This window comes from Nicotiana sylvestris, chromosome 10 (genome assembly GCF_000393655.2).
Source record: "Nicotiana sylvestris chromosome 10, ASM39365v2, whole genome shotgun sequence".
Classification (NCBI taxonomy): domain Eukaryota; kingdom Viridiplantae; phylum Streptophyta; class Magnoliopsida; order Solanales; family Solanaceae; genus Nicotiana; species Nicotiana sylvestris.
The window spans coordinates 132853085-132925173 of record NC_091066.1 but is presented as its reverse complement, the minus strand read 5'-3'; the positions used below and the strand labels follow the sequence as shown (position 1 = coordinate 132925173).

The following is a 72089-nucleotide window of genomic DNA, read 5'->3' as shown; positions in this document are numbered from 1 at the left end:
ATGAGAGTAGTATATGTCTTAGCTGGAGATATATTCGGTGTCTGATGGCCTGATTGATAGTGATCTCTGTTTGTATACATATTTGAATGCTATCGTTACGTCAAATGTGTCTGCGTTCAAAGAAAAATTATAAGTTTTGTGAGGGGAGGTTGGTTCGTGCTTCGTCTTCCGGCCTTGCTTTGCTCCATTCTGAAAGTCCTTTCGAGTTCCCCTAGGTAACACCTGACTGTTATGGTAATAGAGTTTTTTGAAAATATGCAATTTAATAAAAATAGAGTTATTTCAGAAATATATTGATACATTTTGATGAACTAGTGACTGTAACACATCTCAAAGGCATTGCAGCTCTCTTATGTTGGAATTTTGAGGGTCCTCAAAATTTTGCTCCAGTTTAGTAGATGATCTTTGACCATTTGCGGATAAAGGCTTTGCTGAATCTTCCTCGGAATTTTGAGAATCCTTCTCAAAATTCTACCCCAATTTCTTAACTAACTTTCTGGCATGCGGCGGCATTGGCTGGATGTGCTCCAGAATTTTGAGGCTCCTCCTCAAAATTCTGCCCCAGTTTCTGGTCTTGGGGGAAATAAAAATTTTATTATGATATGCTCGAACCCATAAGGCTGCCTACGTATCCACTCTTAAATGGGAATCAGGTCAAGCATAGTTCAATTATATCAAATGAAGAAATGTAAAATATCTAAGCATAGAATCTCTTGATTGCGTCTGAATTGATTGGCTTTGGCCAGATTTCTCCATCCATTTCTGCAAGTATGAGTGCTCCTCCTGTCATCATCCTATGAACCATGTACGGACCCTGCCAGTTGGGAGAGAATTTCCCTTTGACTTCATCTTGATGCAGGAAGATTTTCTTCAATACCAGCTGCCCTGGTGCAAACTGTCTTGGTTTGACCCTTTTGTTGAAAGTACTGGACATTCTTTTCTGATAAAGTTGGACGTGATATACTGTGTTCATCCTCTTTTCATTGATAAGGGTCAATTGTTCATAGCGACTCCTTATCCACTCTACATCGCTGAGTTCAGCTTCCTGTATGATTCTTAAAGAAGAAATCTCCACCTCGGCTGGGATGATAGCCTCGGTACCATAAACCAGAATGTAGGGAGTTGCCCCAATTGATGTGCGAACTTTGGTGCGGTACCCCAATAGAGCGAAGGGTAAATTCTCATGCTATTATTTGTGGTTCTCTACCATTTTCCTTAGTATCTTCTTAATGTTTTTGTTGGCAGCTTCTACGGCTCCATTCATCTGAGGTCTATAGGCTGTGGAATTCTTGTGCTTGATTTTGAAAGCTTCGCACATAGTTTTCATTAGATAACTGTTGAGATTGGCGGCGTTGTCCGTAATAATCTACTCGGGAACTCCGAGTCGGTAGACAATACGATCCTTGACAAAATCTACGACGACTTTCTTGGTTACAACTTTGTAAGATGCAGCTTCTACCTATTTCGTGAGGTAATCAATGGCCACCAGGACAAATCTATGTCCTTTTGAAGCAGTGGGATCAATTGGACCAATAACATCCATTCCCCAGGCGGCGAATGGCCAAGGAGAACTTGTTGCATTGAGCTCGTTCGGTGGTACTTTTATCATATCGACATGCACTTGACAATGAAAGCATTTGAGGACATACTTGATGTAATCTATCTCCATGGTCATCCAAAAGTAACCAGCTCTGAGTATCTTCTTAGCCAAGATGAAATCATTCATGTGTGGGCCACAGATCCAGACGTGTACATCCTCAAGTAGCTTAGAAGCTTCCTTTGCGGTGACACACCTTAGTAAACCCAAATCCGGAGTTCTTCTGTAAAAGTATCCTCCGCTGTGGAAGAAGTGATTTGACAATCTCCGGAGTATGCATTTTTGAGTGTGATTTACACGCTCTGGGTATTCTCCTTTCGATAAGTACTCCTTGATGTCATGTAACCAAGGCATTCCATCCATTTCTTCTTCAACATGAGCACAATATGCCGACTGATTATGGATCTTCACCGGAATGATATCAATATATTTCTTATCTGGATGTTATATCATAGATGACAAGGTGGCCAATGCATCGGCAAACTCATTCAAGATTCTGGGCACATGTCGGAATTCTATCTTCATGAACCTCTTTCTTAATTCCTGCACATGGTGCAGGTATGGAAATATCTTGGAATTCTTGGTGGCCCACTTTCCTTGTACCTGGTGCACAAACAAATCTGAAGCACTGATCACCAGCAACTCCTGATACCAAAGCTGCTCCAATTCCCACTCCTTTAAAATTTGCAGCTCCATCGAAGAACATCCTCCAACCATCGTATGCTTCGGTAATGTCTTCCCCTACGAACAACACTTCTTCATCAGGAAAATATGTTTCAAAGGTTCGTATGCTCCTCCCACCGGATTTTCAGCAATGTGATCTACCAATGCTTATCCTTTGACCGCCTTTTGAGTTATATAGACGATATCGAGTTCACTCAACAATATCTGCCATTTGGCCAACTTTCCAGTCGGCATGGGTTTCTGGAATATGTACTTCAGAGGGTCCATCCTGGATATGAGGTATGTAATGTAGGCACAGAAGTAACACCTCAATTTTTGAGCTGTCCAGGTCAAAGCACAGCAAGTGCATTCAAGCAGAGAATACCGTGCTTCATAAGGCGTGAACTTCTTACTCAAGTAATATATGGATTGCTCCTTCCTTCTCGTCTCGTCATGTTGTCCTGGAACACATCCGAAGTCTCCATCCAACATAGATAAATATAGTAGCAAAGGTCGTCCTAGTTCTGGAGAGACCAGAACTGGTGGTGTGGACAGGTATTCCTTGATCTTGTCAAAAGTTTTCTGACAATCCTCTGTCCAGCTTGTTTCAGCATCTTTCCTCAGCATCTTGAAGATGGGTTCACAATTGACTGTAGATTGTGCTATGAATCGACTGATGTAGTTGAGTCGTCCTAGGAAGCGCATCACATCCTTTTTGCTATTAGGTGGTGGTAACTCTTGAATAGCTTTGACTTTAGACGGATCTAGCTCGATCCCTCGACGACTGACGATGAATCCCAGTAACTTTCCTGCAAGAACCCCAAATACACACTTTACGGGGTGCAGTTTCAAATTGTACTTCCTCAGCATGTCAAAGAAATTTCTCAGGTTCGCTATGTAATCTGCGGCCCTATTGGATTTGATAATGACATCGTCCACATACACCTTTATTTCCTTGTGTATCATATAATGGAAAATGGTTGTCATGGCTCTCAAGTGGCCCCAATATTTTTCAGACCGAATGGCATCATCTTGTAACAGTATACACCCCACGGTGTGATGAAGGCTATCTTCTTTGTATCTTCTTCATCTATCCAAATCTGGTGATAACCCGCAAAGCAATCTACAAAAGATTGGAGTTCTTGCTTGGCGCAGTTATCGATCGGGATGTGTGTATTCGGCAGCGGGAAGTCGTCCTTGGGACATGCTCTATTTAAATCCTAATGTCAACACATACTCTATCCTTCTCGTCCCTCTTCGGAACTGGCAAAATGTTAGCTAACCAAGTTGGATATTCAACCACCCTAAGAACTTTGGCTTTGATCTGCTTGGTAACTTCCTCCTTGATTTTCAGGCTCATGTCTGGTTTGAACTTTCTGAGTTTCTGTTTTACTGGTGGACACATGGGATTAGTAGGCAACTTGTGAGCCACTATGGAAGTGCTCAAACCGGTCATGTCATCATATGACCATGCGAAAATGTCCTCATACTCTTTTCAAAAACGAATGTACTCTTCCTTTTCTATTGGTGACAAGTGAATGCTGATGCGGGTCTCCTTGACGGTCTCGGCATCTCCCAAATTTACTGCTTCGGTTTCGTCCAGATTGGACTTAGGCTTATTCTCAAAATTTTCAACCTCCCTAGCAATTTCCTCGGGTATCTCATCCTCTTCCTCTGAATCATTATTCTCATGTTGCGTTGCCTCATTACATGTCACACTCACTGGTTCATCAGGAAAAGTAATAATAATGTTAGGGACTCGGCGGGCTCGGGATGATGTGGCGGTCCAATTTCTGAGAACAACTCTCTTCTCCACAGTCTGAATAGTGAAGCCTTCTTTCTACTCCTCCTCAATTATGGCACCGCAGTCCATGTCCTAATCCTCCAAGAAAAAATTCTTCAACCCAGCTAGTACTTCTTCTTCTGTAGTCCCCTATATTGTGTCAACCTGGTGAAAAGCTTGTTCCAAACGTGGCATTGGCTGCTCAAGAGGGTAATATGGTCCACTCCATGGAGGCGACCAATCATTGTAATCTTGCCAGGTATACTGGTATCCGAGCCCAAAGGTGGTACCATGATTTTTCAGCTATATTGGTTTGGTGATACCTTGGAGGTTCTTTCCCAGCCCTTTGCTGGGTTCATATCCTCACCATGCTAGTATCTTTCTATTTTGTTACTCCACCACTTATCCTTCTTGATGGCGTTGACCCATTCAATATGATGATAGGTTTCCCCTCCTAGCCTCCTTTTATGTCCAATGGCCGGGATGGTTTGACCGGTGTAAATAGGGTTACTTCCATCTCCGTGAATGATTACCTCCTAGCAGTTCCATTCAATCTTCACGGCTTGATATAGTGTGGAAGGCACTGCTCTAGCGGCATGGATCCATGGCTGGCCCAACAGAAGATTATATGAGGCTGGTATGTCAAGCACTTGAAATTCAACGTCGAACCAAGTTGGCCCCATCTGCAATCAAAAGTTGATTTCCCCGATCGTGGCCCTATAGGACCCATCGAAAGCCTTTACATTCATGCTTCCTACCCGTATCTCATGGAAACCTTTGTCCAACCTATTTGGAGTGCCCAATGGACAAATATTTAGGCTCGAACCTCCATCAACCAAGACCCTAGCAATGAACTTGTCTTCAAATTGCACTGTAATATGCAATGCTCGATTGTGATTCAGTCCCTCGGGTGGTAACTCATCTTCGTGGAAGATGATCTTATGACTTTCTAGTACTTGCCTAACCATGTTGTCTATTTCTCTAATGGTGATGTTATTGGGTACATAAGCCTCGCTCAACACTTTCATTAAGGCGTTGTTGTGTGCCTCTGAATTCTGCAATAGTGACAGGATAGATATCTGAGCAGGGACTTTGTTTAGATGGTCAACAATAGAGTACTCCTTTGCATGTACTTTCCTCCACAGGTCATCTGGCCCGGTCTCAGTGATAGTCTGCCTAGTAGTGTCCTCCTTACTTGAACCTCCCAGGTGTTCAGGTGTATAGACTCTTTCGGTTCTAGTCATTCCTTGAGCAGCGTCAAATTCTTCTACCTTGGCCTTCCCTTTCCGCCGAGCCTCGGCAACATAATCCTAGGGTATTGATTTTGAGTTGAAGGGAGCTGTGGTTGATATTGTCACAGTGAAAGGTGTGACCACTTCTACTTCAAATGGAGCGAGGTGGCCGCAGGCAGAGCCACCTCTACCTCGAACGAAACTGATGCAGTTACCTCAACCTCAATTGGTGACTGGGTCTGTACCACGATATGAGTAAGTGTGACTGCAACTTTAAAGTCATCAGCTTCTCAAATAAGCCCAATTGACCCTTCAGGGTCCCATTCTTCGTTCGTCTCTATCATATGTACTCCACCACCTCTATGATCAGGGAGGGGGTTGTCGCGGACATTAGGTGCGGCTTCCTTTGCTTGTATGACCTTATTGTCATTTAGCGTTTGGATCTTATCCTTCAATGTTTGGTACTCAGTAGTGGTGCGCCCTTCATACCGGAATAGTACGCACAAGTTTTGTTCGGATTGGCCCATTGGGATGGATTTTCTAATGCCATAGTGGGAATAGGAGTGACGTAACCTGCGACTTTCAACCTTTCATACAGTTGGTCGATGGGCTCAGCAATGGCGGTGTATTGTCTGGGTGGCTTACGGTCGAAGTTGGGTCTTGGTCTTGGAAATTTTTGGCGAGTTGGAGGTGATTGGAAATGGGATGGTTGGGAGTTATAAGTGTGGTGGACAGTGGTTGGTTAGGAGTTATAAATGTGGTGGACAGTGGTTGGTTGGGAATATCTAGGAGATGAGGGTTGATATGTGGGTGGTGGTGCTTGGTATGTGGGTGGAGGTGTTTGATATCTGGGTGGAGGTATTTGATAGGCAAGTGGAGATTTTGGGCCTTGGGCCACCATTACTGTCCTAACATCTCCCTTCTTCGATATGCCACCTGATTGTAATGCCTTATTTGTGGCCTGTAGTGCCTCAAAATTTGTTACCATCCCGCTCTTTATTCCTTCCTCGATCCTTTCTCCAAGCTTGGTAATATTAGAGAATTTATTATTTTCAATAACCATCAACCTTTCATAATATTGTGGATCCTCTGCTTTGACAAAGAACTTGTTCATCTATTCCTCGTCCAAAGATGGCCTGACCTTGGCCGCTTCCGACCTCCAACAAGTAGCATGCTCACGGAAAGTCTCAGTAGGTTTCTTCTTAAGATTTTGAATGTAGAAAATATCTGGTGCATTCTCTGTATTGAACTTGAGCAGCTCCATGAAATTTAATGCCATACTTACCCAATTGGACCATTTCTTGGGAGCTTGGCCAATGTACCAGGACAAAGCATCCCCAGTAAGACTCCTCATAAAGAGTTTCATTCGGATCTTTTCGTCTTTTCCGACCCTGACAAGCTTGTCACAATAGGTCCTTAGATGAACTCTGGGATCACCTATGCCGTCGAACATTTCAAACTTGGTAGGTTTGTACCCCTCTAGCAGTTCTACATCTGGTTGTATGTATAAGTCTTCATAGTTCAAACCTTTTATTCCTCTGTCGCCTTCAACACCTTGAACTCGGCTTGTTAACTTCTTGAGTTCTTCAGCCATGTTTTTAATGAGAAGGTCCTTCTCGGAGGATTCCGGTGTATAGGATATTGGTTGGGTAGAGTGAGGTACAGTTTCTGCATATATAAGGTTGCTTTGATGGGTGTCGGGGACTTGGGTGTAACGATGGTCATTGGTGGAGTTTTGGGGATCGGAAATGGGTTGTGGTGTGTTTTGGGGAGTGTGGTAAGTAGTGGTTGGTGGGTACTGAATTGGTTGATGATAATATTGTGGGGGAGTTGGTATTAGTAGCGGATTGATATTTTGAGGTAGAGTTGCGTACTGATTTGGTGTGGTAGGATTTTGTCGCTGTTGGTTTTGTGTGTTCTGAGGAGGTTATGGGTTCTTTGTGTTTTGTTGGTGGATATCGGGGACATTGAGGGTTAGTGACAAGTTTGCCAAATTGCAAACCTGCTCAAGTTCTCCTTGCAATTCCAGTATCTTATGTTCTAGTCTCAAGACTAGATCATTTGGGGCTAGAGTACTACGGCCATCTGAGGTCTCTGCGTTCTCAATATTATCTTTTTGGATTCCACTTAAGTCGTCCATTTTTGCTTTTCCTCTGCCTTCTGTGTTGCTTGGAGGAGGAGGAGGTGGGGGCCTCTAGATTTGGTGGGATACGTTGATGGGGCCAATATGAGTGAACCAACCTAAGGGGATGGGAATAACAATAAAAATAAAATAAAAATAAGCAAAAACAAAAAGGTAACAAGTCAGTGAGGATCCTGAAACATTTGTAGTATTTAAACACATATTGCGGAAATGTAAATTCGTGTCCTACTTTGGGAACCTCATTGTGCCCGAGGTAGGCCTAGAGACAAATAAACTTAGAGAACTTTTAATGTCAATAAATGCTTCATTTCATAATATAAAATTAGACCAATCCCAAAACGACACTAAGATAGTAATAAAATAAGTCACTACTAGCACTTGGCCTTATTACATCTTAGGAAAAAGCAAATAAATCTAGCCTATTTGGTCTCAGAAGGACCTTCCCCAGATTCAATCTTTCGGACTCCATCATATAGATCCCCCAGCTCGCATAACCCAAGCAGTAAGTAGGCTTTGGCCAAATGTCCTCCTTTAGCTCCTTCAGCGTTCTGGCAATTTTCGATCCTCTTTATGACTTTACCTTCCAGCTCCACTATTCCTCGCTCCAGATATTCCAGTTTCCTGTTGGAAGTGACTGCCATCTCTTCCCACTCCTCGATCAACCTCACATTCCTCTCATGTATTTCCTGGTGCTCATTCTCAGAGTCATGGACCCTCTTGCGCAGCCTGTTGTATTTGACTTGAGCTTCATCTTCCTCATCTATGATTCTGTTCCCTCGACCGGCCCCTGGTGTCACCATTCCTTTCATATTGTCTTCCAACCATGCCGGGTAGAGAAGCCCGCACCCTGCATGATACCTCGTCATGAAAGTCTGTCCGAATATGACTCATCTTGGCAACCCTTGGTACAACATGTTTTCTACCTACTTGCCTCATAACTCGCATAGGGATATATGGGTATATTCCTCTGAACCCGATCAGCACCAAGTGCAGAGCATCCCTGGATCTAATAATAAATTCATCTGTTGGGAACCATTCAAACATCTATTCCACATGTTCCTCGGTCATATCATCGAAGAACTTTACCATTCATCTGCTTGAGGTAATGGAAGGCAATATGGTCGTTCCCAGCCCTTCACGGAAATTCTTGGCGATAGCGACCCTTTTGGAAATGCTCCAACAACCATAACTACAACAACAAGTTACAACCCTCGAAATGCTTGACCCCTCTTTGACAGTGCTCCAGAGCCCTGTAGATGTCGGCTATGATCATAGGGACCATGGTATATGTCTATCCATTAATCCCTTCCATCAAAGTCTTGGCGATCATGGCCAACCTAGTGTGGACTCTTCCCTTTTTCATTGAGAACACTATCAGTCCTAGAAAGCACACAATGAATACAAACACTCTGCGGTGGATGTGACCCAGAGAAGTGAGAGAGATCTCATCATGGTAGGTACGGAAAGACTTGCTATGGCCATACCTCTCGTACAGGTATTCGAAAGGTATGTAAGATTTCTTTAAGCACACTAGGTCGACATTCTTCTTTAGCCCCATCATCTTTAAAAATCCCCTGCCCGTACGATTTTCTGGTACCAATAGCCCGGGATTGTCCCAAGTCAATCCCGCAAGTCCTCCAATTTCCTCCAGAAGCGATGTCATTTCTATGTCGCCAAAACGAAACACAGCCCGTTCACTATCCCAAAATAAAGTGGCAGCCTCGATCAATTTGTTATTTGTCCCAATATCTAGCAAGGAAGACAGGTTACCCAGGTGCTTTCTCACATGTTTCTTGTCACTTGAGGAAAGGTCATCCCACCAATCTAGTAGCAATGGTGGGATGTTGCTAACCATACCGAATCTGGGGACCTCGTGCCTCATTTTCTGCAAAACAAAAGGGTTAAACCTTACCCCTACCAGACTTGACCATTTATACATTTATGATCAACATATCGGCATTTAGTTCTCCAAATTAATGCACAGAACATGGTTGTGTCATAGGGATTATGAAAAACCCGATGGACTTTTGGATAAGGCTTATCTTAAAGGATCATTACGTGGATAGCATATTGATCCGACTAGGTTTGACCATGATGTATGCACAATTTTAACAAGAGTAAGGTTTCTATAGGGTTTTAGACTGGTACCCTTAAGTGGACAACTCGAGGGGGAAGGCACGGAACCTTCGACTGCACAGCTGATCGACTGGTTTTACCATAAATAAGCCTTTTCGAATTTAAGGGTAATAAATAGGAAGAGCGCAACCACTCATTAAAGTGTTGCTATAAGATTTGATACACACGAGTGGAATATGATGTGGAACATGATTTATGCAGCAATTAATAACATGTAGTAAAGTATTTGCACGTAGGGAAAAATAAATATAGTATTTAAATAATGGAACAACAGTTACAGAAAAAAAAAACAAAGAGATAAGTCAGTTTTAGGGATAAGGAACCATGAATGCTTAAAAGAAAATGGATAGTTAAATTCACATAAGGGAGAGGGTACGGGATAAAGCGTGCTTGGACTAATTCATAAAAGATAAGTTCGTTATGGCAAGAGCCTAAAAGGTATCTCCAGCAGAGTCGCCATGCTGTCGCGCCCTCTTTTTTTTCTGCGGAGAAAGTCCGGGTTTTGACATTCATGGGGGTAATAACTCGTTTTCCTTTTTGGGAATTTGGGTGTTTGAAGAGTTGCCACCTAATATATTATGGTGTGTTAGGGAACCTAGAGCGAATAACTCTTGGATTGGTTTGCATTACCAGAGATTTAGGGTAAGGGCTCGAAATAACCTTGAAGGAAAGGTGTTAGGCACCCCTCACGGTCCACAACGGTGGGTCCTGGCCGAACATAACTTATGAATTAGTCCATTAACAAATAAATAGTTGAATAAAATAATTTGCAAGTAAAGCACGTTGGACGTTGTATAACTCAAATAATAAGACAAAGATTTTGAACAAGTTTTACACATAAAACAAAGTTTTAAACAGAAGGAATTTGGGAAAGGAGAGGTCCTAGGTTTGTTAGCCTACAGGATCACCCCACACAATGTCCGGTAAACACTCCTCAATGAGGGGCTACACGTGACATTAGCGCGTAGTCATCATATCCCATATCTACCCTTCTCACCCCCTTAGTGGTTATTAAAGCGAGTGTTGGTTAGCGATCTGTATTGCGTGTTGTTACTCATCCCTTCTTAATGGTCCTGGAGGAAATTTAGGACCTCTACCTATAGGCAATTCTAGACAGACCCCTAAGGTTTAAAGGCAAAAATACTAAGGTGACAGGCTAGAACAAATAGGACCTTAGCACATAAGGCAGAAAAAGAAGCAATTAGAGGCTCATGTTTACCTCTACAAACAATGCACATAAGCAGCACGACTCAAACACAAATAAGGGTTGTATTGTTAAACAGTATCCTATGACATAATGTCTAAGTGAATATCAAGACATAGAAGATAGGCAGTTTATTTTTTAAAAACTCGGAAGTAATGGCCCTATCAGTTGCCTACTGATTTTAAGCATGTTAATCAAAACAACATTAAGTAGCAGAAACAGTTTCAGAGTTGCAGGATTTGAAAATGCCCTATAGGCTTGCCTACACGCTGAATAGTGGTGTCCTAAGAGCATGATAACTATGTTTGATATAATAAATCAGTGGGCAGATTTTAAAACAGACTCTTGAGTTCCTATAGGCATGCTTTCTAATAGTAAATTAGAGAAGACTCAAAAGAATTCATTTCAGGGAAAACAAACCACTAATTAGACCAGTTTTGAAGTAAAGTAATCATGAGCTAGATTGACTTATTTAAACTAAACTGATTTTAGATCTATAGGCAGAATTTCTGATGTTGTTCCTTATAGGCATGATATCTAATTGTTAAGAATTGATGTTAGAAACTTGTAGGCATGCTAACAAATAAAAACACATGTAAATACCCGTTATGACAGAAGTTGAAGTAGATCATATTCTATAGGCATGGTATCTACTTGTGAAGTTGATTTTAAGACCTATAAACATGATTTCTATTATTGGAACCACTGGAGACCTATAGGCATGATTTCTAACATGGTAAGGTAAACATAGTAAATATAAAATCCTATATGCATGGTTTCTACCCATATTACCCCAACAATATGTAACTACCCACCCTTTTTCACTAGTCACCCCAATATTCGTTTACAAATTATTACAAACCAGATGAATGAATTACGTAATAGATAAAAAGAAAAAGAAGAAGTTACATTATAGGGAGCCTGAAGCAGGCCCAAGTGATTTCCCAAACCTCCAATAGCCTCAAATGACAATTTTATAGACAATATCATTGTCTAGGTACGTCAGAGTTCCGTAAGGATCTCAAGGATCCCGAGCAGTACACACACCTAGACTTTGTAAACAAATTGAGTAAGTGCAGTGTCGAAGGGCCAACCTCAGTGTGCCAGAGTTAAATAGATCTCAAGAGGATCCCAAGGCAGTGCAAATACTGGAGGGTCAGAACCTAGGGACTTAGGAGTAGAGTGAGAGTGCTTAACATAGTTTGAAAGGTTTGAAATAGGAAAACAGTGTAAAAAAAGACTTAGTTGAAATAACTTTGTAAGCAAGAGAGTTGTTGGGTAAACAACTTTTGAAAACAGTGGTGTAATTAAACAAATAGTAGGTCAGTCAAACAAGTTCAGCAATACTCAAGTAACAATCCTTCATACATGGGAATGGGAATTTGGGACATATAGAGCACATAGTATTAGGAGCATAGTAGTTCTTGTGGGGTTTAAGGGATTAGGGGACATCTATTGGTACCAATACAGTAGGAGTTTCAGAAACAATCATAGAATCAGCCATTTAAAGTGACAGATCAGCTTGCATATCAAAACTGGATAACAAGTAGACAAGCATTCAAAGCAGGGTAGAGTCATGTTGAGAAGACTACTAGGGAAGGGGGTAGAACATGTTCTGAAAATCCCTAAGAAGGTTAGACATGCTAGATGAATTAGTAATGTAAACATGTCAATTGCATGTTGAACAACAGAACCATAGATAGAAACAAATAAGAAACATGATAAACTGAAGTAGTAAAAAACATATTGGTTTTGAGACTTGAATTGAAATCAGAACATACCAGTAGAGAAATGGTAAATACAAAGTGAGGAATAGGAAAGCACAATATTTAGCCTTGGCTTGCAGCCAGCTAACTCAGAATAATAGCAAGTAACCAAAGAGATAGCAGAAAGTTTTGAGTGTGAGAGAGCTTTTTGAACCAATGTATTTGTGTGTTTTTGTTAATGAGAGAGTATGTATATATAGTAGTTCAAAACTAGGTAAAATAAGGCAAGAATCACAATAGTATAGTAATTATGAAACTCAGAACCAATCAGAGCAAAATCAGTACAAGTACTCCCTTAATTTAAGGGAATCAGTTCAAGCGGTAAGAACAAGTAACAAATAAGGAAAGAAATCAATGTACGACCAATAAGGAAAGATTTCAAATACAGTAAGTATAGGGTAAACAATTAAAGCTAAGTTCAGAAGACTCTAATTAAGGAGATAGTCAGTAAGAATAAGGTACCAATGCAGACAACGTAGGCGAATCAATCAATTTGAATAGAAAAGGTAGAAATCGAAGGTTTAAAGAAAGGTCTTCCAATCAAACCATAAAATAGGGAATCCATAATCAATCAAAGAGAAAGTCATGAGTCAGTGTTTAGCATATAAATAGAGTAAGATAAGAATAACTAGGCATAGCAAACATGAAGGTTAAACAGTACTGAAAGAAAGAGGCAAGTCTTGAACAGTCAAGATGAACACAAGCACATAGAGTTGATATAAGTTAGGCTAAAAAACTTAGTAGGGACATATTCGAGGCAAGATGGTCACATTAACTCAAACAAGAACCGGTCAGTCATGCTGATACACAGAATAAAATGAAGAAACCTAGAAAATTAGGGCTTTCAACATAGACGAGTTGAAGAGGTAGTAAAATCATAGAATCAGTCAAAAATATGCAAGAAATAGAAGTTTAAACACAAAGAATCAGTTAAACAAAGTTTTAAAAGAAGTTCTGAAACCCTAATTTTTAGAAGAAGATGAAAAACACTTGAAATAAATGATTCTTTTAAAGCTTTCCAAGGACAATGTAAAACATTAAAGAAACAAACTCAAATGGTCCTAGATCTGTGCAGATCTAGGAGATATAGGAAGAAATTAGGGTTTCAAAAGAAACTCATATAGAGATGAAAGAACCTATCTAGAATCCCAAGGATCGTAACAAATACAGTATGATTTTGCTCGAATTCACACTGGTGTAGCCAACAACAGACAAGTGACGAACCCAAGATGCAAGTCGGCATGGCCCTGGGCCCTTGAAAACCTTAGAGAAGGAAAGTGTGGCATGAGAGGAGCCATTGGAGGCTTAGGAGAGGATGAGAGGTCACCGGAGATGACCGGAGAAGAGAGGTCGGCGACTGAAGGGCTATGGTTAGGTTGAGAGTGTTTTGAGAGAGGGGAAGATCTTAGGGCGGCGGATGTGGGAAAATGGTTAGGGTTAGGGGGTCGTTTGGAATAAAAAAAGCAAGAATGAACGAGGGTCATTGATCTTTTAGATCAACGACCAGGATTTGATGGGTTTTGGGTCAGGTAGGTGCATTTAGGGCCTGGGTCGGGTTATTTAATCCGAAATTGGGTTGGGGTATTGGGTTTAATTGAGGCTAAAATTTAAATGCAATCTGGCTAGATTTTAAATAGCCAATTTATCCCCATATAATTTATAATAAATAATAGGTAATTTCTAAAAATAAATTTCGTGTACTAAAATGATTAAAAATAGATATTTAACATTTTAAAAATATAGAAGATAAATTTTATGCATATAAATATAATTATACATTAATAGGGCTAATATTGCAATTATATGCAAATTAGTTTTAAAAATATAAATGTAATTATAAAAATGCACTAAAAATATAAGCAATATTTTGGCATAAATATAGAATTTAAATGACTAAATTACCACAAAAATAATTTGAGGGATAATTATTGGGGATTTTATAAGTAAAAAACGGAGGAAATAAATCAATTTAAAATGTTTAATATTATAAAAACCTTGAGCGTGCTTATATATGCATATGTATGCTATTTTAAAAGTATTTATGCATGTTAAAAATATATAGGGAAAAATTAGGTATCAACAGCAGATGTGACTTGGCTGGGCAGAAAAATCAGAATTCGAGGGTTTAGTTTCAAAAGGCCTGAAATTGATTTGGAGCTCGGGAGAGGGCGATTTTTTGAGGAATTTGAAGAGGAAATCAGTGGGTAACAATTCATTAACCTTTTCTAGTTGTATTCCATTAAACTATTGTTAGTTTTGTCATTTAATTTCGGATTGGAAGTGAAAATTGGGGAAAACTTGGAAGAAAGTTCTTAGACCTAGAATTCAAATTTTGATTGGGAATTTGACCTTGGATTTGGATAATTTTGGTATGAATGAACTCATGAGAGGATGAGGTTTCTGAAAATATAAATTTTACCCCATTCCGAGACGTGGGCCCGAGGGGAATTTCGGTCATTTTTACCTAATTTCGCGTATTAGCTTAGAATTAATCGTAGAATCAGTTACTTGAAGTGTTATTTATATTGTGCAATTGAATTGAATAGATTCGGGCAATTTGGAGTCGAGTACTCGTGGCAAGAGCGTGATTTCCAATTGATTTTTGAGCTAGTTCGAGGTAAGTGGCTTGCCTAACCTTGTGTGGGGGATTTTCCCCTTAGGACTGGTATTTTGATAATTGAAATGCCTTGTACGTGAGGTGACAAGTTCGTACTTGTGCTAATTGTTGAAAATCATGTTTTCACTAAAACAATTTAAATTGTGTTTTTCCTTGCCTGCTTATACTACTTGAAATTTAAGCTTGCTGTTAGCTTAGAGAAGCATGTCTAATTGCCTTAAATTACTTTATTTGCTTTAACTTCCTTATTTGTATTATGTGAAGCATGCTCGGTTAGAATTGCATGCGTTACTTTGGTATGAAGTTGAGTTTAATTGAGCATTCCTTGTGCTATTTTTGTGTGTTTTACTTTGGGACTACGGGACGGCATCCCGAGAGATCCCCTGTACGTATTTATGATTTGAGCTGAAGTGAGGGATACCGAGAGACCCCCAACACGTATATTGAGGATACTAAGATATCCCAAGCATACATTGAGTATACCAAGAGATCCGTAGGATACCAAGAGATCCCTGGCATATATTGAGGGTACTCAGAGATCCTCGGGATACTGATAGATCCCCGCTTATTATCTTTGTGAATAGTGGTATTTCCTTGTGATTGTTTTTGTCTATGTTTCAGTTGTTGTTATCCTTATTATCCTGCATTAATTCCTACTGTTGGCTTTCAACTGTACTGCTTATCTTATTCTGTTATATCTTATTTTTTATTTAATCTCAGTAGGACCCTGACCTTCCTCGTCACTACCCAACCGAGGTTAGGCTTGGCACTTACTAGGTACAGCTATGGTGTGCTCATGCCCTTTCTGTGCATATTTTTCATGTGCAGATCCAGGTACCTCCATTCAAACTTATCACTCGTGAGGCGAGGCGCATGTAGAGACTCCGAGGTATATCTTCCGCGTCCACAGACCGAAGAGACCCTTTCTACTCTCCCTTTTTTCGTATTAGCCCTTCTATACTTTCGCTTCCTTGTTAGATATTCTGGAGTTAGATGCTTGTAGACATTCAAAGGTTTGTGATCACGAGATTTCGGGTTTTGGGAAAATGTTATTAGTTTTCGAGAGTTGATATTATGTATGTCGAGCGGCACTTAAAAATATTGTGTTATTTCACTATTTCGGTTTTTAATTATGTCTTCCACAAATTGGTTTATTTTCTGATTGTTAGGCTTACCTAGTTGTAGATACAAGGTGTCGTCACAATGGTTCTTGGAGGGAGAACCGAGGTCGTGACAAGTTGGTATCAGAGCTCTAGGTTCATAGGAGTCATGAATCACAAGCCGGTTTATTAGAGTCTCGCTGATCGGTACAGAGACGTCTATACTTATCTATGATAGGCTATGTAACTGTCAGGAAAATTCTACTTCATTTTATTTCCTTGTCGTGCAAGATTTTTGATATCACAACTCTAAACTTCTGTCTCCAATTCTCTCACAGATGGTGAGGATACGGGCTACCCAAGATGATCAGGCACCCGCAGCCCCTACTACAGCCGTCAAAGGATGGGGCCAGGGTAGAGGCCGAGGACGCGCATGTGTTACAACCAGAGCACTCGCGCAAGCTGCCACCGAGGTACCACCAGAAGTTCTAGCCGGAGTCCAGGCACCTGATATGCCTACTGCTACTACTACTTCAGCTCTTCAGGAGACACTTGCGTAGTTCATGAGCATGTACACCGCTTTGGCTCAGGTAGGGTTGTTTCCCCTTGCTGCAGCCATATCTCAGGCAAGGGGAGGAGCACATACTCCCGCCGCCCGCACTGCTGAGCAATAAGTGCATGTTGATCAGGTCCTAGAGATTATTCCTGTACCGCATGTAGCCCCGGGTCAGCCCGAGGACAGGGCAGTGGTTTCAGAGGATGAGCAGTGGAGGTTTGAGAGGTTCAAGAAGTATGATCCTCTTGTATCCAGTGGGTTAGCTTCAGATGATGCCCTGGGATTTCTGGAGGAGTGTCACTGTATCCTCCACACTATGGGTATATCAGGATCAAGTGGGCTTTCTTTCACTACCTTCCATCTTCGAGGAGCCGCCTATGAGTGGTGGCATACCTACAAGTTAGACAGTCCGGATGAGGCAGCTTCACTAACTTGGACTTGGTTTTAAGATATGTTCCTAAGAGAGTTTGTGCCTCAACGCCTTAGGGATGCATGGCGCGCAGAGTTTGAGCATTTGCGCCAGGGTATTATAACTGTCTCGGAGTATGCTGTCTGTTACACTAGCTTGGATAGACATGCCCCAGCCTTGGTTTCTACTGTTTGCTAGAGGGTTCGTCGGTTTATTGAGGGGCTTATTCCCAGCATCAGGTCTAGTATGGCTCGTGAGTTGGAGATGGATATTTCTTATCAGTAGGTGGTGAGCATTGCTAGGAGGATTGAGGGTATGCATACTAGGGAGAGAGATGAGAGGGAGGCCAAGAGGTCTCTAGAGTCGGGCCATTATTCTGGTGCCCGTGCCCTAGCTGCAGGTCGTCATGGTAGGGGTCATATAAGTCGCCCTATTCATTCAGCTCTTCCAACATCTAGTGGTATTCCAGCTCCTTCTAGGCCTCGGAGCCTTATTATGCACCTCTAGTATCTAGTGCGCCTCCTGCGCGGGGTACTTTCAGAGGTCAGTCCAGCAGATCTGGCCCAAGCTAGTCACAACTGCAACATCCTCCCAGAGCTTGTTTTGAGTGTGGTGACACATGCCAAGTGGTGAGGGATTGCCCTAGACTTGGGAGGAGTGCACCTCCATAGACTTCTCAGCCACAGTGCGGTTCGCAGAGTTCTCAGGCTATGATCACAACACCAGTTGCTACCCCACCTGCTCAGCCAGCTAAAGGTGGAGGTCGGGGAGGTAGAGGTCACCCTAGAGGGGGAGGCCAAGCCAGATATTATGCCCTTCCTACTCGTACCGAGGCTATTGCCTCTGATTCTATCATCACAGGTATTGTCATGGTTTGTCATAGAGATGCATCAATTTTATTCGATCAAGGCTCCACTTATTCTTATGTGTCTTCTTATTTTGCTCTGCATTTGTGTGTACCTCGGTATTCTTTGAGTTCCCCCGGTTATGTTTCTACTCCTGTAGGAGATTCGCTTGTTGTGGACTGCGTTTATTGGTCGTGTTTGGTTGATCTTAGTGGTTTTGATACCAAAGCCAATTTATTGTTGCTCAGCATGGTAGATTTTGATATTATCTTAGGCATGGATTGGTTTTCACCCCATTATGTTATTCTAGATTGTCACGCCAAAACCGTGACACTGGCTATGCTAGGTGTACCGCATGTTGAGTGGAGGGGTGCTTTAGATCACACTCCCAGTAGAGTTATTTCTTTCCTTAAGGCTCAACGTATGGTTGAGAAGGGGTGTGGCTCATATCTAGCTTTTGTGAGAGATGTCAGTATTGATACCCCTTCCGTTGATTCAGTCCTAGTAGTACGGGAATTTCTGATGTGTTTCCAGCTGACCTTCTAGGCATGCCGCCCAATAGAGATATTGATTTTGGCATTGATCTATTGTCGGGCACTCAGCCCATTTCTATTCCTCTGTATCATATGGCTCCTCCCGAGTTGAATGAGTTGGAGGACCAGTTATAGGAATTGCTTGATAAGGGTTTTATTCGGCCTAGTGTATCACCTTGGGGTGCTCATCTCTTGTTTGTGAAGAAGAAGGATGGTTATGCGTATGTGCATTGATTATCGCCAGTTGAATAAAGTTACAGTAAAGAATCGTTATTATGTGCCTCGTATTGATGATTTATTTGATCAACTACAAGGTGCACGAGTGTTTTCGGGAGCCAAATATCCCGAAGACTGCTTTCAGGACTCGGTATGGTTATTACGAGTTCCTTGTTATGTCATTTGAGCTGACCAATGCCCCATCAGCCTTCATGCATTTGATGCACAGTATGTTCCGTCCGTATCTTGACTCATTCGTCATTGTCTTTATTGATGATATTCTGATATACTCCCAGAGTTGGGAAGATTTTGAGCAGCATCTGAGGATAGTGCTTCAGACCTTGAGAGAAAAGAAGTTATATTCTAAGTTCTCAAAATGTGATTTTGGTTGGATTTCGTGGCATTCTTAGGCCACGTGGTATCGAGTGAGGGTATTCAGGTGGATCCGAAGAAAGTAGAGGCAGTGCAGACTTGGCCCATCCTCAGCTACAGAGATCTGCAATTTCCTTGGCTTGGCGGGTTATTACCGTCGTTTTGTGGAGGGGGTTTTATCGATTGCAGCCCCTATGACCAGACTTACCTAGAAGGGTGCTCCGTTCTAGTGGGCAGAAGAGTGTGAGTCGAGCTTTCAGAAGCTCAAGATAGCTTTGACTACAGCCCTAATTTTGATATTGCCGATAGGTTCGGGTTCTTAAACTGTCTATTGTGATACCTCGAGGAATGGACTTGGAGCGATTTTGATGCAGGACGGTAGGGTGATTGCCTACGCGTCCAGACAGTTGAAGGTGTGTGAGAAGAATTATCCTGTCCATGATCTCGAGTTAGCTGCCATTGTTCATGCCCTGAAGATCTGGCGCCATTATTTGTATGGTGTTCCTTGTGAGATTTATACTGATCATCGGATCTTGCAGTACCTATTCAAGCAAAAGGATCTAAATTTGCGCTAGAGGAGGAGGTTAGAGTTGCTGAAGGACTATGATATCACTATTTTGTATCACCCGGGCAAGGCTAATGTGGTGGCCAATGCTTTGAGTCACCGGGCAGAGAGTTTGGGGAGTTTGGCTTATTTACCAGCAACGGAGAGGCCCATGGCGATGAATGTTCAGGCCTTAGCCAACCAGTTTGTAAGATTGGATCTTTCGAAGCCTAGTCGGGTTCTAGCTTGTGTAGTTTCTCGGTCTTCCTTACTTGATTGTATCAGGGAGAATCAGTATGATGAGCCTCATTTGCTTGTCCTCAAGGACATGGTTCAGTATGGTGATGCCAAAGATGTGACTATTGGTGATGACGGGGTATTGAGGATGCAAGATCGGATTTGTGTACCCAATGTTGATAGGCTTCGGGAGTTGATTCTAGAGGAGGCCCATAGTTCGCGGTATTTCATTCATCCAGGTGCTGCGAAGATGTATTAGGATTTGAGACAGCACCATTGGTGGAGGTGGATAAAGAAAGACAATGTTGGGTTTGTAGCTCGGTGCCTCAACTGGCAGCAAGTGAAGTATGAGCACTAAAGACCGGGTGGGTTGCTTCAGCAGATAGAGATTCCGGAGTGGAAGTGGGAGCGGATCATCATGGACTTTGTAGTTGGGCTCCCACGGACTTTGAGGCAGTTCGATGCCATTTAGGTGATTGTGGATCGGTTGACCAAGTCCGCGCATTTCATTCCTCTGTGTACTACTTAATCTTCGGAGCGGTTGGTGGAAATTTATATCCGGGAGATTGTTCGTCTGCATGGTATCCCAGTTTCCATCATTTCAAATAGAGGTATTCAGTTCACATCACGGTTTTGGAAGGTCGTTCAGCATGAGTTGGGTACTCAGATGGAATTGAGTACAGCATTTCACCCTCAGACGGACGGACAGTCCGAGCGCACTATTCAGATTCTTGAGGATATGTTCCGTGCTTGTGTGATTGAGTTTGGAGGGTCTTGGGATCAGTTCTTTCCACTGGAAAAGTTTGCTTACAACAACAGATATCAGTCTAGCATTCAGATGGCACCGTATGAGGCTTTATATGGTAGGAGGTTTAGATCCCCGGTGGGTTGGTTTGAGCCGGGTGAGGCCAGATTAATGGGCACAGACATGGTTCAGGATGCTTTGGAGAAGGTTAAGGTTATTCAGGATGGACTCCATACAGCCTAGTCCAGACATAAGAGTTACGCAGACCGGAAGGTTCGTGATGTTTCCTATATGGTTGGAGAGCGCGTTCTGCTTCGGGTTTCACCTATGAAGGGCGTTATGAGATTTGGGAAGAAAGGGACGTTGAGTCCGAGGTTTATTGGCCCTTTTGAGATATTGAGGTGTATTGGGGAGGTTGCTTATGAGCTTTCCTTACCTCCCAGCTTAGTAGGAGTTCATCCGATATTTCATATTTCGATGCTCCGGAGGTATCACGACAATCTGTCGCACGTGTTGGATTTCAGTTCAGTCTAGTTGGACAAGGATATATCTTATGTTGAGGAGTCAGTGACGATATTGGACAGGCAGGTTTGAAAGCTGAGGTCAAAGAACATTGCATCAGTAAAGGTTTAGTGGCGGGGTCAGCCGGTCGAGGAGGCAACCTGGGAAACCGAGCAGGATATGTGCAGCCGTTACCCTCATCTTTTCACTACTTCAGGTATGTCTCTATGATCGTTCGAGGATGAATGAATGTTTAAGTGTGGGAGGATATAACGAATGTTTTAAGAATCTATGCCCCGATCCCCTATTAACTACTTTCCCCATGTTTGTTTCTTCTATTGTGAGTAACCGGGAGGAATTATTTGGAGTTTCGGAGGGTTTTGGGACACTTAGTCCCAAAATGAGAGGTTAAGTTTTGGAAATTTGACCATAGTCAGAACAGTGTGAAGACGCCTTCGGAATAGAATTCTGATGGTTCTGTTAGCTCTGTTGGGTGATTTCGGGTTAGGAGCGTGTTCGGATTGTGTTTTGGAGGTCCGTAGCTAATTTAGTTTTGAAATGCCGAAAGTTGAATTTTTGAAGTTTCTGGTTCGATAGTGAGATTTTGATCCGAAGGTCGGAATGGAATTTCGGAAGTTTGGGTAGCTCTGTAGTATTGAATGTGACGTGTGTGCAAATTTTCAGGTCATTCGGACGAGGTTTAATAGACTTTTGATCGAAAGCATATTTGTGAGTTTTTGAAGTTCTTAGGCTTGAATCCGATGCGAATTGGTTGATTCGATGTTGTTTGAGGTGTTTGGAAGATTTGTACAAGTTTGGATAGTGGTATATGACTTGTTTGTGCCTTTGGTTGAGGTCCCGGGGGCCTCGGGATGATTTTGGATGGTTAACGGGAAGTTGGAAAGTTGGAGTTTGCAGCTGAAGTCTTTGGGTTGCTGCCATAACCGCATCTGCAGTTGAGAGGCCGCAAATGCGACTCCCACAGATGTGGAGCCAAGCTGTAGAAGTGACCAAGAGGAAAATCAGCAGGAACCGCAGAAGCGGATGTGTTACCGCACCTGCGCGACCGCAGATGCGGCATATGGGCCGCAGGTGCGGAGAGGGAATTTTAAGTGAGAACTGCAGAAGCGGTATCGCAAATGCAAAAATTGAGTCGTAGATGCGACTTTGCTGGGCAGAAAAATCAGAATTCGAGGGTTTAGTTTCAAAAAGTTAGAAATTGATTTGGAGCTCGGGAGAGGGCGATTTTGGGAGGAATTTGAAGAGGAAATCACTGGGTAACAATTCCTTAACCCTTTCTAGTTGTATTCCATTAATCTATTGTTAGTTTTGTCATTTAATTTCATATTGAAAGTGAAAATTGGGGAAAAATTGGAAGAAAGTTCTTAGACCTAGAATTCGAATTTTTATTGGGAATTTGACCTTGGATTTGGATAATTTTGGTATGCATGAACTCATGAGAGTATGAGGTTTCTGAAAATATAAATTTTACTTGATTCCAAGATATAGGCCCGAGGGGCGTTTTGGTTATTTTTACCTAATTTCGCGTATTAGCTTAGAATTAATCGTAGAATCAGTTACTTGAAGTGTTATTTATATTATGCAATTGAATTGAATAGATTCGGGCCATTTGGAATCGAGTACTCGTGGCAAGAGCGTGGGTTCGGATTGATTTTTGAGCTGGTTCGAGGTAAGTGGCTTGTCTAACCTTGTGTGGGGGATTTTCCCCTTAGGACTGGTATTTTGATAATTGAAATGCCTTGTACGTGAGATGACGAATTCGTACTTGTGCTAATTGTTGAAAATCATGTTTTCACTAAAACAACTTAAATTGTGTTTTTCCTTGCCTGCTTATACTACTTGAAATTTAAGCCTGCTGTTAGCTTAGAGAAGCATGTCTAATTACCTTAAATTACTTTATTTGCTTTAACTTTCTTATTTGTATTATATGAAGCATGCTCGGTTAGAATTGTCTGCGTTACTTTGGTATGAAGTTGAGTTTAATTGAGTATTCCTTGTGCTATTGTTGTGTGTTTTACTTTGGGACTATGGGGCGGCATCCCGAGAGATCCTCTGTACGTATTTATTGATTTGAGCTGAAGTGAGGGATACCGAGAGACCCCCAGCACGTATATTGAGGATACTAAGAGATCCTTGGGATACCAAGAGATCTCTAGCATACAATGAGGATACCAAGAGATCCCTAGCATACATTGAGGATACCAAGAGATCCTCGGGATACCAAGATATCCCTAGCATACATTGAGGATACCAAGAGATCCCCGGTTATTATCTTTGTGAAGAGTGGTATTTCCTTGTAATTGTTTTTGTCTCTGTTTCAGTTGTTGTTATCCTTATTATCATGTATTAATTCCTACTGTTGGCTTTCAACTGTACTATTTATCTTATTCTGTTATACCTTATTTTTTTATGTAATCTCAGTAGGGCCCTGACCTTCCTCGTCACTACCCGACCGAGGTTAGGCTTGGCACTTACTGAGTATCGATGTGGTGTACTCATGCCCTTTCTGCGCATATTTTTCATGTGCAGATCCAGGTACCTCCATTCAGACTTATCACTCGTGAGGCGAGGCACTTGTAGAGACTCTAAGATATATTTGCCGCGTCCGCAGACCGAAGAGTCCCTTTCTACTCTCCCTTTTTTTTGTATTAGCCCTTCTGTACTTTCACTTCCTTGTTAGATATTCTGGAGTTAGTTGTTTGTAGACATTCAAAGGCTTGTGATCATGAGATTTCGGGTTTGGGAAAATGCTATTAGTTTTCGAGAGTTAATATTGTGTATGCCGAGCAGCACTTTAAAATACTGTGTTATTCACACTATTTCGGTTTTCAATTATTTCTTCCGTAAATTGGTTTATTTTCTGCATTGTTAGGCTTACCTAGTCGTAGAGACTAGGTGCCGTCACGATGGTTCACGAAAGGCGAACCGGGATCGTGACATGTACATGTACCTATTTTATTAAATTGACATTATGGTTAGAAAGCAAAAACTCCATTAAAATGAATATCCATCATTACGTCTCACTAATCTTTCATCCAAATAGCATCTCAACTTTTTATCGTTAGAGGAATATATTATTCAGGCAATTTAATAAAATTAGTTTCCCAAAAGTAGCAGAACCACTCTTATGGATTAGAAGCAATTTCTAACACATTAACTTCTGGGGCATTTGCATCTATACCCGCTTTTTAGGTCACGTTTTAATCTATACACGTTTTGCAAAACAATTACAAGCATACCCACTTTTCGCGTAACTTCAGGCATACGGGTCTGAAGTAGCAAAAACATTTTGCTTGAAGTGTAGCAAAACTTCAGATATTTTTGCATGAAGTTTGGTCTGACTTGCAAAGGCAATCACGCAAACTTTAGTTCATAGTGCAAATGGCAAACTCAAGTTCAATAAAACAACAACATGTGTTGGCTGAAGTTTTTGTTTGTAATTGCTGAACTTCAGCATTCTAGTAGCTGAAGCTTTGTTCTGTATTTGCTGAACTTTTGCATGTTTTAGCTAAAGTTTTGTTCTGTTTGTGATGAACTTCAGGGCTGAAGTTTGTTTTGTATTTGCTGAAATTCAGCATTCTAGGAGCTGACGTTTTTGTTTATATTTGCTAAATTTCAGCATTCTTAGAGTTGAAGTTTTAAACAACAATGAATTTAATAGATCATGATTAGCAGCGATTGATGTTGTTCATTTCAAAGATTAAAAAATAATGAAAAATATTTTTGACATGAAAACAAGTTACTATAGATAAATTAGAACCAAAAATCAATGTGCTTGTAAAGCTAAAAAATCTAAGAGGTGAAATTATTGTGAATAAGACCAAACCAAACATAATGAGACAAGCAAATATATATGAATCATCAAGCTAGAACGCATAACAATATCTCAATCTTCAGCATTCAAAAAATGAAGGAGGAGGAGGAGGAGGAGAAAGAAGCCTGAAGTTGTTTAAACAGTGGGTACAAATTAAAACTTTTTTAAAAAGTGGGTATAGGTTAAATGTGGTCGACCAAATAGGACTCCCCGTGCAATTTTTACTTAACTTCTTGAGTATTTGGGCCCTAAATAATCAGCAAAGTTGGGCTTTGAGTTAGTGGTTCTTGTCACTTTATGGTTTCTTCTGGTGAAATAGCACGAGCTAACCAGTTTTCGGACTAGTAATTAAAAAATAGCCAATGTTTACAAAGTCATTAAAAACTAGCCACTATTTTGCTGCAACACGAAAAGTTCCAGCATAATATACTGGAGATTGGTGCACATGTGTATGAACTTCCAGTATATTATGCTGGAACTCCAACACACGAAAAGTTCCAGCATAATATACTGGAGATTGGAGCACATGTGTATAAACTTCCAGCATATTATGCTGGAGTAGTATATTATGTTGGAACTCTAGTATATTATATTGAAAGTGTCATATATTATACTGGAACTACAGTATATTATGCTGGAATATTTTCCGGATTTTGAACAGTGTATTCGTCCAGATTTATCTTTACATGAAAAGTGGCTAAATTTCGATTACTTTTAAAACTGTGGCTATTTTACAATTACCACTTGTAAATCCAACTATTTTTAAATTTCACCCATTTCTTCTGCTACAAATAGCCGACCATATTCACTATTTACTTTTTCTAACCTTATACAAGGATTATATATAATTATACACATATACTACATAAGTTATACATATACTATATATTCACGGGCTATTTTTAGTTTAAACGGTTGGGTGATCAACTATTTGGGTTAATTCTTCATTTTTTTCTTGCTCGTTTTATTGCATTATATTCACTAAATTATTTTTGTAACGAAAGATCCCTCAAACTTTTATCGAAGTAGCACAAAAATCAATATAAAATACTTTTTGTAACCAAAAGAATCACCCGTTGGCTCTATGTGATACTTAGGCAAATTTAAGTATTGAAAACATTGTATAGTGTTTGTCGTAATATTTAAGTAAAATCGAATAATCTTTTGTTACAAAAAAAATAGTTTAACAATTTTGATGTAACAAAATGAAAAATTAATGGTCATTCATGAAATTAACCCCTCCTTGGGAATTACTTAAGGTATTGTTAGGATTAATGTGGAGAATTATGGAGAAACGTTCTTTAATGATCTTAAATACTATTTTCTTAGATCCACTTTAATTGATTTTTAGCTTCTCTTTTTTATGATCCATGATCACTCCCAACTCTAGTCCTAAAAAGGATAAACGGTCGCTGCAAATATAATCCGGTCTAAAAGTCCGGAGTCGAATCCCACAGGGAGCCAATGTATTCTCTAACCAATTAACTAGAAAATACTAGAAAGCGGTAAAATTATCAACTAACAAGACAAAGGTTGGTAAATTAAATTAAGGAGGTCTAGAGTTATGATTTCCCCAACTGTCGAAATCCTTCTAGCTATGTTCCCTACAATTTTGCCAATGTATTCTCTACTGATCGTGAGAACTTTAGATGCCGTAATTATCTCTCGAGCAACTACAACAATTTACTAAACATATTCTCTCGAACTACGCTAGTTGGCTTTATCTAACCGCTCATTATGACCACGTCAAGACTTTGTTATTTCTAAACTTACCTTTAAACCCGCTGTATTGATTTCTCACATACGTTAGGAGTGATGTTGTTCAACAACCACCTAAATATGTATCCTTTCTCAAACAACACATAATAAATAGGCACAGTCAATCGATGGCCATTCAACCAACAACAATAAACGCGTAGTTGAACAGGTAGAGAAATCCAACGGCTCAATTATATAAAAACATAACAAGAATTTATCCTACAAAAGGTTCTATCAAAACCCTAAATAACAAATTAGTTATTCATAATAGTATGTAAAACTACAATACTAAAAGTTATAACCAACAATGAAAAAATAGGAAGAGGAAGGAAAAACTCGTAGAAGAATTCCCCGCCTTGCTCCTATAGTGTCTCTGCCTCCTTAGATCGAATCTGTGTCAAAAATTGGTCTCCTCCCATGTCTCTGCCTCCTTAGGTCGAATTTGTATCAAAAATTGGTTTCCTCCGCCTCCTTAGGTCTAAATTATGTCAAAAGTGTGTCCAAAACCCTTAAAATACCGTTTTTCCATGTATATATACCAAGTAGGGTCGGTCCCAAACAATTATATCTTCTCCTACGTAAAAAAGGATAATTTTTCACGTTTGTACAGCCGCAGCCACGGTCAAACCGCGGTACGGGCGTGGTACATTGCAAGGCTACTGTTTCTGTCCGCGTCAGGTCCGCGGTCGCTGTTTCGACTGCTATTTTGACCGTGTTCCATTTGTAATTTGGATAACCATAAAACATAAAAGTTGTAGCCCTTTGTGTTAGCTTTTCAACCATATATTGTGGAGCCCAAATAAAGTTCTGAGCTAAAAGTTATATGCATATTACTATATAATATGCAATATGTCTACTCAATTCTTCGTTTTGTTGCCCAATCATCCGTTGATCCCCGAATACGATCCCGGCTTAATTTCTTGGGCTTTTACTCATACTTCAAATCTCTAAATCACTTGAATGTATTTCATAACATCTATATAGCTCGAAATCACTCCTACAAGGCGTAAAACACACTGTTAGTGCAAAACACTAGCGATTAAAGCGCAAACTCAACTAAAGTGCAGTAAATTTGAGTGTAATAAGCGACTAAAATACATAATTATAGCCTATTATCAACACCCCACACTTAAACCATTGCTCATCCTCGAGCAATCAAACTGTACTTTTTTTATAGACACGACCTTTTAAACAATTCTCCTAACTCATCATACCAAGAGTATTTAAAATAGACTAAGCACAAAAGCGTAACATCTTCACCTCAAGATTTGACTCACAAGTACCACACATTATTCACAACTCACGCACTTATTCTAATATAGCGGTCACCGACATTATCTTCCTTCATGAATCAAGTGCCCTCACACAGCAAAAGAGAGTAGTTCCACACAATAAAATTTAAGAACTCTTAGGAACTCCAGATAGAAAGAATTCACTCACTCTCAGAAATAACATTCATATGCTACAAAAGATGCACCATAAGCTTGCCCATAGTGTACTACTCCATTAATCGAGCTCATTCAATCTAGGATCAATTAGGACTTTATTTGGTTATAATGTAGGCTACGGAACGGGTAGGATATATTTAGATATAAGAGTGACTACATCTCCCTAAGCACTTTAATACATATACTTTAACATTCAAACCCCATACTTATGTCAAACCAAATTTCACCTTCACATCATTGTTATTACCCCATACTTCTTTAAGCACGCTTACATCAAGAGCCACCACTTATCAAGGAATTATTTTTTTCACAACAATCCAACTATTTCTTTTTTCTTTTTTCTTTTTTTTCCCAATTCAAGTGGCTCTTACTTTTTTTCAAAACAGTGCAGCTTTCTCCTTATTTCATTAGTTTCACTCAAAAGTCAAACCAACCACCCCACACTTTAACTTTTACACAGTTCATAATAATTCAAGTGCTCATGAGAGGTTAAAAGGTTCAAATAGATGATTAATTCAAATAAATGGGTAAGGCTTGTAATGTGGTTGCCAAAGAAACAAAATTACAAGCTCAAAGGGGTTAACTACGATACATAACAATTAGGTGGGTAAACTATACATATCTGGTTCAACAAAGAAACGCATATATCACTTCCAAGACTGAACAAAACTACTATTTCGCTTTGCAAACACACAGGGCAAGTTCTAGGCATCAAATGCAATACACAGAATATAACAAATCCTTACACACACATGGCACATAACTCACTCAGGATTGCACTCATCAAGACACTCTAGTCAAAGCAGTTAAGCAAATTTAAGGTACTTATATAAGAGTCAAAAACTGAGCCTAAGCGTCACAACTAAAGTACTCACTATTCTCAAGGCATAACAAAGTCAAGAGATATTGAATCAATTCAAAACACAACACAATGTCTCATATTCCTAAAAAAACTAACTACACCCGGTTCAAATAAAACCATTGGAAAAGAACCGCGGCACAAAGAAAAACTAAGGAGGAATTGCTACAATACCTAACAAAAGAAAATTTTTTATTTTATTTTTTCTTTAGATTTAAATCCCTCAAGAAAAATGTCTAATAGATCCATCGTAGGGAAAAGTCCAATCTTTTCTATTTTAAAAAAAAATTATTCAATTAAACTAACATAACTAAAATAGCATAGAAAGTCACCCAGGCAATTTCCTCACCCCATACTTAAAATTGTGCATTGTCCCCAATTCATATCATAACTAATAAAAGGGTAAAAGAGACTCCCTGGTAGGCCAAAGGCCGAAGCACTAACAGCTCATGGGGTACTCAGACTTCTCCCAAGCTTGGTCCTTTGTGCGGGTACCTCACACTTAGTTCCAACCATTTGGTTTGTTGTTGCATCATTCCAATAGCTTTTTTTTCCATGCTCCTAAAAAAAATTGACACTACAAAAATAATACAATTAAAAAAAATAAAAAAATAAAAAAGAAAGCAATAAAGCTGGATTGCCTCCCAACAAGCGCTTGATTTAATGTCGTGGCACGACGCAAATCACTTTTGCCTCCACCTCAAGCTTATGAATTGAACCCCCAATTTGGCATCAAGTTTTCGGCTATGCTCCAGGGGTGGACGAACAAATCTAATTGGCCCAAGCAACCATTGTGCTATTCTACACTTCTTGGCTTTTAGATGAGGTATGTAGTCAAGTCTTTCTGGAAAGAAAAATTCTAGAATGTAGGCACCTTATTCCTCATTCCTTGACTTCTCAATCGGCTCGGATGACCCTATTTCCATATCGTTATCCAAGCACAATGTAGAAAAATGTTTGGAGTGAGGACCAATGTGATCACACACATGAACTTCAGGACTTTCAGCATCCTCAACATCAATGATACTAGAGTCAACAAAATTTGTATCCTCAATGTAGGGCTGACTCTAGTCTCACCTCTTCAACATTGACATTCTCAAATTGTAGTTGGCTAGGTTGTTGATATTCTACTTTGACCTCCCTAGTTAACACCTCAAATTCATGTTCTTCTTAGCTACTATCCTCAATATTGGCTTGTTGAGCATTAAAAGTTCCAACCACTTGACTCAATTGAGCCTCCAACTTACGAATAGTTGCCTTTTGCCTTTCTATTTGCAATTGTTTTTCATTATTTTGTTTCAGAAGGAACTTTAACATATCATTGATCTCCTTCAGGTCTGCATTCCCAGGTTCTTTGTTCCTATTAACTTCACAAGAAAAGGTAGAACCATCATAGTAAGGGATTGACGGAAGATAAGAAATATAAGTCCAACCATTAAAGTGACCATTTTTACCACCACACACATCACACACATTCCACAAATAAGATTGAGTTGGTGCACATAACTCGCTCTCGGGAATATTTTGATTTTTGATACGGGTGGTTTCTTTCACAATATGTATGAGGATCAATAGTAGAATTATCTTCACCTAAATTCCCATAATTCCAAGATGTCATGTTTCTCAAATCAATAGTTATAAAAAAATACAAAAAAAAACAAAACAAAATAAAAGTTCAAACTTGAACCCTAGCAATATATACAGCTACAACTACACTGTTAGTTCCCCGGCAATGGCGCCAAAATTTGATCACGCCCAACTCTAGTACTAAAAAGGATAAGCGGTCGCTGCAAATATAATCTAGTCTAAAAGTCCGGAGTCGAATCCCACAGAGAACTAAGGCTTATCTATATCTGTTTAATATCACTAAAAAGACAAGTTTGAACAATTTTCTAAATTAGATAGATTGAGATTTATATTTCTAACCAATTAACTAGCAAATACTAGAAAGCGGTAAAATTATCAACTAACGAGTCAAAGGTTGGTAAATTAAATTAAGGAGGTCTAGAGTTATGATTTCCCCAATTGTCGGAAGCCTTCTAGCTATGTTCCCTATAATTTCGCCAATGTATTCTCTACTGATAGTGAGCACTTTAGATGTTGTAATTCTCTCTCGAGCAACTACAACAATTTACTAGACATATTCTCTCGAATTACGCTAGTTGGCTTTATCTAACCGCTCATTATGACCACGTCAAGGCTTTGTTATTTCTAAACCTACCTTTAAACCCGTTGTATTGATTTCTCACATACGTTAGGAGTGACGTTGTTCAACAACTACCTAAATATGTATCCTTTCTCAAGCAACACATAATAAATAGGCACAGTCCATCGATGGCCATTCAATCAACAACAATAAACACGTAGTTGAACAGGTAGAGAAATCCAACGACTCAATTATATAAAAACATAACAAGAATTTATCCTACTAAAGGTTCTATCAAAACCCTAGATAACAAATTAGTTATTCATAATAGTATGTAAAACTACAATACTAAAAGTCATAACCAACAATGAAAAAATAGGAAAAGGAAGGAAAAACTCGTAGAAGAATTCTCCGTCTTGCTCCTATTGTGTCTCTGCCTCCTTAGGTCGAATCTGTGTCAAAAATCGGTCTCCTCCCATTGTGTCTCTGCCTCCTTAAGTTGAATCTGTGTCAAAAATTGGTCTCTTCCGCCTCCTTAGGTCTAAATTATGTCAAAAGTGTGTCCAAAACCCTTAAAATACCGTTTTTTCATGTATATATACCAAGTAAGGTCGGGCCCAAATAATTATACCTTCTCCTACGCGAAAAAGGGCAGTTTTTCACGTCTCGACAGCCGCGGCTGCGGTCAACCGCGGTACGGGCGCGGTACATTGCAAGGCTACTATTTCTGTCCGCGTCAGGTCCGCGATCGCAGTTTCGACCATGTTTTTCACCCTGTTCCATTTCTAATTTGAAAAACGTAAAACATGAACGTTGTATTCCTTTGAGTTAGCTTTCCAACTATATATTGTGGAGTGCAAATGGAGTTCTGAGCGAAAAGTTATATGCATTTTACTAGACAGTGCGCAATATGCCTACTCAATTCTTCATTTTGTTGCGCTATCATCCGTTGATCCCCGAATACGATATCGGCTTAATTCCTTAGGCTTTTACACAGACTTGAAAGCTTTAAATCACTTAAATTCATTTCATAACATCTATATAGATCGGAATCACTCCTACAAGGCATAAAAATACCGTTAGTGCAAAACACTAGCAATTAAAGCGCAAACTCAACTAAAGTGCAGTAAATTTAAGTGTAATAAGCGACTAAAATACGTAATTATAGCCTATCATCAATCCATAATATTTAAGTTTTTTCAGATATCAAGAAGGAATTAACCTTTTTTTTAAAGTTATCCTTGGAGTAAGAACCTAGAAGCATTTGTTATGTTTTCAATGAATAAAAGGTTAACATGATCAATTTCATTGTTAATTAATGTTAAAAGGTGAATTTTTTAATATTTATATAAAATAAAAATTAATTAAATTAGACCATAGTGAGGGTACAGACCATTTTCATTCGTTTTAAGACAAGAAAATTTTATACATTAAAACATTTAAAACTAAAATATAAGGGGTCACATTTTCTTCTCTATTTAAATTACAGTAAATGATTATGAACCATTTTCTCGATGTTAGAATTTCATTTTTTCTATTAGTATGATAACAAATTAACAATTACTTCAAACTTGAGAAAATGTTTGATCTGAGGAAGAATACACAATTATCCTATAGTCGACCATTTTGCCAATTGTACACAAGCTTTGCGAGAGCCGAGTACTATAATCCTCATGAACTATCTTTGGAATTATTACATTACATTATTTTGTTGCATAGATGATGGATATCAGGGTTTTTTAGCCACGTTGTGGCAACTAAGCCACTCCAAGCTGAAATCACAACCCTACTCGAGGGATTGGAGTTGGCCTTTACTAAAAACTTAATGTCACTGATGATGGAAACTGACTGCCAGGTATTGTTCATAAATAACAAACCTCACATGTGTATACGGGTGGAATCGGGCTCATAGTACATCCCGGTCTCTGATAAGATAAGTCAAGCTCAAGACATGATGACATGAGACTGAAATCGAGGCAAGGGCCTCATCGAGTCAGAGTTCGGAGGCAACGCCCTCCCTCAGAAATATCGGGGTCATGGTCCGGGATCCGTCCTAGCATTGAACGACCTCGAAGAACACTGTCGGGCAATCAAGCACGACCGATAGAAGGCCGTAATATTCACGACCGGCCGGATATCACGGCGTGAATCTCGGCATGTATCGATGAAGAACCGACAATCAGTTAAATAGAAGATTTTTTACCTATTGTGGAGTTGTACGTAGAGTAGGATTCCCTAACTATATAAAGGGAGATGATAATTCATGAAGCACATTATATCACACATTTCAAAGCACTATATTATTATTTTTTTATATTATTTAGCTCTTTTTCCCGTTCATCAGTGTTGGTTATCGCGAGCCCGGATCGAAGGCAAATATTTCACTAAGGCTAAAGCCATCCTCCTCGCGTGGTTTGAATTCATTTTATCTTTGCTTGTTCAATCTAATTCAATTTATTATTTTGTGTCAAATTAATCCATGTATCCTTAAAACACTTATAAATTTAATTGTTATCCGACTTTGAGAGAAAACAGTTTGGTACCCACCATGGGGATAAGGATAATAGTTGCTATTTGATAAAAAATTCTATAACACACCCTATTTTACATTTGTTCTTTGGAGTATCTTTGATTTCAGGTTAAAGTTTGAAATGACGAACTCCCAGTCTGCCCCTCTAAACATGGATGTTGAATCAGGCCATAATGGCAAGAACAATAATGTAGCACCCGATAATGAGGTGCCCCACGTCAACCTCAAGGTAGTTCCATCCGCGGACCCGGTCGACGCTAGCTTGCATGTGGCCATCAATGCAAATTTGCCTACCGATCCTGAGAACAACATCTGTAGGGAAATCTGATCCATTACACAAAATACGCATGGCGGCGAAGATGATAGGATCAACTTGCAGGTGATCTTCGAAATACTACAGGCTCAACAGGCAGCAATAGCTCAGCTCCAGAACCAAAGCCGCGCCCCGAGCATAATTGAGCCCTTGTCGTCCCGAAAAGTCATCCACATAAATGAACCGGTCACGAAGAGGCCAAACAAAAATGAATTGGGAGCCAACCCCGGGATCATAAAGATGCTTGAGGAGTTGAGAAAATAGGTAGAATCGGGAGAAAAAAATCTAAGCCAATGACAAAAAGGTAGACACCTACAATTCCAAGGTCGACCAAATCCCAAGAGCGCCACTGATATTAAAAAGCCTAGATTCCAAGAAGTTTTTTCAAAACCTTTTCCTCCGAGTGCAGCTCCAAAGCCAATCCCTTTGAAGTTCCGCATGCCCGAGATTTCTAAGTACAATGGAACAATCGACCCAAATGAGTATGTGACCTCCTACACGTGCGCCATCAAAGGAAATGATTTGGAGGATGATGAGATCGAATTTGTCCTGCTGAAAAAGTTTGGGAAAACTCTGTCAGGAGGAGCTATGATATGGTATCACAACCTACCTCCTAATTCTATTGATTCGTTTATTATGCTTGTAGATTCCTTAAAAGCACATACCGGGGCTATCAAGGTCGAGACTAGGAAGTCAGACCTTTTCAATGTGAAACAAATAGATAATGAGATACTCAGAGAATTCGTGTCCCGATTTCAAATCGAATGGATGGACCTACCTCCGGTCGCGGATGATTGGGTCGTTCATACCTTCACTCAAGGACTCAATGTTCAATGCTCGTTGGCTTTCACAGCAGTTGAAACAAAATCTGGTAGAATATCCAGTTGTTACTTGGGCCGACATGCATATACGGTATCAATCAAAAATCAGGGTCGAAGATGATCAGCTTGGGGCTCTTTCCGGGTTCATATATCCTGTCAGAGCCGTCGATAAAGTCAAGATAGATGTTGAGTGTGAACTAAGACCAAATAAGGATCGGTATCATCCATACAATGGAGACCGAAGAGGTAATGGGTCTAGGTGAAACCCTATGAGAAGTGAAAGGAGGAGTGATTGAGGTCAAAACAATCGGGGAATCATGAGCAAAAACAATTTCGACAGGCCCATCGGGCCTAAGGAAGCGCCAAGGTTATTGGAGTACAACTTTAATGTCGACGCTGCCACCATCGTATCTGCCATCAGACACATAAAAGACACCAAATAACCTCGACCTCTACAGTTTGATCAGCATAAAGGGATCCTAACATAATGTGCAAATATCATGGCACTCACAGTCACAGAACAGAGATTGCTGACAATTATGAGAGGAAGTAGCCCGGCTATTCAACAACGGACATCTCCGAGAGTTCCTAAGGGATCGAGCCAAGAATCATTTCAGGAATAGAGATTCTAATAAATAGATCGAGCAGGAAGAACCTCATCACGTCATTAATATGATCATCGGTAGGTTGATGTCCCCCAGGAGGTCGATGCTAAATTGCACCAAAGTATCCATCACAAGGAAAAACAGACTTGGGATTACGTGCCAGAAGGAACTTTCTCTTTCAATGACGAGGACGCGGAAGGGATTGCATAGCCCCACAATGATGCACCAGTAATATCCTTACTCATAAATAAATCTCTAGTTAAGAGTGTGTTAATTGATCTAGGTAGCTCGGCCAACATCATTAGATTGGGGGTCGTGGAACAGGTTGGACTAGAAGATCAACTTGTGCCTACAGTCCGAGTTCTAAACGGATTCAATATGGCATGTGAAACCACTAAAGGGGAGATAACATTACCGGCGAACGCCGCCGCGATCATTCAGGAAGCCAAGTTCTATGTAATCGAAGGAGATATTAGGTACAATGCCCTGTTCGGGAGGCCATAGATTCACAACATGAGGGGAGTACCCTTGACTCTGCACCAAGTGTTGAAATTCCCAATTCTAAGAGGGATTAAAACAATCTATGGGGAACAATCAGCCGCAAAGGAAATGTTCGTAGTTGAAGAGGTGATCCCGATATCTACGCTTACAGAGACAAAAGATCCGAACTCGGCCGCCAAGGAAGGAACTAAATAGCAATCACCAACACCGGTCCTGACCGAACCAGAGAAGTAGAGGACAGTTGAGGACGGATACTACGGAGTCCCCAGGTCTTTCATAATCCCAGATGATTCCGACACCACCAAATCAATGTTCGAGGAACTAGATGAAGTCGTACTGATCGAGCACTTTCCCAATTGTAAGGTATACTTGGGCACAGGGTTAAGTCCCAAGCTCAGGAAAAAGCTCATTTAATTCATTATAGCTAACATAGATTGTTTTGCTTGGTCCCACCTTGATATGACAGGGATCCCGCCGGAAATAACCACTCACAAGTTGAGCTTGGACCCAAAGTTCCACCAGGTAAAGCAGAAAAGGAGGCCCCAGCCCGAAGTCAAGTATGCATTCGTCAAGGATGAGGTATCTAAACTCCTTAAAATAGGGTCCACCCGAGAGGTTAAATACCTGGATTGGTTAGCAAATATAGTGGTAGTCCCTAAAAGGGAAACAAATTAAAAATGTGTGTAGAATATAAAAACTTAAATAAATCATGTCCCAATGACTCTTTCCCTTTACCCAACATCGATCGCATGATCGATGTGCTGGCCGGCCATGAGATACTCAGTTTTCTCGATGCTTATTTTGGTTACAACCAAATTCAGATAGACTCGGGCGATGAGTAAAAGACTTCCTTCATCACTAAGTACGTCACCTACTGCTATAATGTAATGTCATTCAGACTAAAAAATGTCGGTGCGACTTACCAACACCTAGTAAATCAGATGTTCGAAGAACAAATAGAAAAATCAATGGAGGTTTATATTGACGATATGTTGGTTGAGAGTAGAGGACCATTTGAAGAATTTGTAGGAGACCTTCGACATATTGAAGAAATACAATATGAAGTTGAACCCAAAAAAATATGCATTCGGATTCGGATTCGAAAAATTTCTCGGATTCATGGTGTCCAACCGGGGGATCAAGATCAATCCTGATAAAATCAAGGCCATAGAGGATATTACCGTAGTGGACAACGTCAAGACCGTACAAAGGTTAACCGGGCGCATAGCCACTTTGGGTCGATTCATCTCGAGGTCCTTCGACAAGAGCCATCAGTTTTTCTCTCTGTTGAAGAAGAAGAATAACTTCTCATGGACTCGGGAATGCCAACAAGCCTTGAAAGAACTCAAACGGTACCTCTGGAGCCCACCTTTACTTCACACTTCGAAGGCAGACGAACAGTTGTACCTATACTTAGCAGTATTGTGGCGGTAAGTGGAGTCCTGGTCCGGAAAGAAGAAGGTACGTAATTTTCTATCTATTATGTTAGTAGAACTCTAGGCGAGGTCGAAACTAGGTATCCTCACCTAGAAAAATTGGAGCTCGCTTTGCTAAGCACCTCTGGGAAGCTAAAACCATACTTTCAATGTCACCTCATATGTGCTGTAACTACTTACCAATTGAGGAACATAATGCATAAACCCGAACTCCCCCGCCTAGGAGACGTGGTAGGTGTCGTGTCCTCGCCTACTGTTTCATAGCTTTCGTTGTTGACATTCATGAGGTCGGTTGGGAAGTCGCTTGTTATTCTCATCCTTTCTCCTTGGTTACCTGCCATGTAGGGTTTTGTATAGACAAAGAAATAAGATCTCGAGTTTTTTGACACTAGTGACCTGTGTTAATTGTAGATCTAGAGGAGACTAAGAATTTAACTAAGAAATTCCCATAGACGGTGCTAAATTATTTGACTAAAAGATATAGATCTTGGTTCAAATAATTAAATTTATACGAATAAGGATTAATCTTAGCTAACAATAATATTTCTAGATGGAGTTCTTAAAGAAGCAACAAATACTACGTAGATCTGGTCGGCCAGTGGCAGTGGCATGCAGTAAACATTCTAGAAATCAAAGGCAATAATATAGCAATCAACGATAATGAATAGCAATAAATGACATTTAAGTAAATCGAACGAATGAGTCACCCAAGAAAGGATGGTATAAGTGGATGTTCTTTTTGACAATAATGAATGATAGACAATCGCTTGAATATTTAAGTTATTCTAAGATCTAGTGGAAAAGTATAGACAAGAATCTCAGTGAAAAGGTGATATTTGTATCCGATTCTTTAAGTCAAAGTGTGTTTTTTACAAATGAATATCACATGTCCCCTATCGTAGTATCTTTTTCTATTTATAGGGAACATGTTCCTAAGAAACCCTAATAGTACAAGTGAAGAGAATATCCACTAGAATATTCTCTTTAATATCCCATATTGAAACTAGTTGTTATAACCCTGTCAGAGGTACTCGACCTCAGCCTCGACACTTGTTGATATCTCGACTTTGGCCCTTGTCGATTCTTCAACTTCGGCCCTTGTTGACTCTTTGTCTACAGACTTCGCCGCTTCTTGGGTCATTTCAACAAACGACAACTTGGGAACTCTTCCCTTAATACTACCTTGACTTAAATATTCTAAAGATAGATTTTGACTCATACAAATTCTACTTACTCATCAACAAATAATACATTTGTTTTCTATTTCTCCAACAAAAAGAATATCTTCATTTTTCCACTCTATATATTTTTTTCTTGGAAGGTCATTTGAAAATGGCAGCATAAATATTTATTGCATGGAGAGAATAAAATAATAAAAAAGAAAAAGAAGTCAAAGGACCCAAGAAACTGTTAATAGACGCATGCTAGATGAAGCATGTTTACAATGAAAGAGATGGCTTAAATGGCGAACGGCGGATTTTCGCATCGGATAAATTGGTATAGAAATTTGGGTATGAATTCCACGAGTCCGTTTAGAAGGTAAGTCCAAGAGGTCCGGTAGAGGGAGCTGATACCATCTTTAGCACCCATTTGGCCATAGATTTTGAATATATTTTTTTAATTTTTTTGTGGTAATTAAATATTTTATTAATCACCAAAGGAGATCTTTACAAAGCCATAATTAGTTAACTCGACTAACTGTCTAAAAAAATAATAGCTAATAATTTCCTCTACCTGCCATCATAGGAGAAGTTAGAATAAACAAGATTGGAAATAACTCCTAATTCTGACAAGTGATCTAGTACAACACATATAAGCTATCTCTTTTGCAATGGTGACCCAATCTTTACTCTTCTTCTCCAAAATCCTTTGGTTTCTCTCTATTCATATAGCTTGCACTTTTTCAGTATATAGAATCTTGTAAATTGGCATTCTCAATAGTCCATTGTTGGTATTGTATCCATGCAGTTGGAAAGGTTGTGCTTTTCTTCCCCATAGTAGTACTCTTTCCCATATCTTCCTCGAGAGTCTACATTGTACAAAGAGGTGTTCATTTGTCTTATTATGTTTCTGGCAGAGAGTACACTTTAGGTCCACATTGATGCCCCATTTTCACTATCCTATCTGTACTAAGAAGTCTTTCATGCAAGTGAAGCCACATGGTGAATCTTGCTCTAGGTCTGGAATCATTGGAGAACAGTAGGCATTTTCATGATATTCTTAGAAGGGCTCCTAAGAGATGCAAATAAGTCTGCTTAATCAAGTTTTTCCCTGTTACAGTTTGGCCCTTCATTTGCATCATGATATCCCTAGTATCGAAAATCTTCCTATTTATCCAACATGCATGTCTTGGCACCCCTATAGTTGCAAGTTGTCGCCCCTTGATAAGGGCGTACGTAAAATTTTCTATAAGCATTATCGATATTTAAAAAATGAACATGTGAACAAATCATTAACGACAATGTACTTTAAAAGAAATATAATTCATATTATATTAATAAACTTAATTCAACTACATTATTATAACTCGCCTCAATAAGTTTACACCTTATGAAATATTTTTATAATAGCTTCATTAAAATATAATTAATCTTTGTTGACATGAAGCACGAAAAGGAGTATGGGCAAAGCGGTTCAGTATGCACTCACCCTTAAATAGGATAGAGGATTGATCCTTTTTGAGTATTATATTTAAAACAACTAATGACCAAAATATTAGGCAAAAAATACAATCTCGAACTCACAAAAAAACGTTGAATTCAAGATCGAACTCCCGACCTATGCCAGGGAAAAGAAGCTCTCAGTCAGTGAGCTGCAGCATTTTATCTATTATGTAGTGTCATTTTTTTTATTTACCCGTTTTTCATATTATATACCATATGTTATTCAATAAATTTTTTCTGACGAATCGGTGTTGGATCCGCCTCGTCCAAGGTAAATCCGCCCCTGCCCTTAATGTAGTAGCTATGAATTCATCTGATCCATAGCCTATCATTTTTATGTACTAAGTCCCAGCAATTTTTCACTACTGCTGCTCTGACCCATATCCTTAAATTCATGAGATTGAGGCCACCTGCAGATTTAGATGAGCAAACCTTTTCCCATGCTACCAGTGCCTTCTTACTAATTGTGTTAACCCCAGACCAAATATAGTTACGACAGTATACATCTATGATATCCAATACCTTGGCAGGAATCATGAAGATTTGGGACCAATATACTTGGATGCCAAATGTGACAGATTTAACCAATTGTCTACACCCAGCATAGGAAAGTTTTCTATCAGTCCATGAAAAAATTCTGTTCACTATCTTCTGAACAAGAGGCTGCCATTGTGTTGTTGTCAACTTCTTAGTAGATAGAGGAATACCAAGGTAATTGAATGGCAATTCCCCATAGGTGTATCCCAGTAGCCGCAGAAGGTTATCTTTTTCTTCATGTATTACTCCTCCACAGTATAATGAATTTTTGCCTAGGTTAGCTCGTAAGCCCGTGGCAGAAGAAAATTGAGTAAAGCACCAATGGAGATAATATACAAACACCACATCTCCACGAGCCAAGAGTAAGAGGTCATCTGTAAAACATAGGTGTGTAATCCCCAGCTTAGCACATTTGGGTGAAATCTGAAGGCCTTCTCTCTTTCAAGTTGTTCAACTGCCTGCTTAGATATACCATTGCTATGGAAAAAAGGAAAAGGGATATTGGATCCCCTTGTCTCGGGCCCCTTGCAGCATCAAAGGTTTCAGTTGGCTCACTATTGATCACTATAGTATAATTAACTATTCTAAGGCATTTCGTAAGCCATGCAATAAACTTTCCAGGAAAAGCCAGTGCTTCCATAACTTGTTCCAGGTAGCACCATTCAACTCTATCATATGCTTTTTGTAAATCAATCTTGATCATATACCTAGAAGATGCTTTTTATTTGAAAATAATGTTTATTCATGAAATATTGCAACAACAGTTTTCGGGAGAAATTTTTTCTTCCACTCACAAAACTTTAAGTATTTTTTCAAATAAAATATATGTCTAAATACAACTTTAGCTTTTAAAAAATTATTAGTCAATAAAACTTTAAAAACTTTTTACAAGTTTCAACCAAATTTACGTCCAAACAGTATATTTTTATTTAAAATTAATGTGTAAATGTATAAAGAAATTAAATGCTTCGAAACACGGGACCAGTAACACCTTGTTTGGATGGTTGTTACATATCGTTTCATAATGTATCGTATCGTATCGTATTGCAGTGTAGTGTATCGTTTGGTGAATACAATGTTTGGATGGATTGTGTCATTTTGCCGTCGTTTCATGGTATCACGCACCAGTAATATTATGAATAAACTTGTAATATTATAAAGAAAAATTATGATACTGTATACAAAAAGGTAGGATAAATGATAAAATAAAATTATTTAATAATAATAATAAAGGGTGAGATTGAGAGAAAAATACAAGATAACGACACGATCACACCAAATCGATCGTTACATAAAGTGACACATTTTATTATTATGCAACGACGGATTTAACGATACAATACAATAAAATTTAAGTAACAATCAAAATAAATATTGTATTTAAAGTAATGAGTGGACATTAATATCTCCTGTGTACGGACATTTGAACCACAAAACTAAAGCTCTCTTCAGACTCAGAAAGTGTTGGCCTTTTATGCGCTCTCTCTCTCTCTCTCTCAGTTTGCTCTGAGTAAGCAAGAGTTTGAAGAAGGAAAAAATGGGACAATGAACCAGAACAAGAAAATTTACTGAACCACTCACACAATTCTAACAAGGGTGGTCTCAAGACCATGCCTTTCATCATAGGTATTGTCATGGGCCGTTTTCCAGACACGCCCCATGATTCCTTGGTCGCGCCACATGGCGGGCTAGCAAGCCTCATAATGCCTAGCGCCATGGTCGTCCCCGTGGTCTTGGCTGCGCCAAGTGATAAGCGTGCATGCGCCTCTGTCTCCCCACCGATGCCTCTCGCCAGCGCCCAAGGGCTGGCCAATGACAACAGCGCAGCGCGCCCTGACAATGTCGCGCGCGCAGATCTTGATGCCTTGCCAGCGCCCAGCTGTAGGCCCATTCCAGCAGCGCCTCGCGCACAGACCCTGATGCCAAGCACCAGCGCCCAGCCTCAGGCCAACACAGCAAGTGTCGTGCGCGCCCACAGCAACGCGCGCACAGACCCTGACCCGCAAGACAAAGTTGCTGCCATCGGACTTAGTTCTACTTTGTAATAAACTAAGTCCTTTTCATTATAATTATAGGCTAGTTTACATCATTTTCATTCGGTGTGCTTCTACAGCTTTATTAGGACAAGTCATGTAATGTTGGTTTATTTTTTTTAAGCATTATTAAGGGGACCAAACAATCAAACATTTTCAAGCAAGCAATTTTATGGTGTCTCTCCCCCTCGACACTGCATCTTTTGTAATCAGCATTTCAGTCATCAATAAAATCATCATCATCATTCAAAACCTAATTCTCTCTCAGCTTCCGCAATTGCTCGTGACATTGTTTTTCCTGCACGGCATTGACAATCTAGTCTAGCGTGCGGAGGGGATCTCATTGGCGGACAGCAACCGCACTGACATCGGTTGCTTAGCCTTACGTTGCCCTTCCAAAGAACATCAGAAAGGCGTTGCGTAACAGTTGGTATCAGAGCCTAGGCTCGACATCGGACGAGGGAACACATTTGCCATCATCACCATTTCTAACCATGGTGAATCATGGGGAGCGTCTAGCATCCCTAGAAGAGACGGTTGACCGATTACGACCCATCGTGGATACGGTGCCTGATCAAAACAACAACCTAGTATAAAGGTTGGACGACCTGGACCGCCGAATGCGGCAAGCGGAAAATGACATTGCAAACATCAGTCGTGACTCTGACAAGGACCGACAAACGGCATCAATTGAAACTGCCAATATTCATGGCAAATTTGAGGACCTCCAATAGGAGCGTGGCGACGATTTAGCCCTTCAGCAACAAGAGGCAGACAGACTAACTGTCATGCAACAAACCATAGACGACTTGACAGGCAAGCTCAATATTGTCAATGCTGCCCTATAGAGCCTACTTCGAGGAGGCGACAACCACATCAGGGGTGCAGCAAACCTTACCCACATTCCACAAAAGCTTAAGATACCGGAGCCAAAGTCATACGACGGATCCCGGGATGCTAAAGAAGTGGAAAATTTCATCGTCGACATCGAACAATACTTCGATGTCGTGGGCCATTTGGAAGAATCCAAAAAGGTAGCGACTGTTGCCATGTATTTTCAGGGCGATGCCAAACTTTGGTGGCCGGTCAAATACGAACCCATCAAGGCCGGTGAAGATACTTTTCAGACATAGGATGAATTGAAGGCAGCCATACGCCTGCAGTTCTTCCCCGAAAATATGGAATACAATGCAAGGAGAAAGCTACGGGAACTCCGCCACACCAAATCTGTGCGGGAGTACGTGCGCGAATTCTTCACACTCATGCTAAACATACGCTACATGGGGGACAAAGACAAACTCTTCGCATTCATGGAAGGTTTGAAACCTCATGCCCATATGGAACTGCAGAGACAACGGGTAGACACCCTGCCCAAGGCCATTCAAGCTGCAGAATGCCTTGGCGATTATCATTTGGGAACTCAGAACGACAGGCCCCGGCCGTCTGTCCGAGGGGGATTCAATGGGAACCATCCCAGCAATGGTGGCCCAAACAAAAGTGGGGGAGATCGGAGTGCATCCAAAACTAAGACTCATCCCTCCAACAGCAACAGTGCTGCATCCATCAACAACAATCGGGGGAGAAAGCCTCCCTCAGAATGTCGTCATTGCGGCGGGGCACATTGGAACAATGAATGCCCAAACATAAAGGTTAATGCTCATCAGACTGTCGAGGATGAGTCAGACACATCAGACACATCAGAAGAAGACCAGGTAGGCGCCTTCAATGCAATTGTTGGCTCTATCTCGCATGCATTAGCGGGGACCAGTGCATGTCCTCCTAAGAAAACATCAGTCTCAATCACCAAGAAAGGGAAGGAAAAGATAGACGAGAGGCCTCCTAAATAAGAGAGGACCCTAATATTCGTCGAATTGAAAGTGAATGGCAAGCCCCTTCACGCATTGATAGACACGGGTGTTACCCACAACTACTTGGCTTCAACTCAAGTAGAGCGCCTAGGTCTTGTCGTGCAAAAGAGCAAAGGCCGCGTCAAGGCTCAACTCACCACCCCAGACATTGGGTGGAACAGCTACAAATGTCCCGGTGAAACTTGGCCCATACAAAGGAAGCATCAACCTGCGCATCGCAATCATAGATGACTTCGACATCATAGTGGGTTTGGAGTTCATGAGGTAAACCAACACCATACCGGTACCATATGCCAACATGCTCCTGATGATGGGAGAAAACGGGGCCAAGCCCTGCACCATACCATGTTTTCCCATAAAGATGGCCGCTGGAAACATCTCGGCCATGTAGTTGGAGAAGGTAGTCAACAGACATGAACCCCTGGTTCCGGCTACTCTTCACAGCAACAATCAGCCATCATGTCATCGACCTCAAAAGACTGGTGACGCTCCTCAGCGTGTGAAGACTTGTCATCCATGCCATAAGGACAAGTCGGATCACTCATCACAGACGGGACCCTTGCAGCCATTACATGTCCCACAGAGACCATGGGAAAGTGTTTCCCTCAGATTCATCATGGGATTTCCCCAAGTCGGTAATCTTGCATCCATCATGGTTGTCATAGATCAGTTTTCAAACTATGCAACCTTCATAGCAGCCCTGCAAAATGCATCAGTAGAAGATACAGCTCGACTCTTCTTCTCGCACATTGTCAAACATTGGGGCCTGCCCAAAGACATTGTTAGTAGGCGCGACTCACGCTTCACTAGCAACTTTTGGACCCATCTCTTCAGGTGCTTTGGGTCAACATTGAGTCACAACTCAGACATCCATCCACCATCGGATGGCCAGACAGACCGGTTCGACGACATGCTAGAGGAATATCACCGCAACTTTGCAACCGGATCACAGAAGCATTGGGTGAAGCTCCTAGATACTGCTCAACTGTGTTTCAATTCTTAAAAGAACCATCATACAAACAAAAGCCCTTTTGAAATTGTTACCGGACAGCAACCGCTTCTCCCGTAAACGGTGAATGCATCAACCATGCCGAAATCTCCTCGAGTTTCCAACTTCTCGAGCGAATGGGAGCGCAACATGGGGATAGTGCGGAGCTATCTCGTCAAAGCCCAAGAGCGGGCAAAAAGATTCACCGAACAAAATCTTTGCTTTGCCTAACATCAAACATGGGACAAAGTAATGCTATGCATCCCAAAGCGATACTTGTTTGCAGAGAGGACCCATGACCCTCGCCTGCAACAAAAATACATCGGGTCCCTGCCCATCGAAAAACGCATTGGGAAGTCCACAGACCAGGTGAAAACTCCATCCTGGTGGAAGATCCATCCAGTCTTCCATGTCAGCCGCATGAAATCATTGCGTCGCTACAACAGCAAGCTCACAGAACAGAGGGGCGCAGACCTCCCATCCAACAACCAACAGAAGCATCATCATCATCATCATTATAAGGCTTCGAGGACGGCGCCAACTCAGGTGGGGGAGAATGTCATGGGCCGCTTTCCAGACACGCCCCATGACCCCTTGGCCACACCCCATGGCGGCCTAGCAAGCCTCACAGTGCCTAGCACCATGGTCAGCCCCGTGGTCTTGGCTGCACCAAGTGACAAGCGCGCATGCGCCTCTGTCGCCACACCGATGCCTCTCACCAGCGCCCAAGGGCTGGCCAATGACAACAGCGCCGCGTGTCCTGACAATGTCGTGTGCGCAGATCCTGATGCCTCGCTAGCGCCCAGCTGCAGGCCCATTCCAACAGCGCCTCGCGCACAGACCCTAATGCCAAGCACCAGCGCCCAGCCTCAGGCCAACACAGCAAGTGTCGTACGCGCCCACAGCAACGCGCGCGCAGACCCTGACCCGCAAGACAAAGTTGCTGTCATCGGACTTAGTTCTATCTTGTAATAAATTAAGTCCTTTTCATTGTAATTATAGGCTAGTTTACATCATTTTCATTCAGTGTGCTTCTACAGCTTTATTAGGACTAGTCATGTAATGTTGGTTTATTTTTTTAAAACATTATTAAGGGGGACCAAACAATCAAACATTTTCAAGCAAGCAATTTTCTGGTGTCTCTCCCCCTCGATACCGCATCTTTTGTAATCAGCATTTCAGTCATCAATAAAATCATCATCATCATTCAAAACCCAATTCTCTCTCAGCTTCCGCAATTTCTCGTGAAATTGGTTTTCCCGCACGGCACTGACAATCTAGTCTAGCGTGCGGAGGAGACCTCATTGGCGGATAACAACCGCACTGACATCGGTTGCTTAGCCTTACGTTTCCCTTCCAAAGAACATCAGGAAGGCGTTGCGTAACAGTATGTATGTTTATGTGTCTTTCTTTCTTTTACATTTTCTTGGTCTTTTTTCTTTCTTCTTTAATTTTTTCCCCCTTGTGTTGCATGTTGCTTTTTCTTTTGAATTATTTAGTGAATGAATCATTTGAGAGAGTGGCAAGCTTTGGGTTGCTCCCAAATATGATAATCTACATCACAACATTTTATCACAAGGAAGCTGCACCTGCATCAGTCTTACTTGGAATGTGGTCAGCACCTTCAAATGGGCTGGCCATTTTAGGGGCCTTTGTTTCTTATTCTTACTTGGGAAGGTTTAGGGTTGTTGCTATTGGTACCATCTCCAGCTTAATGGTTAGTCATTTTGTGGTCCCTCCTAATTTTTTCTGATATTCTGTCAATTTTCCCTGTTTGTCAATTTTCATTTTATGTGTAAGTGTTGGACTAGGTATGACTGCTTAACAACAATAACGATAAACCCAGTATATTCCCACAAGTGGGGTCTGAGTAAGTGTATATACCATACCTCTACCTAGTGAACATAAAGAGGTTGTTTCTAATAAACCCTCGGTAGGCATGACTGATTAAGAAAGAAAGAGAGATTTTGGATACTTGTGGTCTTAAACATGACAAGATATTTATAAGACTATAAAATTATTTAAAATCGTGTCTGTAATTAAGGGTAACATTGGAAGTTCAAAATTTATAATCTTTAAAAAAAATATAAAAACGTGACATTCTTTTTTGAACAAACTAAAATGCAAAAGTATAGAATAAAATGGAACATATGGAGTATTTCATTATTTAGAGACAAACTTCATCTTAATGTGATGAGAGGGTGAACATATAGTGACTCTTCAATCAGAGAGATCCGGACTCTTTTTGGAGTTGTTTTGTTAATGCGGCGTGTTGAAAAATGCTAAAACTTTTTATATGAGAAACTCTTGTTAAATGAAAAGGTTCTGTTTAATGCAGCATGAAGAAAAATCTAGCATTTGTTATATGGGAATGTCTAACAAGAAAGTTTTCAACTTAAATGTACACATAATTATAAGTAAAAGAATGCTGAAACTCTGCATACTTGGAGCTCTCTCCTAGATCACAAATTGTTACTGATAGTGAATAGATAAAAAGATGTCTCTACTACTGAACTAAGGTTTGGTATAACATCAGCTGTTGCGAAAAATGTTGGGGGATACAAACAAAATATGAAAGTAGCACAATTGCCACTTTTATTACTCAGTTCTTTGTTTGTTGTACTATATTACTTGCTCCATCCATTTAATAGCAAATTTTATTGATACAGCTATGATATTCTTAGTAACTTTTTAGCGCTCAATACTCGTCACTTCACTTTATTCTTGTTTGGAGATGGTAAATATTTTCTCTCAGCATACAGTATCATATGATTTGTTACTTCATCAAAAAAAAAATCATATGATTTGTTCCAGAGACGTCGTTCATAACCTCTATTCCTGGACTATTTCTAGGCTTTGTGTTTGAGAAGAAACCAATGCTTCTATTTTGGTTGTAGATTTTTATTCTTTAATTTTTCTCTCAACAGGGAATCTTTGTTCTTTGGCTTACCGCTATATTTCCACAACTCAGGTCATTACCCTGCAGTTCGTATCAACATGGTTGTAATAGAACAACAGCAGGTCAACTTGCTGTACTTTTGTGTTCTTTTGGGCTCATTTCTGTTGGTGCTGGTTTTGCTAGATCTTGTTCTATAGCATTGGGTGCTGACCAATTGGACAACAAAGAAAATCCAGATAACGAGAGGGTTATAGATAGCTATTTCAACTGGTTCTATGCCAGTGTAGGAGCTTCAATTTTTCTTGCAATTACTGTTATTGTTTATATCCAAGATCATTTTGGTTGGCAAGTTGGATTCGGTGTCCCTGCTATGCTCATGGTTTTATCTGTTTCCATATTCTTAATGGGAACTCCTCTTTATATCAAAGTTAAAGCTAAAGGGAGTTTGTTCACTGGATTGTTTCAAGTAGCAACGGCAGCCTTTCGAAAAAGACATATAAATGTTCAGTTGAATTATAATGATATCCACTACTATAGGGCACCTGAATCAAAGCTCTTGGAACCTTCATCTGACTTCAGGTATTACCGCCTCTATCTTTTCCTCAATGGTATAGCTTCTTAAATGTCCCTTCATGCACTTACTGTGATACGATATTTGTCTTACCGACTTGTTATGTTACATGAACTCGGATACATGTAATGTGGGTAGCCGGGTACATTTAACTTAGCAAAATTTGTGTATTGAAGGGTCTGCTTTTATCCATCTCTTACTCGTTTGACGTACGTTACAGGAGATAGAGAGTTCATGAAAATAATCTAACCAGCCTTTAGCTGGAAATTTGTTTTCAGTTTCATGATGCTACTAATGGGCATACGCTTGCTCCATTCATTGTATTTTATAGGTGCTTGAATAGAGCTTGCATAATTCAAGATCCTCAACGGGAGTTGAAACCTGATGGAAAAGCTTCAGATCCATGGAGTCTCTGCTGTGTGGAACAAGTGGAAACAATGAAGTCTTTTCTTAGAGTTCTTCCCATGTAGTCTACCTGTATTATGCTTCTTGTGTCGTTAACTCAGTCATTTTCAATATTTCAACTGATGACCATGGATAGACACATGTTCCCTGAGTTTGAAATCCCAGCAGGATCTTTCGGCGTGTTTACTGTTTTAACTTTGACAATCTGGGTTGCTTTATACGATCGTGCTTTGGTGCCTTTACTATCAAGGTATACCGGACAGCCGACAGGGCTAAGTCCAGTGTTCAGAATGGGGAGCGGCTTGATTTTCTCCTGTGTGTCTATGGCAATATCAGCAATAACAGAAACTATACGACGCAATAAGGCAATTGATGAAGGGTTCAAGGATGACCCGAAGGCTGTGATAAACATGTCCGCTATGTGGTTCGTGCCACAGTTTGCACTAATGGTAGTGGCTGAGGCTTTGAATGTGGTTGGACAGATTGAGTTCATATACACACTATTTCCTAAAAGCATGTCCAGCTTTTCAGCAGCTATTTACTCGGTTGGCCTTGCTGTTTCGAGCTTAATTGGCAGTCTTTTGGTGAGTGTGGTGGATGGTGTTACCTCAGCTGGAGGCAACACGAGCTGGCTCTCGCGTAACATAAATAGAGATCACCTGGATTACTATTATTGGCTGATCACTTTCTTAAATATAATTAACTTCCTCTATTTTCTCTTCATTTGTCGGTTTTATGAGCACCACCATGATGTTAAGAGTAGCTTATTGCTCGAGGTGGAAGAGGAACAATCCGAGAATAGGCTTTTAAATGGTGCTTCATGACTATTCTGTAACACTATGACTGTCTTTGAATGTGTTGTGACTTCCTTTTGTCCCTCTGGCTTGATTTTTCTTTGTTATTTAAGGTGCAATAAGATCTTGGGTTAATTCAGCTTGATCAAACCTAATTTGACCTCTCCTCTAATTTCCAAGTTTTAGAATCCAGATATATCAGCTGTGACCATTTCAATGGAGTTTGATTGTAGGTCACATTATGAAGGTGGGATAGTCAATACCATCTTGATATAATCTGCATTGCATACATATATGCCAATAAATTCACTTCTCTTAAAACCAATCTGACTGCAAAGTTAGGTTGCCAGAAGAAACACATTCTCTGTTGTTTTTGCGATGAAAATATATACGCACCCGTGTTTACACCAAAACTATTTTAATTTACTATGATAAAGAAGTAAATTGAGGTGGGTGTGGACTGATACATGTACCGAATGCTCATACGGGAAAGTTGACTCCTGACTCTCGAACCTGGGGTTGCTCCGAAAAATCCCTTCTTTTTCGTCCACTCAGGGTCAGGGGTGACCGTGTGACTAATAATTAACTATGATTTAATATCTAATAATAATAATAATAATAATAATAATGTAAGTGAAGACATGTGCCATGGTGGGAGCAGTAGTTTATCTCACGAGGCAGAAGGGAAACAATGTGATTATAGGCTTTTACCTAAATGTTGATGATGTGTTGTATTGCGTTGTTGAATAATGCACTACTATGCTGGCCAATAAAGGGATATATATGTTAATTAAGACCTCTGCGTTTCTTAACGTATTTTATGATTATCCTCTTCCACAAAAAATGTGAACACGAGTTTTGGCTTGCTCAGTGCTACTCCCTCCGTCTCATATTATCAGTTGTGGTTACGAAAAATAGTTATCTCAAATTATTTTAGAAGTTCAAGACAAAATTGATTATCTTTTTTCTTTTTTTTACCCTTAGTAATAATTATTCTTGAAGACAACAAACACTTAACTTTGCTCAAATACCAATGAAGAAAAATTAAATATTACATAAGACATGAATAAGGGTAAAGTAATCAAAATTCCATCCTAATTAATTTTCTTAAAAGACGTATAAAAGAGAATGATGAGTGATATTTTTGCAAATTGAAGGCTTGAGGAAATGAGTACGTGGAAGTAACCTACATGAAGAATCTTTTTAACTCATTTATTCACAAGTACATAATACTTGCCTCTTCATGCTTCAAAATTTTAAAGATCTAATTTGGGAACCCTTTTCTTCTAGAGAGTAATAACTTGATATATGGTGATGAGAAAGTATTTATGCATCAGAAGTGTTTTAAAAACCACAATCCATAAGAATCTGCATGTATAAATTAGGCATGATGATTTCCTCCTGCATGATTAATTTTCCTAGCAATCAAGCGAGTAAATTTACGTGTAGTCACTAAACTTTATCCATTATATACTAGTAAAATCACAAAATTACTTTTTGTCGCGTTAAAGCTAGTAACTAAATTTTGTTCACTATAATAGCGTAGTAATTAAAATTTACCTCAATATAATGATAAAGTTTAATTAAAATTTACCTCAATATAACGATAAAGTTGAAAAAAATGTACTTTAAAATAACTAAATTTTATCCATTGTAAAAAATAATGACTATAATGACAAATCTACTTTTTGCACATTAAAATTACTGGCTGATATTTGAAGATTTCCCGAGAAAGAAGTGTGAATGTAATGCAAGTGGAAACTTACCATAAAGATTTATCTTATACAGCTCAATGCCTCAAATTGAGTTCAATGAGTTAAGAATCCAAGTGGAGTACTAAATTTCTCATTTTAAAACCAAAAGGAAAAGGTCAAATGAGAAAGAAGGCGGCAGTATTTATGTAAGAGGAAGGATTTAAGTTATAATACCGACACTGTATTGAACTGCTGTTGTTGTTGTAAATTTCTCATTTTAAAACCAAAAGGAAAAGGTCAAATGAGAAAGAAGGCAGCATTATTTATGTAAGAGGAAGGATTTAAGTTAAAATACCGACACTGTATTGAACTTTTGTTGTTGTTGTTGTTGTTGGTGCTACTGCTGTTGTTGTTGCTGCTGCTGTTGTTGTTGTTGTTGTTGTGATGGCATCTAATCCCTAAAAAAGTCTAACACATGCTGAGAATTAATGAAATTTAACCAATTTAACTGCAAAATATTAGTTAATAACTGAAATAACATAGCTGGACCAACATTAGTCATACAATCCCAAAACCGTTTGTACAAGTCATATGCTTTTCTAAGAGTAACTAGGAATATCAAGTACATCGCTATCCCGGAATAATAGAAAACAGTGGAAATGAAAGGCAACAGAAGGTGACGAGGCCTGCGAATGTCAAGCAGGAATACTTTGAAGTCTCCAGCCACGCGGACACAACTCCCCAAAATAATGCAATTGAAAGTACCTGGATCTGTACAAAATGTGCAGAAGCCTAGCATCAGTACACCACAGCGGTACCCAGTAAGTATCAAGACTAATCTCGGTGGAGTAGTGACGAGGAAAGTCGAGACACTCACTAGACATTAAACATGTACAAGATATGTCACGGCCCCAATTTCCCACCTTAGGATGTCATGATGGCACCTAGTCTCTAAGACTAGATAAGCCTAACATTTAATAATAACTTAATAGAGATAACAAACCGAGATACTAAAATAAAGCGATAAAGCTCAAGATAACTCCAAAATAGAACATTAACTACATAATCCGCAAAATCGATGGAACTGAGTCATAAACTCTACAGAATGTACTAACATCTCTAATACAACACCACTGATAATTGGGTAACAATAGTAAAAGAAATAACAAAAGGTGACTCCTAAGCTTGCAGATGTCGAGCAGATATACCTTGAAGTCTCCAAAAATAGCAGAATGATCACTAGTGTCTAGTACGCGCAGATGTACGTGGATCTGCACAAAATATGCAGAAGCGTAGTATGAGTACACCACAACAGTACCCAGTAAGTATCAATCCTAACCTCGATAGAGTAGTGACAAGGCCAGGTCAAGACACCGACTAGGATAAGAAAAACTAAACAAGATATATCATAGTCTAATAATGGAAAGCGAGGAAGTAAATGACAGATAAACAGTTCAAATAAATAAGCTAATAATGGAAATTTTAAGCAGTAAAGGCAACAAGTAATGAATACATGATAAAACAACAAGTAGTTAACACAAACAATTACAAGTAAGACGATGAAGAAAATAACAATAATTGTTCAACCAATAAGCCTCTTTAACATAGGATGCACAACAAGAATCACAACCGAGGTACCCCGCCTCCTATTCATATTTCACAATTTTAATCACAATCATTCCTTATATCACCTCATAAATGTCACGACACAAAATTCAGCTAGTCGTGATGGCACATAACCTCACCAGCTAGGTAAGCCAAATAACAACAATCTGATTCAAATAATATTTAACCGACTCTAATACACTCCCCAAGGACTGGTGGTACAAATCATGAGCTTCTAAGATTTAGAGTTTACAAAACTAGTATGAAATAAATGCTTCATCTGTTTGAAATATACATGAGCAGATTAAAAATTCTAAAGCTACCAAGGACAAGAGGCAGCTGTAACCGGAATGCAGGTACATCTTCAAATCCAGCTTCCGTCATACAAGCAACATCAGCATCCAACATCTGTACGCAAGCTGCAGAAGTATAGTATGAGTACAACTAACCTTATGTACTCAATAAGTAACAAACCTAACCTTAGGTTGAAAGTAGCGATGAGCTAGAACATAGGTCGGAGTCCAACACCAATAGCCAACAAGAGTTCATAACAACATAATGAAACTAATAAAAGAAGTAACTCAGAGATAAAATGCTCAACTCGTTCACAATTCCAGAAAATAGGTCTACCTTTTAAGTATAAATTAGTGAAAAACCTAAATCTTTTACTGAAATTTCCAAAAATATGAGTAAGTTTGAAAACTGTGATTTTTTCCAAAAGCTTTCAACAGGTAAATGTTTCATTTTCAAATGGCATGAGGAAAATACATCTTTATGCCTACATGTCAATGTATACATGCCAATTGTAATACCATGCAGTGATAAAACCATATGCATACTCTTGGTGCATCAATGCACTCAGTCATCCCCATCACTCAATCCTTGTAGTCACTCAATCCTCACAGCCACTCAGTCCACAGTCACTCAGTCATATCAATCACTCGGCACTCGCACTCAGTAGGTACCTGCGCTCATTGGAAGTGTGTACAGACTCCGGAGGGGCTCCTTCAGTCCAAGAGCTATAATAATTCAATCATGGCATGAATCAATAATAACTTCTACGGCGTGCATCCCGATCCCATCGATATCCTCACATTCAGGTCCTCGGCCTCACTCATTCATCAATCTCTCCAGTCTCTCGGGCTCACAATGTTATGAAAGATCAGCCCAAAAATAATGACGTGATGTATCAATGAATGGTAACAGAGAATGAGATATGATATGTAGATGAATACATATGACTGAGTTTGTAATTTCAATATAAACAGATAGCTCAACAGCAGAAATGACCCTAGTGAGTCCTAACAAGATAAGCATATAGCCTAGATATGGTTTCTAATATAGATCACAGCTTAATTACTCTAGCACGTAGAGATTTCATGGATACAAATAAGATTAGGTGACTAACAGTACCATAGAAATAACCGAGTCACAATTCACACGGTGCATGCCCCCACGCATGTCACCTATCATGTGTGTCACCTCAACACCAAACACATATCACGTATATTCGGGGTTCATACCCTCAGCACCAAGTTTAGAAGTATTACTTACCTCGAACAAGTCAAACCCAACATCGAGCAAGCCAAACGATGCGCTAAAAATGCCATCCCGCGCGTACTGTCACGACCCTAAACCCAAACACGGTTGTGATGGCGCCTCTCGTGAAGACAAGGCCAACCGGCATTTCCCATTTCGATTTTTAAGCAATTAAACAATAAGATTCAAGTCTAAAGTATGATAAATAACCCAAGGTTTAAGCAGTTAACAGTATAAATATGTGGAAGAACAACCCAACATAACCCGATATCGGGGTGTCACTAGTCATAAGCATCTACAAGTTCTAATACAAGTCTGAGAAGTCTATAAACTATTACAAACTATCTAATAAAAAGATAGAAATGATAAGGGGGAGAAACACGGGACTGCGGACGCAAAACAGCTACCTCGTGGACTCTGGGAGCTCTCAACTCGCACTAGCAGGATCCGCAACGCCTGAATCTGCACACAGGGTGTAAGGAGTAAAGTGAGTACTCCAACTCAGTGAGTAATAATCATAAATAAAGACTGAAAGCAGGAAATCACGTAAGGCACAAAACATGCTATAATGAATCAGTAAAACCATTAAAAACAATAAATCAGTAAAGATACGAATAATCCTTTAAGTTCAGTTTAAACTTCGAAAAATACCCTTTCAACAATTAAACAGATAATGACATGCAATTAAGAAAGATAAACACATAAAGGTCCTCCCCTCGGGCACAGTATCAACAAATCCGTCCCCCGGGCAATATCTCATAACAATGTCAGCCCCTCGGGCTATATCTCACATCACAATGGGTACCCACGCTCACTGGGGGTGTGCAGACTCCTGGATGGGCCCCTTACGGCCCAAGCACAATATCAAGCCATCTCGTGGCGTCATCACTAGGCTCTCGGCCTCATATCAATCAAGCCACCTCGTGACATACATATCTCAGGCCCTCGGCCTCATAACCAATATCAAATGTTTCCTCACAATATAGGCTCTCGGCCTTACTCAGTCAAAATCCTCACAAACCACTCGGGCAATAGTAAAACATGATTCTCATTAAAAGATCATTTAAGTGTTAAAACAGAGTAAACATGGCTGAATATGAAAGAAAATAACATGACTGAGTTCAAGTATAAAGTCAAAGCAGTGAGAAAATATCAATAAAAGTCCCCTAAGGGTTCAAATAGTTGGTACGAAGCCTAAATATGGCATGCAGCCCAAATAATGATGATAGCAAATAGATTTCAGTCAAATACCCGGTAAAATAGTCATTTGGGACGGACTAAGTCAAAATCCCCAACAGTGCACGACCCACGCTCGTCATCTAGCGTGTGTGTCACTTCAATATAGCACAACGATGTGCAATCCGGAGTTTCATACCCTCAGAACATCATTTACAATCCTCACTCACCTCAATCCGGTCAAATCTCTAGCTCGCGACGCCTTTGCCCCTCGAATAAGCCTCCACTCGCGTCGAATCTATCCAAAATAAGAACGAGGACGTCAAAATATGCTAAGGGAACAAAGCCCAAGCGAAAATAATCAATTTACAACATAAATTTCGAAATTACCAAAACCTGACCACCGGTCCCACGTCTCGGAATTCGAAAAGTTTTACATCAATAGATTCCTTATCTCCCCACGAGTCCATATATACCAAGAACACTGAAATCGAAGTCCAAATGACCCCTCAAAATCTCATTTTAAAATCTCTTAATCTCAAGCCCTAATTCCTCAATTTTTTGGCTTAGATTCCATGATTTATTAGGTATATTTCACGATAGAACCGAGTTTTAAGTCCAAAATTCTTACCTCCAAGTGATTCCCCTTGAATCCCTCTTCAATCCCCTTCAAAAAGCTCCAAAAACGACCAACAATGGAAGAAATAAACCCCAAATTCACGGACAAGACGACTATTTAAACCTTCTACCCAGGCCTGAAATCCTTCTTCGCGAACGCGGTCAATGTCTCGCGTTCGCGAAGCATAAATCAACTTTGACCAAAAATTACTCTTCGTGATCGTGACCTTCCCATCGCGAATGTGATGCTTTCCTTAGACCACTCTTTGCGATCGCATTACCCCTCTCACGAACGCGATGAATAAAATACCTCAAGTCCACCTGACCAAATTCCTCTACGCGAACGCGGTCCACTTCACGCGAACGTGATGACCAAACACCCAGCCCTTCGCGAACGCGTAGCCTTCCTTCACGAATGCGAAGGCTTAAATCTCAACCTTCATCAACTGACCCTTCGCGAACGCGAAGGTCTAAATTTTCTGCAATACACAACATTTTTCTGCAATTTTAAACATCATGAAATGGTCCGATTGACCACCCGAAACTCAACCAAGGCCCCCGGGACCTCAACCAAACATACCAACATATCCCATAACCTCATTCAAACTTTTTCCAACTTTCAAAACGCTCAAAACAACATCAAAACACCAAATTCGCATCGGATTCAAGCCTAAGAATTCCAAATTCTTCTAAATTACGCTTTTGATCAAAAACCCAACCAAACCACATCTAAATGACCTGAAATTTTGCACACAGATCCCAAATGACATAATGGAACTACTGCAACTCTTGGAATTCCATTCCAACCCCTATATCAAAATCTCACCTACCAACCGGAAATCGCCAAAAATCCACTTTCGCCAATTCAATCCTAAATCTACTCCGGACCTCCAAAACTCATTCCAATCACGCTCCTAAGTCCCAAATCACCTCTCGAAGCTAACTGAACCATCGGAACTCACATCCGAGCCCTCAAACACATAAGTCAACATCCGGTTGACTTTTCCAATTTAACCTTCCTCAAAAGAGACTAAGTGTCTCAAACCTTACCAAATCCTTTCTGAACCCTAACCAATCAACCCGATCACATGTAGAACCATTATACAAAGCAATAAGAAGCGAAAATGAGGAGAAACGGAGCGATAACTCATGAGACCACTGGCCAGGTCGTCATACGTACCGACCTCTGAACGACTCAAAACTAGCCAAAAATAACTCAAATACATCAAATAAAGCCTAAGGAAACAATTCGAATTGATAAAGGTCAAATATTTACTCAAAAGCCCGAAATCAACCAAAAAGTCCAATCTGAGCCCGCGCCTCGGAACTTGATGAAACTTATAATATCCTATAATACATTCAATTATGATTCCATCCATACTAGTTTCACTCAAATCTGACTCCAAATCGATGTTCAAAACTCAAAAATATACTTTATGAAATTTTAGACAAAACCTCCAAATTTCACTTTTGAAATCACCAACCAATTGCCAAAAAACGAAGATAGATTTAAAAATATAATTAAAAATGAATAGAGAACATTTATCCTGATCCATGTAGTGAAAATTACTTCAAAATGGTCTAAATACAAGCTCCCCAACTCAAAATATAACCAAATGAACAAACCCTTGATTTATATGCTTCTGCCCAGCTGTTCTGCCTTGCTTTTCGTTCCAAATGACCCTAAAACTCACTTTTGATACCTCCAATGGATTTCTTATGAAATTCCATTCAAGTTAGAATTTTGAATCATTCCATTTGACCTTATAATGAAGGAGATATGTTGGTTTCAATATTTATAAATAGTACAGATTTTTAAATACGAATTTAGTGGCAATTTCATATATAATCTGAAAATCTGGCAACTAAATTCTTAGTAAAATGATCATAAATTCCTCATACGATATCGAAAACTTGATGATTCCAGTTGCTATAATTCTAAAATTACGATACAGATCTTTTGCTTCAATCAAAACAAAAATTGGAGAAGAAACGATGTCGAAACATTAAAAAAACGAGTGCAACACAATCCAAACCTATCCGAAACTCACCTGAGCCCCTCGGGACCCCGTCCGAACATACCAACAAGTCCCAGAATATAACATGGACTTACTCGAGGCCTCAAAATACACATAACATCATCGAAACGACGAATCGCACCTCAATTCGAACTTAACTGAACTTTGGACTTTCAACTTCCAAAACTCGCGCCAAAACATATCAAATCAACTAGGAATGAACCCAATTTTTTGCATACAATTCCCAATGATACAATGAAGCTATTCCAACTCACGCAATCACAATTCGAATCGGATATCATCAAAGTCAACTCTCGGTCAAACTTATGAACTTTTTAAACCTTCAAATTTCTAACTTTCGCTAATTTGCGCTGAAATCTTCTAGAAACATCCAAATGCAAATTAGGGCATATGCCCGAGTCAAAAATCACTATCCGAACCTAACTGAACCATCAAAACTCAAATTCAAGGTCAAATACTAAAAAAAGTCAAATTTGGTTAACTCTTCTAATTTAAAGCTTCAATCATGAAATTTATTCTTCCAAATCGATTCTGTATAACCTGAAAATGGGTCATCACTTGATTTACGAGTAAATTCTGTGTTTCGGAGCCTTAGAAGCCTCCTTTTTTCTCACCTCGATTTGCGTGCACGGTCCGGGCGTATATCTAGAACGCTTTTATGTGGAAATATGATGAAAATATTAATTTGGCCTTTAAAATTAAATTTGAGTTGACTTCGATCAATATTTTGGATAAATGGATCCGTACCTATGATTTGACTGTCCTGGAGGGTCCGTAGGAAAATATAGGACTTGGGCGTATGGCTGGAATCGAATTCCGAGGTCCCAAGCCCGAGAAATGAATTTTTGAAAGAAATTGTTTTACTGAAAATATAAGAGTTTTTGAAAATTTGATTATATTTGAACTTTATGGTATCGGGCTCGTATTTTGGTTTCAGAGCTCGGTACAGGTTCAATATGATGTTTGTGTTGTGCTTGTAAAATTTGGTAAGAAACGGAGGTCGTTTGATATGATTTGGACCCGTATTTATGAAGTTTGAAACTTTGAAAGTTTTGAGATTTTTCTTATATTTCTATGCTAAATTCATTGTTTAAGAAGCTATTTTCGCGATTTGATCGCACGAGCAAGTCCGTATGATGTTTTTGAGGTAGTGTACATGTTTGGTTTGGAGCCCCGAGGGCTCGGGTGAGTTTCGGATCGGTGTCAGAGTATTTTTGGACTTATAAAATTTGGTGTTTTTGTTGTTTGCTGGTGTCCAGGTTTCTGTGCTATGCGATCGCATAGGTAGGTTCGTGATCGCATAGTGTAGTCTCAGGGGGGCCTATTTTATGTACTGTGTGAACGCACTCCCTTCTGTGCGAACGCGTATAATTAAAACAGGCCTGGGGGAGGGGAGGGCCAGTACTCTATCTGACCCTCCCCCCCCCACCCACGAACGCACTGCCCAGTTTCCTTTACCCTATGCGAACGCATGCTTTTGAGTACGAATGCATAGGTCTGTTGCCCAGCTAATATAAATATTCTTTTAAAAACGGGCAGACCTTCTTCTTCACCATATTTTCGAGGTTTACAGCCCTAAGAACGATTTTCTTCAACAATTATCATCCCCAAGTCATAGGTAATCAATTCTAAACTTTGTTCTTTCAATTCCTTACTGTTTTTCATCGCTTTTAAAGAAAAAACTAAGAATTTTTATAGTAGAAATTAGGAATTTGGGTAGAGTTAGGGCTTTTTGAATAATTGGAATTTAGACCTCGTTTTGGGGTCGGATTTCGAAACTAATTGCATATTCGGGCTCGTGGGTGAATGGGTGATCGGGTTTTGGTCCGAACCTCGAGTTTCGACCAAGCGAGCCCAAGGTCGATTTTTGACTTTTTGGGGGAAATGATAGAAAACCTATAATTAAGCATTAGGTATGAATTCTTTAGTATTTATTAATGTTGTTAAATCAATTTGGACTAGATACGAGTTATTTGGAGGCGAATTCTAAAGGAAAAGCAGTGTTTGAGGCTTGAGTTGGCCGTGGAAGTTTGAGGTAAGTGTTTGGTCTAACCTTAGCTTGAGGGATTAGGAGTTGTGTCTTATTTGCTATGTATTAATTGTGGAGTACGACGTATAGGCATGGTGACGAGTATCTATACGTCGGTATCAAGCATGCCTGTGAGTCTTGTATTGTAACTGTTGTGATATTATTGTTCCCTTCCCGGGATGTTGTTGTCATATTATTGTTCCCTTGCCAGGATGTTGTTGTGATATTATTGTTCCCTTGTCAGGATGTTGTTGTCATATTATTGTTCCCTTGGCGGGATGTTGTAGTTATATTATTGTTCCCTTGCTGGGATGTTGTTGTTATATTATTGTTTCCTTGCCGGGATTCTTTTATGATTGGTGTTGATAAATGAAATGAGAGCGGGTTGCACGCCTGCAACGGTACTATATGAAATGGGAGCGGGTTGCATGCCTACAACGGTACTATATGAAATGGGAGCGGGTTGCACGCCTATAACAATACTATATGAAATGGGAGCGGGTTGCGCGTCTGCAACGGTACTATATGAAATGGGAGCGGGTTGCACGCCTGCAACGATACTATATGAAATGGGATCGGGTTGCACGCCTGCAAATACATGTGTATTTGTTTCTTATTTCCTTATCTTTTGCTGGTAATTGATTTATGGCGTTCCTTACATTTCTCTACTGTTATTCTGTTGTTATTTGTTACTCTCCGTAGCATGTTTCCCCGCCCAACTTTAGCTGTAATTTATCTGCTTTTATTTTCGTTGTATATGATTTAACTGCACAAGTTTATTTGGTAGTCTGGTCCTAGCCTCGTCACTACTTCACCGAGGTTAGGCTAGGCACTAACCAGCACATGGGGTCGGTTGTGCTGATACTACACTCTGGACTGCGTGCAGATACTCATACCGGAGCGTTTGGACCGTAGTGAGGGTGCTGTCTTTAGTCCATTCAGGCGACCCGAGGTAGTCCTGCAGACGTCCGCGGGTCTTGTCGTCTCCTCCTATATTTTCTCTTTCTGTTTTTACTTATTCAGAGACAGACTTGTGTATTTCCATTCAAACCTTAACTGTAGTATTCTTAGATAGTCTGTGACTTGTGACACCAAATTTGGTGTAGTGCTGTATTTCAGATCATGTAGCAAATGTTCGGTTAATGATTAAGTTTTCGTCTTCCGTATTTCTGGTTATTTAGTTTATTACGCTGCTTAAATCACTTTTTACTTTAAATTATTGAACATGCTTAATAAAAAGGGTAATGAATTTATAATACTCAGCTTGCCTAGCTTTCCCGAGTAGGCGCCATCACGACTTCCGAGGGTGGGAAATCTGGGTCGTGACAGAAAACTAAAACCGACGATTCACACAAGTCATAATAAATCATACGGAGATACTTGTACCCTCAAACTACTGAGCGAAGTGCGAATGCTCAAAACGACCGGTCGGGCCGCTGTAATAAGCCTTGCATTTATTTTTAAAAATATATTTTCGAAATAGCACCATATGTTTTAGCCCCCCTTATCTCACCACGTGGCTTCAAGTAATTTTCTTACTAGCAACACGCATATAACTTCTACCTTATCTCATCGCATTCGTATCAACCCCTATTCTTATACCACTGCATGTATATCCATATCACAACACAATAATAACTCGCACCACATGTGCCCATATATCACAACTTGTCTAAATCAATAATACCAATATTATCATAATAATTAGCCCACGACTCAACCACAATGTGTATAAGAATTTCAATGATGACAAAATGAATGAGAAATACTCAACAAGAAAAATATCTCAATAATCAACAACTTCAACCTCAATGTGATGATAACTTCCATAACTTCAACATCAATAACTCAACAAAAAGATATTCCGCGAAATAACAACTTCAAGTAAGAGAGGTTCAACAATAAAAGAGGTAACAAGACAATAAGAGAGGTAACAACTTCAACTAAGGCATATAAGAGCAATTACAATAATAAAAGATAAAACAAATGCTAACCGCATCAATTAGAGCATATGAGAGTAAATTTAGCAATGAAAGATGTAACATGTTATAACAAATTCAATTAAATACATGGAAGAAGTCTAAAGTCCAAGCCGATCAAAATACCATATATAGCTCGAGTAAACACTCGTCACCTTGTGTATACGTCTTCCATATAGTATAATTAATACACAACAACCCAAATCCTAAGGGTTAGTTCTTCCACACAAATTTAGGCAAGATACTTACCTCAGCTAGGCTAAATCAACCCTCAAAAATAGCTCTTCCCTAAAATTTGCCTCCACAATGCTCAAATCTAAACAGAAATGACTTAATATCATCAAACAATGCAAGGAAAATCAATTACAATAGATAAAGCCATGATCTTTACACATTTTCTAAAAAATCAATAAAATTCAACCCCAGGATCGCCCGGTTAAAACTCGAGTCTAAGGGTAGATTTCGACTACTTAGAACCCCACGAGTCCATATATGTATTTTGTTTTCAAATCCGAGCCTAAATCGACTCTCAAAACTCAAATATTTATTTTTTAAAACTTTGACAAACCCAATTTTCCTCTTTGATTCTCATAAATTTGATGTTAAGTATAAGATATAATCATGAAATATAAGAAATTTATTAGAATCACTTACCCAATATTTGTAGCGAAAACTTCCTCTCCAAATCGTCTCACACCAAGTCTAGGGTTCTAAAATATGAAAAATAAGACTAAAATCCCGACTTCTTCATATTTTGTTTAGTTTCAGATGTCGCAATTGCGACACTGAGTTCCCAATTGCGAAGAAAGTTTCGCAATTGCGGCTACCAACCAAACCTTCACACCAACAATCCTATTTTCAGTCGGAACCTTTCTGAAACACGTTTGAAACTCATCCGATCCCTCAGAGCTCCAAAACAAATATAGCCACAAGTCTAAAAGCATCAAAGGTGATCAAAATACAAAAATAATAACTAAAACTACATATTGGACATCAAAACACATGAATTTCAAAGAAAAGTTCAAGAACGTCTAGAATTGTAACCAAGCATCCGAACTCTATCAAATTATTTCCAAATGACACCAAATTTTAAGGGCAAGTTCTAAATAGCATAACAGACCTATTCCAAGTCCCAAAATAAAATTCTGAAAACGATATCCAAAAACTAACATACAGTCAAACTTGAGAAATCCCCTAAACCTCAAATTGCCAACTTTCGGCAAAACAACACAAATCAACCTATGGACCTTCGAATTCGATTCTGGACATACACCCAAATCCAAAATCATGATACGAATCTATAGGAGCCATCAAAATATCGTTTTAGAGTTGTTTTTACAAAAGTCAAACTTTGATCAATATTTCTAACTTAGGCCTTTAAGCCAAGAATCAAGGGATCCAAATCAACCCGAAACCTTTCCGGAATGAAACTAATCAACCCCACAAGTCATAAAACCACAAATACACATGTGCGAAACATCAAAGGGGGAAATGGCTCAAATACATAAAATGACCAATCGGATCGTTACATTCTCCCCTTCTTAAAACAAACGTTTGTCCTCGAATGTGCATAGAGACATACCTGAAGTGATGAAAAGGTGAGGATAACGACTATACATGTCGTGATCAGTCTCCTAGGTTGCCTCATCAACCGGATGAACCATCCATTGAACCTTCACTAAAGCAATATTCTTTAACCTCAACTTTAAAACCTGCCTGTCCAAGATGGCCACCGGCTCCTCAACATAAGTCAAATCCTTGTCCAATTAGACTGAGCTGAAATCTAATACATGGGATGGATCACCATTGTATTGTAGCCATGTTTCCATATTTATTGCTTCTCCTATATTTATTTGTGGTTATGTGACTTGTTGAAGAAGTTTCAGAGTGAATTGGGACACTTAATCCCAAGGTTGAAAACTTAAGTTGAAAGAGTTGATTGGTATTTGACTTTTGTATACACGACTTCGGAATGGAGTTTGGATGGTTCCAACAGATTCATATGGTGACTTAGGCTTATGTCTGAATATTGATTTGGAGGTCCATAGGTCGTTTTGGCTTGAATTGGTAGAAGTTGAAAAGTTGAAGGTTTGGAAAGTTCGAGAGGTTTGACCGAGAGTTGAATTTATTGATATCGGGTTCAGATTTTGGTTCCTGGAGTTCAAGTAGGTACCTTGTGTCATTTATGACTTATGTACAAAAATTGAGGTCATTCGGAGTTTATTTGATATGGTTCAGCATTAGTTTTAGAAGTTGAAAGTTCATTAGTTCATTAGGCTTGAATTGAAGTGCGATTCATGGTTCTGATGTTGTTCAACGTAATTTGAGGCTTTGAGTAAGTTTGTATCGTATTTTAGGACTTATTAGTATACTTGGATGGGGTCCCAGGTCCCCTTGGGTGTTTTAGATAGTTGTCAGATTCACTTTTGGACTTTGAAGACTGCTGAAATCTGTGTTTCTGGTTTCCTCTTTCGCGATGCAAAGTAAGGGACACGATCGCGTAGAGTTAATGCTGGTAGGTGTTATTTGTTTTATGCGTTAGTGAATATTTAGATGCATTCGCGAAGCTTTGTGGTGTTTGTGCATCGCGAACGCGAGCGTTGAGACACGTTCACGTAGAAGGAAGGGCGGGACTGAGGATGTCGGGCATTTGTTCTTTGCAGTCGCGTGATCTGGGACGTGCTCACGTAGTTGTTAGGAGTTGACCATTGCGTTCACAAGTGAGCTGTCACGTTCGCGACTGAGCTGACGCGTTCGTGTAAGAGGAATTGGCAGCTGGTGAAATATATTCTTCACGAACGCGAGGCATTTTCCACGTTCGCATATTGTAATGACTGGGCAAACACTTTTAAATCTCATTTCGAGGGTTAGAGTTAATATATCATATTTTGAGTTGTAGAACTCGGTTTTAGATGATTTTGGAGGGAATTTTAACGATTTGGATCGGGGTAAATTTTTTTTACTTGGATTTGTTCATTATTCATGATTCCATCTTATATTTTATTATTTATTTGGTGAATTAAAGTGAAGAAATGGGGGATTTTAGTAAAAACTTTTTAAAGTGAAAATTGGGGATTTGAGGGTCGAATTGAGGTTGGAATTGGATGAAATTAGTATGGTTGAACTCGTAATTGAAGGAATATTTAGAATATGTGAGTTTGATCGGGTTTCGGGGTACGGGCCCAGGGTTGACTTTTTGATTTTGATAAACATCGAAACTTTATTGTTTGAAGTTGTTTCCTACGACATTATTTGTTGATGTTAAGTTGTTTGTGACAAGATTCGAGTAGTTCGGAGGCCGAGATGTGTGAGAAGGGCTTTTTGGAGTATTGAGTTGTGTGTTTTGAGGTAAGTAACATTTCTAAACATGGAATTGAGGGCTGGAAAACATGTTATTTATTTTGTATTGGGGTGACACACATGCTAGGTGAGAGACATATGGGTGTGCACCGTGTTAATCATGATTCGGATTGATTTTTATATCATGTTGCTATCAAGTATTATTTTATCCATGTAATCCCTAATTGTTATAGTAATTGAGTTGTGCTTCATGTTAGAAATCATGTTGAGCCTATTTGCTTATTCGATTGAGACCTAATGAGGATATTTCTGTTGTTTTGAGTTATCAGCTTTAACTGTATTTATATACATTCAGTTATAGTTCTTGATTTTCATATTATATCTTAGTCTTTATTCATTATTCACCGTTATATCACATGTTATCTTTGTTAAAGGCTGAGTGATGCGGGTTGTGAGCCCTTGAGACTTGAGAGATTAATGACTAGTAGTCTGCTACTGCTACTGTTACTGCTGTTGTTACTGCTACTACTGCTACTACTACTACTCCTGCTGTTGCTACTACTATTACTACTGCTGCTACTATCACTACTATTATTACTACTGCTACTTCCACTACTACTATTACTACTGCTACCACTACTACTACTACTACTACTACTACTACTACTACTACTATTATTGCTACTACTATTGCTACTACTACTACTATTACTGTCACTACTACTATTACTACTGCTACTGCTACTGCCACTACTACTATTACTACTGTTGCTGCTACTACTACTACTATTACTACTGCTATACTACTACTACCACAACCACCACCACTACTACTATTACTACTGCTACTGCCACTACTACTATTACTACTGCTACTGCTACTGCTGCTGCTGCTACTACTACTACTACTACTGCTGCTACTGCTGTTGTTGTTGCTCCTACTGCTACTGTTGTTGTTGCTGTTGTTGCTCCTACTGCTACTGCTACAACTATTGTTGTTGCTGCTACTGCTACGGCTACTGCTACTATTACTACTACTATTGCTATTACTACTGCTACTGTTACTACTACTACTACTACTATTAAAACTGCTACTATTACTACTACTATTGCTATTACTACTGCTACTGTTACTACTACTACTACTACTATTATTAAAACTGCTATTACTACTACTACTATTGTTGCTACTACTACTGCTACAACTACTACTGTTACTACTACTGCTACTACTACTACTATTATTATAACTATTGCTACTGCTACTGCCACTACTATTATTACTATTGTCACTACTACTATTACTACTGCTACTACTACTACTGCTGCTACTACTATTACTATTACTACTGCTATTACTATTACTATTACTACTACTACTACTACTATTACTACTACTACTACTACTACTATTGCTACTATTACTACTATTGCTACTATTACTACTATTGCTAGTACTACTACTACTGCCATTAGTACTATTACTACAGCTACTGCTACTGCCACTACTACTGTTGCTGTTGTTGCTGCTACTACTGTTGCTGCTGCTACTACTACTACTACTACTACTACTACTACCACCACCACTATTACTATTACTACTGCTACTACTACTGCTATTGTCACTACCACTATTACTATTGTCACTGCTACTGCTACTGCTACTGCTACTGCCACTACTACTATTACTACTACTGCTAATGCTACTGCTACTACTGCTGCTACTGTTACTGCTACTGCTACTACTATTGTTATTACTGCTACTACTACTACTACTACTGCTACTACTGCTACTACTACTAGTGTTGCTGTTGCTACTGCTACTGCTGCTGCTGTTGCTGTTGTTGCTACTACTATTGCTACTACCACTTCTACTGCTATTGCTACTGCTACTGCTACTACTACTACCACTACTACTACTATTATTACTATTGCTACTACTACTACTACTGTTGTTATTGTTGTTGTTGTTGCTACTACTACTGCTGCTGATGTTGCTACTACTACTACTACTGTTGTTGCTGCTACTACTACTACTGTTACTGTTACTGCTACTGCTACTACTGCTACTGCTACTGCTACTATTGCTACTGTTACTGCTACTGCTACTACTACTACTGCTACTGCTACTATTGCTACTGTTACTGCTACTACTACTGCTACTGCCACTACTACTGTTACTGCTACTGCCACTACTACTGTTACTGCTACTGCTACTGCTACTGCTATAACTCCTATTTGACATGTAGGCATAGAGATGTATCATTCCTCATGCTAGCAGTACTTGACAAATTCCTATCAATGTTGGACTTTAATTGTTGCACTTGAAAGCATATCTAAATTTATGTACCATGAACGAGTTGATTAAGAAAATTCCTCTGAGTTATTTATTGTTATTGTCATTATTATACATGTGTTGTCATTATATTTGTCTTTGACTGTCTTCTTGTGAGTTCGTTATTGCTTTCTACTCAAGGTTAGTCCCATTACTTTTTGAGTACATAGAGTCAATTGTAATCATACTACATTCTGCATTTCTTGTGCAGATCTAGGTGCATCCGCGCATAGTGATTGCTAGATCAGGGCTAGTATCAATGCTTGGAGACTTCAAGGTAGCTGCTATGACGTCCGCAGGTCTTGACTCTCTTTCCTTTTATTTATTCAGTATTGTTCCATTACTCAAACAGTTGTACTAAGGATTTGGTTATGTTTTGATACTCAGTAGTGCTCATGTACTTGTTGACATACCAAATTTTGGAATGATTGTAGTAGTATTTTAGTTATTTATAGCAGATATTTATGATATTTCCGCTGTTGAGTTTATGATATTTGATATTTATTCAAATGTTTATCTATTATGTGACTGTTGGCTTGCCTAGCAAGTAGTGTTAGGCGTTGTCGCAGCTCCGATCGAGTTGGATCGTGATACTAAAAAAAAAGATATCCAACAGTATCATCATTCTTAGTATTGAATTTATTTTGTTAGCATTAGTATTGATTTAAACTTTGTTTGAGTTACTATATTTATGAGATATAAAATTTATTTACCATTCAAGAATGTTAAATTCAAACTTGAATAAATACGTTAAAAGATAAAATTGTGAAAAAATCTAAGAAATTTTTATAAATTACATCACAGTAAATATTTATATTATAAAATATTTTTAAAAATTGTATAAATGTACTATCGGATTAGTTTGGTTTCAGTTTGATTTTTTTTAGTTAAAACCAAACTAATGATGGTCGGGTTTTTTTTCCCAATACCAAATAAAATCAAATCGAACTACAATCATATTTTTTTCTTCTGATTTAACGCCGTTTATCAGTTTTCTTTGTACACTCTTGTGTACTTAATACTTACTGTCTGTTTGACAGATTTCCTTTTCTGACAATGGTTATTATTACAGCAGGAAACATTTATTTGAAACGAGAGAGATTTTTAAGTATTAAAATCAGTGTAAGCTAATTTTACTGAATACGAGAAGTATCTTGGAAGCATCGAATTTAAGGCGAGGTAATAGTAGGTAATGTATTGTAAGGTTATGAGTTCTAATTTTCAAGACATGATAATTAACTGGGTTCGAAATATAATGTTTTATGACATATTAAATAATTATTTAACACAAATACTATGCAAAAGTCCTGTGGTTTAATATTTTTACTCTTTCGTTTTCTCTCTTGTTCACATTAAAGCCAAGAGTGAACTGAAGAGCAATACAAGGACTGATGGTGAAAATGGACAGAAAAGTGGAACTTGAGGAGAACCCAAGAAAGGGTGGTCTTAGAACCATGCCTTTCATCATTGGTACTTCTCTTTCATATCTTTTTCCTTTGATTTTCTTTAATTAAATTGTTTGTATCCTCAATGATTTTTTGTTTTATTGGGTTTTCCAGTGAATGAATCATTTGAGCGGGTGGCAAGTTATGGTTTACAAACAAACATGATAATCTACTTAATGGCATTTTATCAAATGAGTGCTGCCACTGGAGCTAGTATTCTTGGAATATGGACTGCACTTTCAAATGGTTTGGCCATTGTTGGGGCCATTATTTCTGATTCTTACTTGGGTCGGTTCAGGGCCGTTGCCATTGGATCCATCTTCACTCTTATTGTGAGTTGTGCCATTTCATAATTTCAGGGAGATACACTTTTTGCAATGCTAATTGTTTCATCAGTTGGAGTCAATCTGGCTTTTATCGTTTGCTTTAGTTGTTCTAGTTGGTTTGAGTTTCTCTAACAGGGAATCAATTCTTATAGTTCTTGGGTGCTTTAATGTCATGTCAATGCATGTTACTAATGGTGATGTCTGGGCCAAGTTGATCTCACCTCGACTATTTCACTGGTACCTGCTACCTCTAACTAGGATAGGTACTAGGTAATTGTCCCACCAAGACTTAGGCTGATGTGAAGATTTTTTTGTTTTTGTTTTTGTTGTGATTTGAACCCTGGTCTCCAATGAAATTTATCCACTTTTAGGCCACACCCTTGGTGTCCATTAATGGCCAAAGGGTAAATTAGTTAGTATCTTATAGGTGAAAGAGATGGATTCATGTCTTAGAGATACCCAGAGTGAGTCCTTTCTCTAATCGAACTCTTTGTGAGTATCAAATGTTGCCAGTTCAAAAAAGTTGTACTTGAGTAGCACTCAGCGTTCCATGTTCACGAGCGCTGGGAATTCCCATTTGTCTCGTCTAAACGAGTGCATCTCTTCTTGTTGAAGTCTCTACTCTACTTCCACAGCCCTCACCACTTAGTTTATGTTATATTTGGGGCACTCTCATGATTTAACTCTAAAGGGAAGTGGTGAAGTTTGTTGTTAGGTGCACATCACGGGTTTGAACCTTGCTGCAAACAAATATGCTCGGTATTTAAGTGAAAAGGGTAGAGGAGTGGGCTCAATATCCAACGAGTTTCGAACCGTGAGCCATTGGCCTTCGGCTATTTCTCGTTTCTCAAAAGAATATGTTAGAACCAAGTTACAAGAAGTAAAGATTATATTCCTCAGTAGCCTGGTCAGGTGTGCCAACTTTGTTTTGCTAGTAATCCCATCATACCAATTGAAGGAGACCTTGCAGATTGATTTTGTTTCTCAGTATGCTCATTAGAATAAGAAGCTTTTACCTTTACCATATACTGCAATTAGTACTATTGTGCTATTGCAAAGGAGTACTGGTTTAGCAGACCATTAAAGCTACAAAGATAGTCAAGAGAGCCTCGGCCAAATGGATTAGAGTGAAGTGAAAGACTTCTATCTTTTAACATTAGGATGAGCAATTCGTTGTAGAAGGATAATTAACAAAACAGAAGGTCTTAGTTAATCCCTACTCTGGTTGCCTTGAACGGAAGGCATTATTTACATTCACCAAGAAATGCAACAGATGCATGAGCAGCTTATGTTATCCAAATATCAATCAAGCTACATTTGTTTCTGATTTCTTTTGTTCTTCTAACTGTCAGTTTCTAGATTATGTCACTTTAGCTAACTGGTACTTGACCATGTTCATTTCGAACTCCAGCAACTTTTCATCTAAGGAGTTGACCTCTTGGTCCAAAAAGATCTGATACTTTTTAAACATTTCTGTCATTACCTGCTTATGCTGATTAGGTTAAAAAGACTCGTCGAGTACCATATTATCTAATTGTAGGTTTCTTACTTCTGCAGTTGTTGTTAAATAGGACTCTGGTTCTCCTTTAGCAGACAAGTGAAGATTCATTGTTCAACAATTTTACTCCTGTTTCTTTATTCGTTGATACTGTGCTCCATCTATTTCGCAGCAACTTTATCATTATAGGGGAAACAAATATCTCAGTCCAGTTTCTTCTCTTTGTTAACCTCAATGAGCATTGATATAATGATAATTTATCTGTCAGCATTCAAGATAATGTAATTTGTTCCTGAG

The 72089-nt window shown here is 39.4% G+C and overlaps 3 protein-coding genes and 1 pseudogene across 4 annotated transcripts in view; 2 read left to right on the top strand and 2 right to left on the bottom strand.

Moving 5' to 3' along the window:
• Positions 1-1459: 1459 nt before the first annotated feature.
• Positions 1460-3247, bottom strand: LOC138879977 (uncharacterized). Its single transcript, XM_070159626.1, has 3 exons — positions 2905-3247; positions 2201-2338; positions 1460-2034 (listed from the first exon to the last, which is right to left on the bottom strand). The coding sequence occupies exons 1-3, from the start codon at positions 3245-3247 to the stop codon at positions 1460-1462; spliced, it is 1056 nt and encodes a 351-aa protein (XP_070015727.1).
• A 31667-nt stretch (positions 3248-34914) lies between these two features.
• Positions 34915-50239, top strand: LOC104242147 (protein NRT1/ PTR FAMILY 1.2-like; annotated as a pseudogene).
• A 3545-nt stretch (positions 50240-53784) lies between these two features.
• On the bottom strand, positions 53785-68441 carry LOC138879976 (uncharacterized). The gene is made up of 4 exons (XM_070159625.1): positions 68202-68441; positions 68013-68026; positions 67131-67906; positions 53785-53927 (listed from the first exon to the last, which is right to left on the bottom strand). The coding sequence occupies exons 1-4, from the start codon at positions 68439-68441 to the stop codon at positions 53785-53787; spliced, it is 1173 nt and encodes a 390-aa protein (XP_070015726.1).
• Positions 68442-69650: 1209 nt separating this feature from the next.
• Positions 69651-72089, top strand: part of LOC104242146 (protein NRT1/ PTR FAMILY 1.2-like) — a 4531-nt gene continuing 2092 nt past the window's right edge. The window contains exons 1-3 of one of the 2 annotated variants that reach the window (XM_009797146.2): positions 69651-69712; positions 69882-69993; positions 70083-70300. In XM_009797146.2, the coding sequence (XP_009795448.1) occupies positions 69915-69993; positions 70083-70300 (297 nt within the window). In that variant the 5' untranslated portion in view covers positions 69651-69712; positions 69882-69914. Of the gene's footprint in view, positions 69713-69869; positions 69994-70082; positions 70301-72089 lie in introns of those variants that run through there. The other variant, XM_070160465.1, reaches the window with a different exon arrangement.

What these genes read in the sequence shown, in the direction of transcription:
- LOC138879977 (XM_070159626.1), bottom strand. Translation starts at nt 3,247, where the DNA reads ATGACAACCATTTTCCATTATATGATACACAAGGAAATAAAGGTGTAT. An exon ending in AGCACAATCTACAGTCAATT is followed by an intron (nt 2,339 to 2,904) that starts GTGAACCCATCT and finishes TGTTGTTCGTAG; the next exon opens with GGGAAGACATTACCGAAGCA. An exon ending in CAGATTTGTTTGTGCACCAG is followed by an intron (nt 2,035 to 2,200) that starts GTACAAGGAAAG and finishes TATAACATCCAG; the next exon opens with ATAAGAAATATATTGATATC.
- LOC138879976 (XM_070159625.1), bottom strand. Translation starts at nt 68,441, where the DNA reads ATGCCTACATGTCAAATAGGAGTTATAGCAGTAGCAGTAGCAGTAGCA. An exon ending in CAGCAACAACAACAGTAGCA is followed by an intron (nt 53,928 to 67,130) that starts GTAGGAGCAACA and finishes ATACTTCTGCAG; the next exon opens with CTTGCGTACAGATGTTGGAT.